We start from the raw sequence: 72,089 nt of genomic DNA on the forward strand, positions 1-72,089 counted from the left end.
TGGAATAAAGCCAGAATTCTTGAGTTTTTCAGAGTTCCCAGAAGAATGATCATACAGAAAACAGAGCCCCAAAGGCTGCTTTCCAAAAGCATCGCAGACCCATAGAAGCCTCCAAGACCTTTTCCAGAGGTCCATGAGGAAAAACCCATTTTCATAATAATAGTAAAACATGATCTGCCCTTTTCACTGTCTTGGCATTTGCACTCATAGAAGCAAAGGCTACGGTTCATGAAACTGCCTGAGCCTCAGCGTGAATCCAGGCAGAGGCATCTAATTGCTCTAGCAGGCACTGTTTGATTCACTTCACACACATTCCACTTCTTAAATGGAGCTGTTTCTTTCAGTAGTGCCGTTGATGAAATAGTAGCAATTTAATTTTGTTAAATCTCAGACCTTGCATAAAATCCTGTTATTCCCTTCTGTTGTATAAGAAAATCGGGCAGTGAGTGCTTTCAATGAAAAGGACTGCGCTTGAATTGGGAGCTGAAATTAGTTTTTTTCTTTTCCCCCAAGACACATCACTTTTTCTTGAAAGAAAGACTGACAGAGTATATTTATACAGACTTGAGTATTTGACAGAATTTCCTCTCTCTTTCTTAATGAATCCATTAAACCTGTCACTTCAAGGAAAACAACTGACTGTATTTGTTGCCAGTGGGAAGATTTGAACTTTCAAGTGAAAATTAGCATTTTGACAAAAAAACCTACCACTGTGAGTTTAACAGGTTCCCCATACTGACTTCTGATATTAACAAGGTTGATTTAAAAAAATGTTGATCAAAAAAAAGGGAATATATGGAAAATTCCTGAAGATAGTGGAGTCTATATATAGCAAACTTACAGCCAACATCATACTCAATGGTGAAAAACTGGAAGCATTTCCACTCAGATCAGGTACTAGACAGGGCTGCCCACTATCACCATTACTATTCAACATAGTGTTGGAAGTTCTTGCCATAGCAATCAGGCAGGAGCAAGGAATTAAAGGGATACAGATTGGAAGAGAAGAAATCAAACTCTCCTTATTTGCAGATGACATGATAATATACATGGAAAAACCTAAGGAATCCAGCAAGAAGCTTTTGGAAATCATCAGGCAATACAGTAAGGTGTCAGGCTATAAAATTAACATTCAAAAGTCAGTGGCATTCCTTTACGCAAACACTAACAGAAGAAATTGAAATCCAGAAATCAATTCCTTTTACTATAGCAACAAAAACAATAAAATATCTAGGAGCAAACTTGACCAAAGAAGTGAAAGACTTGTATACTGAAAATTATGAGTCACTACTCAAGGAAATTGAAAAAGACACAAAGAAGTGGAAAGATATTCCATGTTCATGGGTTGGAAGAATTAACATCATCAAAATGAATATATTACCCAAAGCCATCTACAAATTTAATGCTATCCCCATCAAGATACCAAGCACATTTTTTAGGAGAATAGAAAAAATGCTACAAATATTTATCTGGAACCAGAAAGGACCTAGAATTGCCAAAACAATCTTGAGAAAAAAGAACAGAACTGGAGGTATCACACTGCCAGATCTCAAACTGTATTATAGGGCCATTGTCATCAAAACTGCTTGGTACTGGAACATGAATAGAAACACTGACCAGTGGAATAGAATTGAGAGCCCAGAAATGAGGCCCCACACCTATGGACATCTAATCTTTGACAAAGGGACCCATACTATTACATGGGGAAAGCAGAGTCTCTTCAACAAATGGTGTTGGAAACAATGGGTTGAAACATGCAGAAGAATGAAACTGAATCACTGTATTTCACCAAATACAAAAGTAAATTCCAAGTGGATCAAGGACTTGGATGTTAGACCACAAACTATCAAATACTTAGAGGAAAATATTGGCAGAACTCTTCTGCATAAATTTTAAAGACATTTTCAATGAAATGAATCCAATTACAAAGAAGACTAAGGCAAGTATAAACCTATGGGACTACATCAAATTAAAAAGCTCCTTCACAGCAAAATAAACCAATACGTAAACCAAGAGACCCCTCACAGAATGGGAGAAGATCTTTACATGCCATACATCAGATAAGAGTTTAATAACCAACATATATAAAGAGCTTGCCAGACTCAACAACAAGACAACAAATAACCCCATCCAAAAATGGGGGGAGGACTTGGACAGACTATTCACCACAGAAGAGATCCAAAAGGCTGAGAAACACATGAAAAAATGCTCCAAGTCTCTGATTGTCAGAGAAATGTAAATAAAGACAACGAGATATCACTTCACTCCTGTGAGAATGTCATACATCAGAAAAGGTAACAGCAGCAAATGCTGGAGAGGGTGTGGGGTCAAAGGAACCCTCCTGCACTGCTGGTGGGAATGTAAATTGGTCCAACCTCTGTGGAGAACAGTCTGGAGAACTCTCAGAAGGCTAGAAATGGACCTAACCTATGACCCTTCAATTCTTCTCCTGGGATATATCCTAATGAAGCCAACACAGCCATCGAAAAAGATCTGTGTACACATATGTTCTTGGCAGCACAATTTGTAATAGCCAAAACCTGGAAGCAACCCAGGTGTCCAACAACAGATGAGTGGCTGAGCAAGTTGTGGTACATATACACAATGGAATACTACTCAGCTGTAAAAAATGATGACTTCACTGTTTTCAGCCGATTTTGGATGGACTTTGAAAAAATCATGTTGAGTGAAATAAGTCAAAAACAGAAGGATGAATATGGGATGATATCACTCTTAGGCAGAAGTTGAAAAACAAGATCAGAAAAGAAAACACAAGTAGAACCTGAAATGGAATTGGCATATTGCACCAAAGTAAAAGACTCTCGGGTGGGTAGGTGGGGAGAATACAGGTCCATGAAGGATGATAAATGACATAGTGGGGGTTGTATTTTTAAATGGGAATCTGGGGAATGTTATGCATGTACAAACTATTGTATTTACTGTTGAATGTAAAACATTAATTCCCCAATAAAGAAATAAATTTAAAAAAGAAAATTAAAAAAAAAATTTACTGTTATCTCTGATATTTATCTTAAGAAATTATCTCAAGTGAACCTTAGTAAACTGAATAATTGCTTTGACTAAAACTTAGCATAAAAATTTTATTATTTTTAGGTGCACCTGGTTGAGAGCATATGTTACAATGCACAAGGACCCAGGTTCAAGCCCCCAGACCCACCTGCAGGGGGAAAGCTTTGCAAGTGGTGAAGCAGTGCTGCAGGTATCTCTCTGTCAATCTCCGTATTTTCCCCTCCCCTCTGGATTTCTGGCTGTCTCTATCCAATAAACAAATACATATCAAAATTTATTAGTTTTTATGCTAGTCCAACATAGTTAGTATTCCTGGTGTAATTTTCAGAAATTGAGCTCTATGTGGTAGGTCAAATTCCACACATATATAGTAGGCTAGACATTGTGAGGTGGGTTTATTCAGTTATGCCTTATATAGGGGCTTTCACTGAAATCACTAGCTCTTACAATAGCAAAGTCTGCCTTGTAATTTCCCATTTAAATGTAATTAAAAAATAATGCATTTTGATGAAAATTAAGATAGCACACTTTTGCTGTAAATAGTCTATTTAGCATTCCCAATATTCCTTTGATGTCAATTTGCTCTACTGTACTTGGATGGTGATTTTATAGAAAGCAGAGTGGGAACTAATTAAAACATAAAGTTTTACATGCTCCAAATGTGACTTCAGCTTCTAGGAAATTGCATATTGGCTAATTTCACAGAGAGCCCAACACTTGTCATTGTCATTGTCAACACAATCATTGTCATTCTGAGTCTTGCCCCTCTTCTGCATTATCTTATATTGGTCACCTTCACCTTCTATGATCCAAACAGCTATACTGAGTAGTTCTAGGATCCTATGTATTTTAATGACCTTCCAAAAACTTTAACTTTAGATGAAGTGGGTTTGGTATACTTATGAATCTTTAAGGAGATGCACTTAGTTAGGGTTGGAAAGAGGCAGGTGTGACAGTTTGGTGCAAAGGGGCATTTCTGTAACATACATCATGAGATAATGGAGTTGAATTCCACAGGATAATCTTAAAAAAAAAAAAAGAAAAGAAAACCCTTAAAGAACCCTGAACTCTGAAATGGTCAGCATTATGGTTATAATAAGAAGCGCAAGGACTGGCATAAGGATCTCAGTTTGATCCCCTAACTGCCCACTTGCAGGGGTGTCCTTTCACAAGCAATGAAGATCTGCAGGTTTCTATCTTTCTCTCCCCCTCTCTGTCTTCCCTTCTTCTCTCAATTTATTTCTGTCCAACAACAAAAACAATGGAAAACGATGGCAGCCAAGAACAGTGGATTAGTGGTGGAGGCACTCAGCCCTAACAGTAACACTGGGGGTAAAAAAAAATGAAGAAAAACACCACAAAAAAGAAGGTAGCTCATTCTTTATTGTTCAATTTAAACATCACACTCACCATCATTGCACAGGATACAAAGTAGTGTCCTTATATTCAATGAACTATTTACCATGTATCTAAGATTGAATTTGCTGATTTGATATCCAGATATACCATGATTTTATTTGTAACTATTCATCTCTGTGTAACTTTCCTCTCTAAGAACTCTAGAGACCAGACACCTTAATTTGTTATCTTTCTTTGGTAATGAAGCCTCACTTTATGGATGAAGTGTTATGTATTTGTGTTAATTATGCCAATTTTTCACACTATACCAAGAGAAGAAATTTAAACTTGAAATTGAAACCATGAAGATATGAAATACATTGAAATTCTTACTCAAAATGAATGGTAAAGACTCCCTGCTTCCTTTCTGGTCACATCTGCTATTCTTTTTTTTTTTTAATATTTATTTGTTTTATTATTGGATAGAGAGAAATTGAGAATGTAAGAAGAGGTAGAGAGGGAGAGAGACAGACACCTGCAGCCCTGCTTTACCACTTGTGAAGCTTTCCCCTTAAAGGTGGGGACCAGGGGCTTGAACCTGGGACCTTGTGCGCCACCACCTGGCCCCTACACATCTGCTATTCGTTGGCAGTGACTTTTCATAAGAAATTCCTAAACATTGACATTGATGAAGAGGATTTGGGTGAACTGTCAATCTAGGGAGCATTCAACCAACATTTTGGGGACTCCTTAAATTTGCATATTAATTTAGAGTATTTATAATCAGAATGTTAACACAGATGATTGATACATCAGACATTTTACAAATACTTTAGGTTGACCTGAAGTTTTAGAGGGTTTCACATTTAGAGTTTTGTTTTTTTTTTTGTATTCTTCCTACATGCAGAGTGAGAGGGAAGTATGATAATGGAAGGACCAGAATAGGCTGGTTATCCTCAATTTCTTTGGACAATTTGGGGCAGTTTACATTTATTTTCTGTGTCAGCAGTAGTTATCATTGCTCTTACATATCGCTGAACTTGAAACACCATGATTTTCTGGAAAGACTGAGCATAACCAGTTGTAACAAAGTAATTTATGCATCGGTAGAGGGCATTTCCAGTAGATAATCATGTTGAGTCTAAATAATGCTCTTCTATGCATCTAGTAATAACTGATCTCATTTTCTCTGATTATTTTTCTTTTGCTTCTTTTTCAAATTAAAACAAGCACAGGAAATTGCCAAATATATATATTTAAAATACTGGCTTTCAGATGCATTAGTATTCTGGATAGTCTGTGACATTCCGTTGAGAAAATTGAGGAAAAAGCCGAGGAACGAAAGGGTATTTTAGCTTAATACCACAGTGACAGTTCTCCTGGTGTTCTGGCCTTTTGGTGTCATTTCTCTTATGATCTTACTCAGCAGCATGAAAATTAAATGACATTCAGGAGTAAATCCCTGGGTGGAGAGTGGATGAAAAGATTTGTTGGTATTCTTAGGTCTTACTTTATTTATTTCTCTTTTTACTTCACTTATTATATCTACTTTGAATGTTAAAGCTCTGTTTTAAAATAGTCTTTCTACACAGTAAGATAAAACTCCTTATAGAAGCTGCAAAAACAAGATCAGAAGAGAAAACACAAGTTGAACCTGAACTGGAGTTGGCGTATTGCACCAAAGTAAAAGACTCTGGGGTGGGTGAGGGAGGAGAATACAGGTCTTTTAGAGGACCTAGTGGGGGTTGTATTGTTATATGGAAAACTGAAACTGAGAAATGTTATGCATGTACAAACTATTGTATTTACTGTTGAATGTAAAACATTAATTCCCCAATAAAGAAATTTAAAAAAAACTCCTGATAGAGGATATATTATACCAGAAGTAGAAAGAGCTTGTGTTGTTTTTTATTTGAGTAAGACATTGCAACAAACAATATTGCCTCCAATTCTACAAAATAATCTAGTGCTAGGGAGATAGCTTAGTGGTTGAGCACTAAACAAACATACTTGCAAACTTGAGATCCCAGTTTTGATCCCTAGTGGTGCCCTATGTCAGAGTTGAGAAGTGCTTTGGTCTCTTTCATAAAAATAAATAAATACATTTTTTAAAATGGAGAATATAATTCATGATGGTATTTGGAAACAACGTTTGTGTTATGAACATTTTCAACAAGAAAGGAGGATAGTGAACCACCCGGATAACTCACCTGCTAGGGCCCCTGCTCTGACATATGCATGACCCAGATGGGAGCCTAGCCCCACCTATACTGGCATAAGCTTCAGTTCTGAGGTCTTCCCTCTCCATTCCATCTCCATTTCTCTCTCTCTCTTTGAAATTTTTGACCAGGAGTAGTAAAGTCTTAGAGATGACAAAAACAAACAAAAAAACAGAAGAGGGTAGAGTACGAATGCCCATGTACATATGCCCCAGGTTAAATCTTTATAGTTTTAGTCCACCTTACTCCTTCATTTCTATTTTTTCCTTTATTGGGGCAAGTAATGCTGTATAGTCAATAATAAAATACAGTAGTTTGTACATGTGTAACATTTCTCAGTTTTCCACATTTTCATTCAACTCCATGTAGGTCCTCTGCCATCATGTCCCAGGACCTGAACCTTCCCCCCACCCAGAGTCTTCTACTTTGGTCCAATAAACCAAACCCAATCCAAGTTAAGCTTTGTGTTTTCTTATTTTCCAACTTATTATTATTAGTGATTTTTTTCCCAGTTTCCAAAGGCTTTACTGATAAACAAAGGAAGATCAATCCCACTGCTTCCACCTCAACAGCGGTGTCCATAAATCATCAAGTGGTGTCAAAGTGGACTTTGTCCACCTCTTATTCATAAATCCAATCAAAAGCACAGGACTTGTAGTTAACCAATTCTTCAGGCTTAAACCATAGGCTGATTTCTTTCTCAGCACTTTTTACTGAATCACTGCCATGAATGATGTTCCTGCCAACCTGAATGCAGAAGTCCCCTCGAATGGTGCCTGGCTTAGAATCGGCTGGATTGGTTTCCCCAAGCATCACTCTCCCTGTCTTCACTACATTCAGCCCCTCCCAGACCATAGCCACCACTGGCCCAGAGTTCATGTACTTAACAAGCCCAGGGAAGAATGGACGGTCTTTCAGGTCAATGTAATGTTGTTTCAGGAGTTCCTCAGAGGCCTGAAGGAACTTCATGGCCACGAGGCAGAAGCCCTTCTGCTCGAAGCGCTTGATGATCTCGCCCACCATGCCGCGCTGCACGCCGTCCGGCTTGATGGCGATGAAGGTGCGCTCCGTGTTGGCCATGGTCCTAGGAGCTGGCGGAGCTGGCTGAGTGGGGCTGCGGCTCTAATTATTAGTGATTTAATAATGATCGACAAAAGTGTGAGATAAGTGAGGTACAATTTCACACAATTCCCACCACCAGTATGCCATGTCCCATCCCCTCCATTAGAAGGGTCCCTGTTCTTTATCCCTCTGGGAGTATGACCAAAGGACTCTATGGGGTGCAGAAGGTCTGTAATTGATTCTTCACTAGACATGGACGCTCACAGGCTGATCATTTGATGCTCTTACTTGAAACATTGTCCTCTTCCTTTTGAATATTGGTAGCTTTGAAATGATTTTTGCAATCCAGTTTTCTCTTTTAACTTAGGAAAAGAATTTCAGCTTAGTATAGCGTATTCAACAAACTGTTTTCATACTCCACCTTTTGTAAAATTTTCATTTAGTACTTCTATTTTTTACTATGACCTTGACAACAAGCCCATTTCCTTAAGTAAAATGTGAAAAAATTATCAAGGTCCATCATTTAAATTGGTTTTTCACAGGAAGAACCACTTTGTTCATCTCCAGGCAGTGGTGCACTTGGTTGAGCTCACACCTTACAACGCACAAGGACACAGGTTCAAGCCTTCAGTCCCAATCTGAAGTGGGGGGAGCTTCACTGGCAGTAAAGCAGTGCTTTGGAAAACTCTCTTTCTTCTCTTCCATTCTCACTTTTTTGGTCCTATTAAATACAGAAATAGATAAATAAATAAGATTTTAAAAGAGGATCAAACTCATAATTATTATAAGTAAAAATAATTGGACTCTGAGTAATACATTTCTTTATTAATCTCTTCCCAGTGTATTTGCTCTACGGCTTCTTTGCAGTTGGTTTAAGATTTTGTTTCAGATTTTTAGGATGTCATTAAGACTTAAATTTATCCATACTGCAGTGTTCAATAGAAACTTTAATATCATAACTATTTCAATTCACTTATCTGGATGTACTGTCTGTCTGAAATCTAATATTTAACTGATGTATATAACTAGTTAAGATTATAGCAAATGCCTGTGAAAGAGCTCCATTTTACTTTTGGAAGATGTATATTCTATCTATATATCATGTAGGCTGAGCCACATGATGTGCTAACTTTCTTTTTTTCTTTTTTTACTTATTTATTTATTTATTTAAAAAAACAGACATTAACAAAATCATAGGATAGGAGGGGTACAACTCCACACAGTTCCCATCACCAGATCTCTATATCCCATCCCCTCCCCTGATATCTTTCCCATTCTCTATCCCTCTGGGAGTATGGACCCAAGGTCATTATGGGATGCAGAAGGTAGAAGGTCTGGCTTCTGTAATTGCTTCCCCGCTGAACATGGGTGTTGACTGGTCGACCCATACTTCCAGTCTGCCTCTCTCTTTCCCTAGTTAGTAGGGTGGGTCTCTGGGGAAGTGGAGCTCCAGGACACATTGGTGGGGTCCTCAGTCAAGGGAAGTCTGGTTGGCATCCTGTTGACATCTGGAACCTGGTGGCTGAAAAGAGATTTAACATACAAAGCCAAACAAATTGTTGAACAATTATGGACCTAAAGTCTGGAATAGTGCAGATCAAGTGTTGGCGGGTACTCACTGCAGACTATTGTGTACTTGTGTACTTTTGCTTTCAGGTGTATATTTTGCCCTAGTTTATGGATATGTGTGAACGTACGCTCTATCTTAGGGGACCTGGTCTATATCTAGGTTTTGGGACTTTGTTATGAAGTGAACCACCTGGAATGGAATTAGAGAATACTATGAAAGGAAAGGTCTCACCCGAGTAATGAAACTGAAGGGTTGTCATTCCACACCTGAAGTCTCTGGACACAGGCTGAAGTGAAGCATGCTGAGGAGGCACTCGTTGCATTGATTAGGTTGCAATCACCAGATGTAATATTATTTGATATAAATTGAGAGAAGCATGCAGGAAAGTGCACCCCACCCCACCTAAGGACTGGGGGAAATATAGGCTCTGTAGTGAAAATGTGAGATTCCTGCTGTCTTTGGGTTCAAGAAGAGAATGGATAGTTACTGTTATCATCACATTCTTTGGTAATTGGGTTAACTTTGAAAAGTCCCTTTGTTAGGGTTTGCTGTATAATAGCCAGCATCTTGTATATAGCTGTGCCACCGTTTGCTTCTGTTTTCCCTGGTCTAGGCTTTTGAGAGAGTCAATATATCAAAGACTCAGCCTATGTAATAAAAAGACTCAGTCTGTGCTTTAAAAAGTTTGAGACATACAATAAATTTTTCCCCTCTCATATTAATTAAATAATGATTTATATGACTTCAAATTAATAGGAGTGTACATAAACATCATTCCCGCCACGAAAAGACTATGTCCCATCCCACCCACACAGCCTGTCCCCCCCTGCCGCCCCAGGAAGTCGAATGTACACCCTCCCCCTCACAACACGGTTTTTACTTTTGTGCCCTACTCTAGGTTTAGTCAAATCCTGCTTTGATTTCCCTTTCTGTTCTTCTTTCTCACCTTCTGTTGATGAGTGGGATCATCCCATACTCATCTTTATCTCTCTGACTTAGCTCACTTAACATAATTCCTTCTAGCTCTGTCCAAGATGGGTCAGAGAAGGTGGGTTCATTGTTCTTAATAGCTGTGTAGTATTCCATTGTATATATATACCACAACTTTCTCAGCCACTCATCTGTTGTTGGGCACCTGGGTTGCTTCCTGGTTTTAGCTATTATGAATTGTGCTGCTATGAACATAGGTGTACACATATCTTTTTGGTTGGGCATTATGAATTCCTTGGGGTATATCCCCAGGAGAGGAATTACTTGGTCATATGGAAGGTCCATGTCTAGCCTTATGAGAGTTCTCCTGACTGCTCTCCAGAGAGGCTGGACCAGTTTACATTCCCACCAGCAGTGCAGAAGGGTTCCTCTGTCCCACAGCCTCTCCGGCATTTGTTGCTGCTGTCCTTTTTGATGTATGTCATTCCCACATGGTGAGGTGGTATCTCAGTGTTGTCTTTATTTGCATTTTTCTGACAATCATCAGCCTGGAGCCATTTTTCATATGTTTGTTAGCCTTTTGGATCTCCTCTGAAGTGAATGTTCTGTTCATATCCTCTGCCCATTTTTGGATGGGGTCATTTGCTTTTTTGGTGCTAAGTTTGCTGAGCTTTTTGTATATTTTGGTGATTAATCTCTTGTCTGATGTATGGCATGTGAAGATCTTCTCCCATTCTGTGAGGGGTCTCTTTGTTTGTGTGATATTTTCTTTGGCTGTGCAGAAGCTTTTCAATTTGTTCTAGTCCCATTGATTTGTTTCTGCTTTAGTCTTCCTTGTAATTGGTTTGTGTCATCAAGAATGTCCTTGAGGTTTAGGTGTGAAAGTATTCCACGAATGTTTTCCTCTAAGTATTTGATAGTTTCTGGTCTAACATCCAGGTCCTTGATCCATATGGAGTTGATTTTTGTTTTTGGTGAGTTAAGGTGGTTCAGTTTCATTCTTTTGCATGTTTTAACCCAGTTTTTCCCAACACCATATATTGAAGAGAGCCTCCTTCCTCCATTTAATGTTTTGGGCCCCCTTATCAAGATTAGATATCCATATTTGTGGTGTTTTAGTTCTTGGCTTTCAATTCTGTTCCACTGGTCTGTGTGCCTATTTTTGTTCCAGTACCAAACTGTTTTGAAGATGATGGCTTTATAATATAGCTTGAGATCTGGGAGTATGATGCCTCCATTTCTCTTTCTTTTCTTCAAGATGGTTTTGGCAATTCTAGGTGTTTTCTGGTTCCAGATAAATGATTGTAGTTTTTGTTCTATTCTCTTAAAGAAGCTTGTTAGAACTCTGATGGGTATTGCATTAAATTTGTATATGGCTCTGGGGAGAATATTCATTTTGATGATATTTATTCTTCCAATCCATGAGTATGGGATGTCTTTCCATTTCTTGATATTAGTTTCTATTTCCTTGCATAGTGACTGATACGTTTTCAGTATCCAAGTCTTTCACTTCTTTGGTCAGCTTTATTCCTATGTATCTTATTGATTTTGCTGCAATAGTGAATGGGAGTGATTATCTCAACAGATGCAGAGAAAGCCTTTGACAAAATCCAACAACCATTTATGCTCAAAAGTCTACAAAAATGGGAATAGATGGGAAATTCCTCAAGATAGTGGAGTCTATATATAGCAAACCTACAGCCAACATCATACTCAATGGACAGAAGCTGAAAGCATTCCCCCACAGATCGGGGACTAGACAGGGCTGTCCACTGTCACCATTACTCTTCAATATAGTATTGGAATTTCTTGCCATAGCAATCAGGCAAGAGAAAGAAATAAAAGGAATACAGATTGGAAAGGAAGAAGTCAAGCTCTCACTATTTGCAGATGATATGATAGTATACATAGAAAAACCTAAATAATTCAGCAGAAAACTATTGGAAGTTATTAGGCAGTATAGCAAGGTATCAGGCTACAAAATCAATGTACAAAAATCAGTGGCATTTTTTTATGCAAACACTAAATCTGAAGAAGAAGACATCCAGAAATCACTCCCATTTACTGTTTCAGCAAAATCAATCAAATACCTAGGAATAAAGTTGACCAAAGAAGTGAAATACTTGTATGTTGGCTTTGCTTTTATTGATGTGGTGAATGACATTGATTGACTTACATATGTTGAACCAGCCTTGCACTCCTGGGATAAATCCCACTTGGTCATGGTGAACAATCTTTTTGATATACTACTGTATCTGGTTGCCCAGGATCTAGTTTAATATTTTGGCATCTGTGTTCATCAGAGATATTGGCCTCTAGTTTTTCTTTTTCATTGTGTCTTTATCTGATTTTGGTATCAGGGTGATGTTGGATTCATAGAAGATGGAAGGGAATGTTTCTGTTTCTTCGATCTTGAGGAAAACCTTTACAAGTATGGGTATTCATTGTTTCCTGAAAGTTTTGTAGAATTCTTTTGTGAAATCATCTGGTCCAGGACTTTTGTTGTTGGGGAGATTCTTAATAACAGTTTCAATTTCTTTGTCTGTGATTGGTGCTTTTAGATTTTGTAGTTCTTCTTGGTTCAGTTTTGCAAGGACATATGTTTCTAGGAATTATTCCATTTTTCTACCTTGGTGCCATATAGTTCTTCATAAAAGTTTCCCATGATTTTCTGGATATCTGTGGTGTCAGTTGTGATATCTCCTATATCATTCATGATTCTATTAATTTGAGGTTTTTTTTTTTTTTTTTTTTTTTAGTGAATCTAGCTAAGGATTTGTCAATCTTGTTTAATTTTTCAAAGAACCAACAATTGGCTTCATTGTTCTTTTGTATGGTTCTCTTATTTTCAGTGTTGCTTATTCTGCTCTAATTTTAGTGATTTCTGTTCTGGTTGCTTTAGAGCTTCCTTGTTCCTCTTTCTCTAAGTTTTTAAGGTGTGCAGTAAGGTTGTTTATTTGACCTTTTTTTTGTTCTTTAATATGTGATTTTATGGCTATGAGTTTCCCCCTCAATACTGATTTAACTGTGTCCCATATATTTTGATAGGTTGTGTCTTCATTTTAATTTATTCCCAGGAACATTTGAATCTTGCTTGAGTGTCTCTCTGACCTAGTAGTTCTTAAGTAGTTTGTTGTTAGTTTCCAAATTCTGTGTCTTTTAGTAATTTTTTGTTTGTTGTTAAATGTTAGTTTTACTCCACTGTGCTCTGAGAAGATACTTCGGATGATTTCAGTGCTCTTGAATTTGTTGATGCTGTCTTTGTGCCCTAAAATATGGTCTATCCTTGAGGATGTGTTGTGTGGATTTGAAAAGAAGGTGTATTCCAGCTTTTTGGGGTGAAGAACTCTGAAAATGTCCAGGAGGCCTCGTCTGTCCATCTCTTCATTTAATTCTCTTGTTTCTTTGTTGATTCTCTGCTTTGTTGATCTACATGTGAGAGTGGGGTGTTAACGTCTCCCACTACTATAGTATTACTATTGATGTATTTTTGAAGTTCTTTCACTAGGTGCTTGATGTATTTAGATGGTCCCTCATTGGGTGCATAGATGTTAATAATTGTTAAGTCTTCTTGGCTGATTGGTCCTCTAATCATTATGTAATGGCCTTCCTTATCTTTCATCAGTTTATTTAATTTCAAATCTATTGTGTCAGAGATGAAAATGATTGTTCCTGCCCTTTTTTGGTGGTTCATTAGCCTGTCAGATATTTTTCCATCCTTTCACTTTAAGTCTGTGTTTATCTTATTGGGTCAGATGAGATTCTTGCAAGCAGCATATGATTGGGTTATTTTCTGTCTAAGAACATTTTGATCCCTCCATCTAGTTTGAATGAAAGTCTAGCAGAATATATTATCCTTGTTTGAAGCCCTTTTTCATTCAGGGTTCTATAGATACCTTGCCATTCTCTTCTGGCTTTTAGAGTTTGAGTGGCGAAGTCTGCTGATATTTTATGGATTTTCTTCTATATGAAACTTTTTGTTTTTCTTTTGCAGCCTGTAGGATCCTTTCTTTACCCATTCTTCTTTTCATTGTAACTATGATGTGTATTGGTGTCTTCAGGTCTGGGTTGATTCTGTTTGGGACTCTCTGGGCCTCTTGACTCTTAATGTCCTTTCTGTTGTTCAGGTCTGTGAAATTTTCTCCTATAATTTTCTCTAGAATGTTTACTTCCCCTTCCTCTCTCTCTTCCTCTGACAGGCCAATTATATGATTGTTACTCCTTTTGAGATCATCCCTTATGTCTCTGTTGTTTTCAGTGTCTCTCAATCTCTTTTTGAGCTCTTTTACATCTTTCTTAGTTTTCTCTAGCTCATCCTATTTTCTGACTAATTCCGTTTTCTGCTTTTGTTAGTCTGCTTTTCCTTCCCTCAGCTTCTTTCTTCAGTTCAGCTATTTTAGCTTTTAGTTCTCTAATTACCTTGATGTACATAGCTAGTATTTTCCTTGAGGGCATCATCTGTTGTTTCCCTAATTCTGCTAGCCCTTTCCTCTATAGTTGTCTTCATTTCTGTGATTATTAAGTTTACTATTGCTTGCATACTTTTCTTATCTATGGTTACTTCTGACTGATTTATAGTTTCTTCTAGGCTCCTGTCTTCATTCATTTCAGTATCAGTTTTATTTGCTCTTGGTTAAACCATTTTTTAATTGATTGCTTTTTATTTTTATTTTCTGTTGTCCTTCAGTTATTGTGTTTTGAGTACAAGCCACACTATACTAAATACCTTTATGACAAATTCAGTCACCAACCTTGGAAATTACAATAGTAACTGAAGCAAGGATTGAAGCAGTTTAACCAATACCAGTTAGCCAAATAATGCCTCCAGTCCAAGAAAAAATAGCAGCCAAATCCAAATGCAAAAGAAAGAGACGGGAAAAAAGGGATAGAAAGAATAGACAATTATGCAAATATACTGTCCACTGTAAATTCTGGGGGTAGCAAGAGGAGAAAGGGAATTAGAGAAGAGACACACACAAGAGAGTCCACTCTGAGTCAGATTTCCTCCCCAAAATAATTCACAAATTGAGTATCAATGAATTCAGAAAGCAGTAGAAGGAGGAAGGAAGAAAATAAGACAAGAATGAGAAAAGAAAACAAAACAAATAGCAGTGAAAGGATTTTTTTTTTTTTTTAATTAGCTAGGAGAGAGAAAGGGGAGAGTGGATTGAGGAAGTATGTAAAGTGAAACAAGTTCCTCTCCCAATGGATAGGACACCCAGTCACCTAGCAATGGAAAATACACTAAAAGTTAATTTTGGTCAACCTGAAGGAGGGGGGAAGGGGACACGTGTATATATAATAGTAATAATAAAACAGGACATAATAAACAACCCTAATACTCTGTAGCTTGGACAGCTCCAGATTGGCTCAGGCAGCCTGAGTAAAGACAGACAATTATTAAAAATACAAAAAAAACACACCCTTGGTGAGCCAGGAATCTTGGTAAAGAAAAAAGCTCAGCAGGGAGCCTGCTAGTAGCAGCTCTCCAGCCACTGGGATCTGGTTATAGGCTGGGGGAGAGGGGTATGCTTCAGAAATAATAAAAAAAAATCCTTTCTTTTTTCTGTTTTCTACCCCACATTGAGCTATAGTCACTTCCTTGGTGTCACACTTAGGACTCCTTACTCACTGTCCTGCTGACGGCCAGGTATCCTACCCTTTCCAATAGTTGTTGTAGGAGCTTATGCCAGTAGCTGCCTCTAAGGCTCCATCTTGGCTCCGCCTTGATGTGCTAACTTTCTAATTACTCTGAATAATTCCTTTTTTTTTCCTGTTGGATCATATTCATCCTAGAACCATACAATATAGTACTAACTATTATATTTTCCTATATGGAGTGGAGTCATGCTGAAATAATACAGTTACCTTGGGAGAGAAAACATACATCAACAGAGAACAAATTGACTAAGCCATTACATTGCTAATTGCAAAGATCCTACATCGCTCCTTATGTTTTATCAGAAATTATCAATGGGAAACATAAAATTTTTTTTGTTTTTTTAAATCACCAGAATAATTCTCAGCTCTGACTTTGATAGCACTGGGATTGAATCTGGGACTTCATTAAGGTGTAACTATAACACTAAATATTCAGAGAAGAATTTGAGTTGGTTGCTGTTGATAAATGAAACTGAGTGAGTCTATCATATCATGAAGAATGGTACTTGTAACTAATGATGCTATAGAACTATTTTGAAGAAAACAAATAAAAAACCTCAACCTTCTAGAATCACTGTCAGTGGTTTAGAAGGAGACAAGTTAAGTGACTCGAGTAAATTCTTAAAGGTGCATGTTATTTTAGCATCTTTCTTCAAGTAGTGGTGACAGTTGTCTCCCTTGTCTAATTGAAGAAAATCTCAGTGAATATAAATGACATTGACTGGCTTATCTCTAGATATTTTAGATCATTATAGATGACAACACTAAATCCCCAAGTTATTAGAGTTATGCTCTGAGGTACATATAGATAAAAAGCAATTGTCATAGAATTTCATAATGCTTCATGATATTTGTAAATACTAAAATGGACAAAAACGTATACTTCACAAAAGAAAACTAATAATTATCTGGATTTAAACACTAAAATATTAAATACTTAGAAATTATGGTGCTCAATGTAGATTCCTATTTAATATTTGCTCATGGATGCCTATCTAGTTGCAGCCAACTATTAGGAAAAATTATCTTTCCATCAGTAATCTAAAGATCTTCAACTAATAGTGGGAATTGTGGGGATAATGGGTCATGAACTAAATTTGAGTTTAGTCTGCAACACATGCCTTGGCTTAGAAATTTAGAACGTGCAGGTGTTCCAGTATCAGAGTAGACAGTGAAATGTGGTAATTGATCAATCTTGTAGTGTTGAGTTGCTTCTAGAAGCCAAACTATTATAGAATAGGAAGTCAGGTGTCAGTTTCATCATGTGCTTATTAATTTTTTTCACTTAAGCTTATTTAGGATTTTATGTTCTTTGTCCAGAATTTCTTTTACTGAGGAGTTCCTCTTGTTTTACCCATAAGGCCCTGTGCCATTATTACTGTATTTTCCATGAAGTTAATGCCTTGTTTGACTTTCTTTTTTGAAACATAGGTGTTTTGAACTATTATTATGGTATTTTTGACAAGTTATTCACAATTTCTCACTTATTATTTTTATTATAATGGTCTTTATTCTAAAATTTCGGGCATTATTTTTTCATTTTGGAAGATAATATGCAGTTTTTGAGAAGCAAGTGTCTAAGGAGCACTACTATAAAATACTGTTTTAAAAAATAAACTCATGTTCTTACACAGTTTGACTTTATACTTGATTGAGATGGTGCAACAAACATTTTATTAAATGATGATATAAAATAGTCACTTTTAACTATAGTCATCATTACATTTTATGTAACTAATATAAGTATTTCATTAAGTGCAAGAACTCAATTATTTAACCAGTCTAAAAGGGAAACAATGGAAAGAATACCTCAGTATATGTTTTATGTCTATTGCTATATTTTTTAAAGGATTTAAAAAAATTATTTACTTATTATTGGATAGAGTAAAAGGAAAATTGAGATGGTTTGGGAGATAGAGAGGGAGAAAAACACCTGCAACCCTTCACTTTGAAGCTTCCCTCCGGCAGGTGGGGACCAGGGACTTGAACCTGGATCCTTGTGCACTGTAGTGTGTGCACTTAACCAGATGCATCACCACCTGGCCCCCTGGTTTATTGCTTTCTTTAATGGTGTCATTGATAATATCCTATTCTAATGATATCATTTTTTTTAATTGGAGGGGAGGTAGCGCTCTGAGAATGTACACTTTACCAGCTGTAAGTACGTGGGTTCAAGAGTCTACTGCCCCCCCCCCCCCCTTAGGAGCACCATACACAGAAGAAGCTTTACCAACAGTGAAGAACTTCTGTGGTATCTCTTCCTCTTTCCTTCTTTATTTCTACCTGTGATTGAAAGAAAAATGAAAACATAAGAGTCTGTAGGTACTAGTGGAATCTTGCAAATTGGAAGACCTCTGAAGTCTTGTGACTTCCCAGAAAGCAGGGGGTGGTATTCATTCTCTTTTGCTATTCGTTTCATTCCCCATATTTAAAAATATATCCTGGCACTGATACTATATGTGTAGTATATGGGAACTTAATAATTTTAGTATCTCAATAGCCTTTGGCCTCTATGAGGGAAGTTTTACCTAAAGAACTAAAATTAATTAAAAATATATATATTTACATTTTGGGTGGGTGGGGATAAAAAGCAATGGGCTTCAGAGAGTAGCACAGAGGTTACCCCCTCATAGACACTCACAAATATGCACATGATATCGACATCAAAGTAGGACACAGGGAAGAACAGACTGGCTTTGTATGGAAGAGTACTGGGATGCATTGGATCGACCTTCCCGTGGTGTATCCCGTGAGTACCCATTCATTGGGGAAACTGACAATCCTTCCTAGCCAATTGAATCCACATGGATCCCAGTCACTTTCAAAGCCATTAACTGGCTACGGAAGAAGGGCAAACGCTAGAAGAAGAAGAAGAAGAAGGAGAAGGAGAAGGAGAAGGAGAAGGAGAAGGAGAAGGAGAAGGAGAAGGAGAAGGAGAAGGAGAGTACTGAATCAAAAGGCAGCAGAGTTGAATGTCATGGAAATCTCCAGAAAAAGCTTCAGACATAAGCTCATAGATTAACCAACATTTTAATTTGAAATGTAATTAAATAAGCTGAAATGGTAAATAACTTGCTGTTTTCCCTCTCAGATAATTGATAAGGCTAATAAAAGTCCATGTCTTGGCTGCCAGCTCATGTCAGTAGGCCTTTTGAGGTGGGTAGGTTTTTTTTCTTAGGTAAATTCAGTGGATGACTGTAGACTTGAAAAGATTACTAAACAGCTCTAGAGGAAGAAAAGGATGTAGAAAACAGAAGACAATGAGACAGTAGAAGTTTATAGTAAAAAATAGTATGCTGCTGGTAAAAGCTTAGAATTCACTGCCATGTGTTATGAGCTAATCTCTCTCTCCTCCAGATCCTTATATTTAAGTCTTATCTATCCAGTATAACTGTGTTTGGAATTAAGCCCTATAGAAAGGTAATTAAAGTTATATTAGGACATGAAAGTAGGTCCCTGATTCTGTTGGATTAGTTAGTATCCTTATAAAGAAAAGGCATCAAAAAACTAGTGTTTTCTTTCCCCCATCTGACTAGCCCTTCTGTGCTCCATCTAGAGAGGGTACAAAGCTGACTGTATGCCAGAAATATAACTCTCCCCAGAAATCAAACTGGCTAGTGAATTGACTTTGAAATGAGAAATTTTTTTTTATTTGAATTATCCAGACTGTGGTATTTTGTTATAATAGCTCAGTAGACCAAAGCACAAGGTAGACATGGGGAAGAAAGACATGATTAGAGAGTGGAGATAGATAGTTGAAGAGTTTGTGAATTATGCATAAGTGTTTGGATTAGCTTTCTCTAAGTATAAAAACCATAAGTGATTTTTAAATGAGTGAAAAAAATAGGGAAGGAGATGAATATGTTTAGTAACAGTGAAAATCAGCAAAAATGAATAAGTAGTATACCGTTTTATTTTTCATTTAAGGGTCATTTTATTCTTCATTAGGGCTTGAACTAGGCCTGAGGCAGTAGGGATGGGAAATTTGTGTATGCAGATTTAATTGGAGCTATCCTTAAATTTTATCTCTTTTGAGAATTATAATACAATGGAGAACAGTATTAAAAACATTTAACAGTATAGTGATATCAACCATCCAGAGAAAACAGTGATTAACTGGCCTTGTTTATCTTTGCATTTTACTAATTAAAGCCATTGAAATAAATAAAAAACATTTAAAAATCAATAAATTTAAATATTGTTTTGGAAAAACTTTGTTAAAATCTGTGTGGAAGAAAAATGCTCTAAAATAAACAGCATAATTATGTAGGAGAACTTTATAAACATTATGGCATTGAAATTACTGTTTAAAATAATGAAATAAAGCCTGAATGTACATAATAGTATTGTTAAAATGAAAAATAGTGAAAATAAGCATAAATAATAAAGGAACAGGGAAAATAAGAAAGGTAGTATTTATTGGCATATCATAGACAATGGTGAGAGTACACACTATACATACTTGATTTGGAATTTTTCATCAGAATATGTAAGAAGTCCAAAATTGGCATGTAGTTCTCTAGGGAATGTGGAAAATGTAGGTGGAGGAAAGAGGTCACTACTTTCCCACCCAAATAACACACATACATTCTTCTTCTGTTTTTTTTTAATGTTTTTTTTAATAAAATGGAAATATTGACAAGACCATAGGATAAGAGGGATATAATTCCACATGATGCCCACCACAAGAACTCCAAATCCAGTCCCCTCCTTTGAAAGCTTTCATATTTATCTCTCTGGGAGTATGGACCCAAGGTCATTGTGGGATGCAGAAGGTGGAAGGTCTGGCTTCTGTAATTGCTTCCCCACTGAACATGGGCATTGTCAGGTCAATCTATACTCCCAGACTGTCTCTCTCTTTCCCTAGTGGGGCAGGGCTCTGGGGAAGCAGGGCTCCAGGACACATTGGTGGGGTTGTCTGCCCAATGAAGTACAGTTGGCATCATGGTAGCATCTGGAACCTGTTGGCTGAAAAAGATTTAACATATAAAGCAGAACAAGTTATTGACTAATCATGAATCTAAAGGCAAGAGTATTGCGGATGATGATTTGGGCGTCTCCATTTTGGGAAAAGCTACTAGGTCTATTTTGGGTATATTCCAAGGGGCCCATGACTTTACTAGTTTTTGCCTGAGTCTAATAGCCAAAATGAAGGTGAACCCAAGATATTGTCCAGGGAGATGGTGTCATAGTTGGAAAAAGGACTAGAAAACTGGTTCAAGAAAGAGAGTAGCTCCCAAATATGGGAAAAGCATATAGATATTGTTAACTACAACCCCCATCAATTTGATCTGGAGCCCATATTCAGCACAAGAGCCTGTGTAACTTCTAAATCGCTGTAGATCTGAGCTCACGTTCTGTGGTCACTGCTAGGAATATTCCAGGTTGCACTAATTTCAGGACCCATCTTCCTCAGGTGGTATAGTATGTTGCCCACCCTCTCTTTGAAGAATGGAACAGTACCTATCATTGTTGATCCACATGGAAGGCAAGGTCCTGTAAGGGCCCACAAATGGGCCCATTCTGTTGTTCCTAATAGAGATGACCAGTGGCAGTGGAGAGTGGGGTCTGTTTGAAGTGTAGGCCCATCATGTCTGTGTGTGAATCCCAGAACTCCCTGACTAGGTCCCCAGATGATGACACATATACATTCTAAATATGGTATTAGCCTAGGTGACATCTGAGATCCATCTTAAATCTAGAAATTATCTGACGGCACTGAAATTTTACTACAGGTGTTCAGCACAATTAAAACTAGCAGTGATCTTTGATTAAAAATAAAGTGTTTGGAGATCAGAGTTAAATATTAATAGAAATGATTATGAAGTTAACTATGCTGTTTTGCGGAGCCCTACACATGAAAGCTTATAAGCGTTAATGGGAGAGTATAAATATTCTTGTTCAGATGACACAAAAATGGATCATTACATGTGCTTGCTAGAAATGTTTGTCCAAGTGAAGACTAGAAGCATTTTATCCCTATTTTTCACAAAATTTTTTATAATTCAGATGGTACATTTTGACCTGTGATTCATTTAGAGTTCCATTTTGCGTATGATATGAAGTAATGGTTGTGGTTCATTACTGGGGGCAGCGGTATTTACATATGCATGTCCAGTTGTTCCACTTGCTGAAAAAACTACTCTTTCTTCATTAAATTATCCTGCAATCTATATGCTTGAAGTTTGATCCATTTAACTAGACCTTTGATGAATAAGATAAAAGGCAGTTGATTGGATTCTATTAAACTGTAATTTAATGTAAATAAGGTCCCGTGTTTATATTCAGAACCAACAATTCATACAACTATAGCAGTTTTTTTTAAAACTTTATTTTTCCCCTTTTGTTGCCCTTGTTTATCATCATTGTTGTAGTTATTATTAGTGTCTGCCTTTGCTGTTGGATAGGACAGAGATAAATGGAGATAGGAGAGGAAGACAGAGAGGGGGAGAGAAAGATAGACACCTGCAGACCTGCTTCACCACTTGTGAAGCAACTTCCCTGCAGGTGGGGAGCCGGGGGCTCGGACCGGGATCCTGATGCCAGTCCATGTGCTTTCCGCCATGTGCACTTAACCCGCTGCGCCACCGCCCAGCTCCCACAACTGTAGCAGTTTTTAACTAAAATTAAGATATCATGAACTTTTGTGTTGTTAGGCCAGTGAGATAATTCACTGGGGAAAGCCCCTGGTTTTCCATGCACGCAACCCATGCTCAGGCCCTGATCCCCCACAGATCTGGGAAAAGCTGTGGTTGTATGGTGCCTCTCTCTCTTCCCCGTCTGTCTTGGTCTCTCCCTTTCTATCTGAAATAAAACTCCAAGTAGTGAAACTATGGTGAGTAAAAAATAAAATTTACTTTAGAAATAGTTACACTCATAAGTTCTGTTTTGACATACTAAAACTTCTGAAAAGTTTAATGTCTCCATAGATCTATCTTATTCAGATCAATTTGGTCTGACATATATTGTTTATTTTTAGTTATGGACAGAATTGACTATGCCTGTGATACCAAGTGCTTCACACCCAACTTCACTGCAATTGGTAAATCCAGCTATAAGTTCGATTGAGAAAGAACTTTCTTTTCACTCACAGTAATGAACAGATATATGTGTTTATACTCACATAGAATGTAGTCTACAAATAATGACTTTCATTTTGATTTTTGGCTTCCTTAAAAAATTAAATTAGTCATTAAGTGAAAGTAGACCTAGGGGAAATTAGAAAATGTCTTTGTTTACAATCTGAGGGATTGTAATTTTTTTTTTTTTGCTTTAAAAAGTCCCATGTTTTCTACTTTTCTTAATAAGCTGTCTGTGTTTATAATTTACTTCTTACTGTTAGCAAATAAACTTTTAGAAGGTTGGCTGGAGACAAAAAGTGCAAACCAATAAGAATAATAAATATTCTACCCAGCGGAGCTAATGTGAAGTCCACAATTACTGGAAGCTAGAGTTCTAAATTCACATTTCTTCTTGACCTTTAGTTTATTCAGATTTCTTAGCAATTAGATATGTGTCCATCTCCCTAAACTTTCTAAATAAGAATGAATTAAAGGTGGGGGAGATAGCATAATGGTTATGTGAACAAATTTCCATATCTGAAGCTCTGAAATCCCAGGTTCAATCCACCACACTACCATAAACTACATTAAGTAGTGCTCCAGTAAATAAAAGAAAGAAATAAAGAAAAAAAAAGTAAAATGAAAAAAAAAAAGCCAAACATACAGTGAAATTTTTTTAGGTAACCATTATTCTTTATACAAGGTGTTAATTATAGTTGGAAATAAGCAGAAATTTACTTCTAGTTCCAAGGTCAATCTGCTGTCTCAAGAGAAGATACAATACCATCTTCTGTCCCCTAATTTCCTTTTTTATGTATTTGTAATTAATAGTAGGCTATAAGACTGTAAGATTACAGGGTGTAGTTCTACATTATACCCACCACCAAAGCTCTGTGTCCCCACCCTCCCACCTCCCAAATATAACCACCATAGTTATCACAGAGCCTTAGAAACGGTTTCTGATTTTCTTTTTGCAAATTCATGTTTATTAGTTCTCCAAATTCCACATTTGAGTGACATCATCCAGTAGTCGTCTTTCATCTCATTACTTATTTCGCTAAGCATAGTCCCCTCCAATATCCTTCTGTTCTGTAGAATGCGCCTTTGACGACATATTCAGGCACCCATTCAGGTTGCACTGTCCTCACTTTCCACTGCCAACAGCTCCCTTATACCAGAATATCATAATTCTGGGGCTTCCTCTTGGTCTGAAGGATAAATCACTTATCTTATTAGGAGAAATGACCAAGAGCTATAACTTTACCCCCACCTCCTATGATCTATGTTGCTATTTGGGAAATAAAATGTATGCTGTTTAAGGTGGCTAGATGGGCCAGGGAAACAGCTTATTTTCATGGAGCACCAACTTGTATGCCTGAGGCACCTGAAGTCCCGGGTTCAATCCCTGGCATCACCTTAAGCCAGAACTGAGCAGTGCTCTGGTCCTCCCTTTCTCACTCGGTTCCTTTCATTCTGTTTTTTTTTTAATTTTTTATATTAAATACATAAATATAAAAAATAATAAAGAAAGAAAAGGTGGCTAGGTATTCTGAAGACCTAGGCCTGCCTTTGCTAAGATATGTTTTAAATCCAACAATAATCCTAGCATCAGACTAAATAAAATTCAGAAAATGGGTTGCACAGTAGCACAGTGGGTTAAGCCCACATGGCATGAGGCACAAGGACTGGCACAATGATCCCAGTTCAAGCCCCCGACTCCCCACCTGCAGGGGGTTGCTTCACAAACTGTGAAGCAGGTCTGCAGATGTCTGTCTTTCTCTCCTCCTGTCTACCCCATCTATCTCCATTTCTCTTTGTCCTATCCAACCATAATGCCATCAGTAACAACAACAATAACAACCACAACAATGATAAAAACAACAAGGGCAACAAAAGGGAAAAAAATAGCCTCCAGGAGCAGTGGACTCATGGTGCAGGCACTGAGCCCCAGCAATAACCCTGGAGGCCAATAAACAAAAAGCACCTGCACAATCTAAACTAAGGCTCAAATACTAACATCAGTCACCATCATTCACCAGTTGTTTTTGAGCTCATCTGTTGTGGAGATGACTGGACTGAAGTTCTCACTTTGATGTGTAGTTCACTTTTGAGCTTGGCTCCCCTGTAACAACAATTTGATAGACCCTAAGCAGATACAGTCTATTCTTTTAGAGACATGATCAAATTATTGACATTAGTACTTTTCTTCTACAGTGGCTTGATGGATTACCGATAGCATGAAGTTTATCTAACAGTAATTGTAAGTTATTTGTTGCCTAAGTTGCAAAATGAATGAGAAATTGTCCTCAGAAGAGAAAATATATTTCATTTCCTACAGAAGAAATGCATTTATTTCCTATTCATTAGCTTTAAATAGTTAAATTAATTTGAAAAAATGAGCTTTGAAATGATAATTGTGAACATTTAAAAGAATTTGACATCCACTAGCTTCTAAAACTGTATCTCTTATGTTTCCACTCATGGACCAGCAAATACCCAAAGGGAAAGATAGAGTTACACGTTATCTCTTAAAGGATGCATCCAGCATGAAATGTAATAGACAATTTCTTTTAACTACTATTGTTGAGAGAAAATTGATCAGTGGCTTGAAAAGTATTTCTTTTATTATTATTATTATTTTAATTTAAGAAAGGAGACATTAACAAAACCATAGAATAAGAGGGGTACAGTTCCACACAATTCCCATAATCTGATCTCCATATACCATCCCCTCCCCTGATAACCTTCCCATTCTCTATCTCTCTGGGAGTATGGATCCAGGGTCTTTGTGGGTTACAGATGGTGGAAGGTCTGGCTTCTGTAATTGCTTCCCCATTGAATATGGGTGTTGACTGGTTGATTCATACTCCCAGTCTGCCTTTCTCTTTCCCTAGTCGGGTGGGCTCTGGGGAAGTGGAGCTCCAGCACACTGATGGGGTCGTCTGTACAGGGAAGTCTGGTCAGCATCATGCTGGCATCCAGAATCTGGTGGCTGAAAAGAGAGTTAACATACAAAGCCAAACAAACTGTTGAACAACCATGGACCTAAAGACTGGAATAGTGCAGATGAGGTATTGGGGGGTATTCCCTGCATGTTTTTGTGTACTTTTGCTTTCAGGTATACATTTTTCCCCTAGTTTATGGGCACATGTGAACCTATGCTCTATCTCAGGGGACCTGGACTATATCTAGGTTTGGGGACTTTATTTGGGAGTGGACTACCTGGAATGGAATTAGAGAATACTATGAAAGGAAAGGTCTCACCCGAGTGATGAAGCTGAAGGGTTGTCATTCCACACCTGAAGTCTCTGGTCACAGTCTGAAGTGAAGCATGTTGTAGTGGCACTCATTGTGTTGATTAGGTTGCGATCTGCGGATGCAATCTTATTTGATTTGAATTGAGAGCAGCGTGCAGGAAAGTGTGCCCCACCCTAAGGTTCCAGGACTGGGGGAAATATAGGCTCTATAGTGGAAATGTGAGGTTCCTGTTGTCTTGGGGTTCAAGAATTTTAGTCTTCTCACTTTTTTGTTTAGTGAGTCTGGCTAGGGGTTTAATTTTTCAAAGAACCAACATTTGGCTTCATTGATCTTTTGTATGGTTCTCTTATTTTCGATGTTGTTTATTTCTGCTCTATTTTAGTGATTTCTGTCCTTCTGGTTGCTTTAGGGTTCCTTTGTCCCTCTTCCTCTAAGTCCTTAAGGTGTGCAGTAAGGTTGTTTTTTTGGGGAAAAGGATTTCAAATAGTTTAGCTTGTTCCATCCATGACATCCATATGGAAAGGCATTCAGACAGTTATGAGATTTAACTTTAGCTATACATTTTTAATAGATAAATTAAAGTCATGCTTGAGTGGTCATTTTTTATAAATGGAAAGCATCTCTTGATATTAAATAATAATCAAATATTTGATGCTGTGTTGAAATTTTATTTCAAGGTAAATTTAATTGTATTTTGGGTGAGGTGACAAAGTTTCAGAAGTCCATATGATTTGTTTACATGATTACAAATATTTTTGAAGATAATTTTCATTTTGAATAAACTCTAAGGGATTCTCTTAGTGTGGTTGTATTCTGCTGTGGTTATTTCTTCAAACTTTCCAGCTGCAGAAGTTGTCAGTGTGTTTGTAAAAAATCCATCTTCTACTAAACACTAATCTTAGCTCTCTGTTTCCTATAACAGGAGGGTGAGCTAGATTAGATTTAGTTAAACTCTAGAGATTTGCACTGAGTTATTAATCCTTGTTTTTGTCTTTTGACATGAATGTGCTACACTTGAGGGAATCAGAAGTTCATTTTATAAAACCTCTTGACTTACCCTTACCTCTATCACAGATGTCTGTCTTTAAGTTTTCTTGTCTGTTGGAGTTTTAAGCATTACATGATGTTACAGACATGTTAACCACACTCCCAGACTTCTCTCATCATTTTTGGGGACTTTAAGGGCTTTTTCTTATCTTTTGCTTACACTATAGTAGTGTGTAGACTAAGAGTGGCTAAATGAAGATTTTGGAGTGAGATTGGCTGATTTAGTTCAGATTTTTTCTCTGCTATTTTGTTATGTAATTTATATCAGTTATTATAAGATTACCGGAAAGGTATTCTTATGTGTATATAAATGTTTATATGTATATTTATGTGTATATATATATATTAAAATGTAGTGTATGGAACATAAGAACTCTAAATATCAACTATTATTATTTTATTTCTTTTTAATTTTTTATTGGTTATTTAATATTGATTTATAAAATTTCATTGGAAACTGTATTAGTTCTCCCAAGATCACAGATAATGGATTGACTTCTTTAACTATTTGTTTATATTTATATATTTTTCTCATTTTATTCCTCTGGTCCTGTCTTCTCTTTCTTTCTAGCTCCACCTGCACTTATTACTACATCTGAATGTCTTTCTTTTTTTCCTCTTTTCACCCTGGGTCCTGATGTACTTGGAGTTTAGAGCACTTTGGACAACTTACCTTCTTATTTCTTCCCCTCTGGGAGTATGAACCAATAAACTTTTTAGGGTGCAGAAAGTGGGAGTTCTGGATTCTGTAACTGCTTCTTCATTGGTCATGAGTGTTAGCAGATAGCTCCATGCCCCCAGCCTATTTCTATATTTCCATAGTGAGGTAGGGCTTTGGAGAGGTGAGATTCTGGTGAACATTGGTGAGGTCATCTGCCCTGGGGAGTCAGGATAGAATCATGATAGCACTTGCAACTTTGTGGGTAAAAGACGGTAAAAAAAGTATAAAGCAGGACAAAATGATTAGTGAACAGGAATTAAGATATATGATAATAGGAGAGTTGGGTGGTAGCACAGTGGGTTAAGTGCATGGTGGTGCAAAGCACAAAGACTGGTGTAAGGATCCTGGTTCGAGCCCCTGGCTGGCTCCCCACCTGCAGGGGAGTCGATTCACAGGTGAAGCAGGTCTGCAGGTGTCTGTATTTCTCTCGCCCCTCTGTCTTCCCCTCCTCTCTCCATTTCTCTTTGTCCTATCCAACAATGATGACATCAATAACAACAACAACTACAACAACAATGGAAAACAACAAGGGCAACAAAAGGGAAAAATAAATAAATATAAAAATAAACATATGAGGTCACTTTCAGAGGTGGAGCTTCGAGCAGCAGCAGATCTCTTTCTCTCCTCTCTTCTCCCAGATCAACTAGGAATACCAAAGGAGACCACCCGGGACCAAAACAAGTCATGACTAGAATGACCACAGGAACCCACTAAATCACCAGTGAGTACAAACACATGTGGCTGGTGACAGAGAGGAGCGTAGGGAGAGATTAAGTGACTGCTAACAGTCCAGCACTTTATAGTTGAGACACCACCTCCAGTCTGCTCCACCATCAAGGGGACAGCTGAAGGGAGGAGAGGACTCCACAGAGACTCACCAAGTGCAACTCTGAGTTTCCATTGCTACTGCCCTCAGAATCTGGAGCAGCGACAGGGAGGGACACCAGGAGACAGAGATCTAACCAGGAAAATCAGGAGAAGACCTATACCTTGGTGGCATGGCTGTGGGGCTGTGAAAGTCTCTTTGCATAACCACTGGATTATCTCTGCCACACCCTGCTTTATCTCTTGGTCAGAAGACAGTGATTAAGCTAAGAAACCTATTGATAATTTAAAAGCCCTCAGGCTCCCATAGCCTACAGGGAAGAAAAAAAAAAAGAGAGAGAGAAGCTTTTAAACCACTGAGCCCCAACTCAGGGATTAAAATACTAGTGAAACAACTATTAAGTTCCAGCATTGTGAACCCTTTAATTAACTGACTTAGACACATGTCAATCCAGGCAATAGTGATCAGTAATTTGAAAAGTACTGATAAAGGGAACTCATAACATAATATATAAAATGGTTAAAACAACAAGAAGAAATATTGGAGAAACAAACCAGGACAAGAGTCCAGCTAAAAGTTCCCCAGAGGGTGAAGCACAGAATAATGAGTTCAGCATCCAAACACTAGCTAAGTAAATAATCACAGGAGTGAGTAAAGAATTTGAAAAAATTGTAATCAGAAATATAGGAACAACAAATGAGACTATGGTAGAAAATACTAATTATCTCATGGTTATTAGAGAGCTGAATGCTGAAATCGCTGAGCTAAGAACACAACTAGTTGAACAAGCTAAAACAGTATCAGAACAGGGCAACAAAATAGTTGAAATCCAGAAAAAAGTAGAGGGCAGAGAGAATAGAATCAATGAGGCTGAAGACAGAATTAGCAAGATCTAGGACAAATTAGAGGCAACTAAAAAAGAAGTAAGAGATCTCAAAAAGAGATTAAGAGATGCTGAAAACAACATCAGAGTCCTATGGGGTGACTTCAAAAGAAACAATATACGCATTACTGCCATACCAGAGGAAGAAAGAGAAGGAGAGGGAGAAAGCATTCTCCAGGCCATAATAGCTGAAAACTTCTCTAGTCTAGACAACATCAAAGACATAAAGATTCAAGAAGCCAAGAGGGTCCCAAACAGAATTAACCCAGACCTAAAGACACCAAGACATATCATACTTAGAATGGAAAGGAATAAGGATAAAGAAAGGATCCTGAAGGCTGCAAGAGAAAAACAAAGAGTCACCTACAAAGGAAAACCCATAAGATTAGCAGCAGACTTCTCCATACAAACACTACAGGCCAGAAGAGAATGGCAAGATATCTATCGAGTGCTCAATGAGAAAGGCTTTCAGCCAAGAATACTATATCCTGCTAGACTGTCATTCAGACTAGATGGAGGCATCAAAACCTTCTCAGACAAGCAACAGTTGAAGGAATCAACCATCACCAAGCCTGCCCTGAAAGAAGTTCTGAAATGTCTCCTATAAGCAATCAGACCACCATAAATAGGACATATATCAGAACACTCTAAAACTCTACAAGAATGGCGTAAAATATCTTTAATCTTTGATATCAATAAATGTCAATGTCCTGAATTCACCTATAAAAAGACACAGAGTAGGAAGATGGATCAGAAAACACAACCCAACAATATGCTGTCTACAGGAAACCCACCTAACTCAACAAGACAAACACAGACTTAAAGTGAAAGGATGGAAATTTATCATACAAGCCAATGGCCCACAAAAAAGGGCAGGAACAGATATTCTCATATCTGACACGATAGACTTTAAAATAGATAAGACTAAAAAAAGATAGGAATGGACACTACTTAATGCTCAGAGGATCAGTCAATCAAGAGGACTTAGTTATTAACATCTATGCACCCAATGAGAATCCATCTAAATACATCAAACGTCTACTGAAAGAGCTACAGCAATATACTAACAGCAACACAGTCATAGTAGGGGACTTCAACACCCCACTCTCTCAATTTGACAGATCATCCAGGCAGAAAATCAATTAAGACATAAGGGAGGTAAATGAAGAGATAGATAAACTAGAACTATTGGACATTTTCAGAGTCATTCATCCTCCAAAACTGGAATACACATTTTACTCAAAGACACATGGGTCACTCTGAAGGACAGACCATATGTTAGGCCACAAAGTCAGCATCAGAAAATTCAAGAGGATTGAAATCATCCCAAGCATCTTCTCAGACCACAGTGGAATTAAACTAACACTTAACAATCAACAAAAGATTAGTAACAGTCCCAAAATGTGGAAGCTCAACAGTACACTTCTTAACAACTTCTGGGTCAAAGAGGAAATCAAGGAAGAAATCAAAATCTTTCGAGAATTCAATGAAAATGAAGACACAAGCTATCAAAATATTTGAGACACAGCTAAGGCAGTACTAAGAGGGAAGTTCATAGCGATACAAGCACACATTAGGAAACAAGAAAAAGCACAAATAAACAGCCTGATTGCACATCTTAAAGACCTAGTAGAAGAACAAAGGAACCCTAAAGCAACCAGAAGGACAGAAATCACTAAAGTTAGGGAGGAAATAAATAACATTGAGAATAAGAAAACCATACAAAAGATCAACAGAAGTAAATGTTGGTTCTTCAAAAGAGTGAACAAAATCGACTAACCTTTAGCCAGACTCACAAAACAAAAAAAGAGAGAAGACCCAAATAAATCGGATACTAAATGAAAAAGGAGTTATCACAACAGACACTGCAGAAATTCAACATATCATGCGGGGCTTCTATGAACAACTATATGCCACCAAGCTAAAGAACCTGGGCTATTGCTAGTTCCCGTGAGAGTTGGGACAATCTCGGAGCGACTGTTCCCTCAGGGCATTGTCTATTCCCTGCAATGGTTGTGGTGCTCTGGTTGTTCCTCCCCCTTCCCATTGTCAGGAGAGTTGTTATCCTACCCTGGAGTGCTGTGGTGACTCCTCCCCCTTCCCATTCTTGTGAGAGCTACTCCCATAAAAACCCTTCTTCCGCACCTCTCTCTCTTGCAGGCTTCTTCACTTCGGTGTTTAGATGCAGGAAAGGTCACTGCGTGAGGCGGCCATTTTTTCTACCTCCACATGGCCCAACCTGTTTCTCTCTCACCCAACTCTGAGGTGCCAGTGCAAATAAAGATTTGTGTTCTCTCTTCTCTCCGGATCTCCTCTCTCTCTTCTCTGAGGCGCAGCCCGACAGTGTATTTTGTTGTACCACAATTAAGAAAAGTTTATTGAAATTCTACTCAGTGCTATATCTGGTGATGGGGAGGGACTTTATCCTTTTTTCAATTATTGAGTGTTTTTCTTTTTTAATTAATTTATTCATCTATTACATAGAGGCAGGGAAATTAGGAGTGAAAGGGGCATAGAGATGCGGAGAGAGAGACACCTGCAGTACTCCTTCACTACTCAGGAAGTTTTCCCCCTGCAGGTGGGTTCTTGAACACTGTAACGTGTGCTCAACCAATTGGGCCACCACCACTGGGCCATTAATTAATTATTAATGACCATTAATTATTATTACTATTATTATTATCACTATTTCCCAGAATACTGCTCACCTCTGGCTTGTGGTGGTGCAGGGCATCGAACCTGGAATTTTGGAGCCTCAGGCATGAGAGTCTCTTTATCTAACCATTATGCTGTCTATCTTTGCCCTTCTTTCTCCACCTTTCTCTCTCATTCCTTCCTTCCTCCATTCATTCATTCATTCATTCATTACAAAATGGTTTCAAAGATATTGGCTAAAATTCTGCTTTACAGGGGCTAGGTGGTGGTTCACCTGGATGAGCACACATGTTACAATGCACAAGAACCCAAGTTCAAGCCCCTCTTCCCTGCCTACAAGGACAAAACTTTGTGGGTGGTGAAGTAGTGCTTCAGGTGTCACTATGTCTCTCTCCTTACCTAGCTCTCCCTTCCCTCTCAATTTCTGGCTGTCTCTAGCCAGTAAATAAATAAAAATAATTAAAAAAATGTAAAATATGTTCACTTTAAAAAGTGCTATTATTTTGTTTTCTTATTTATCACAATATATCATTTACATATAAAAGTTGGGGATTTTAAAAATAATTCACTTAAATTAATGCTTTAATTTTTAGGCATAAAACTTTGTATTTAATAGTTTTGATAATATTTTATGTTAATATGACTTAAACAATTTTGGTTTTTGAGTGTTAAAATAGCGTGCACTTAATTCTTCTTCTAGCGTTTGCCCTTCTTCCGTAGCCAGTCAACAGCGTCAGGTTGAGCCTGATGTAAAGTTTCGAGACCTCCTTTGAATCTGGAGAGGTGGCAGTCGTTGACTATGTGGGTCATAGTCTGTCTGGAGCCGCAGGGGCAGTTCGGGTTGTCTCTGGCTCCCCAGCGATGGAACATAGCGGCGCACTGGCCATGGCCTGTTCGATAGCGATTGAGGAGGACCCAATCATAACGTGCTAGGTCAAAGCCAGGTTGACACTTGCAGGGGTCTGTGATGAGGTGTTTGTTCTTTACCTCAGCTGGCTGCCAGCTCTGTTTCCAAGAGTCTGGAACAGAGAAGTTCAGTGTAGGCACAGGGGACCAGATTGGGTGATGAGACGTCAAGCGTTGGACAGGGTGGACGAAGATATCCATGTATATTGGCAGGTCCAGTCGAGCGTAGACGTGGGAAATGAACTTAGATGATGCCGCATCCCAACGAATATCTGGCGGGGCGATGTTGCTAAGAACTGGCAGCCATGGAACCGGGTGGAACGAATGGTTCCAGAAATTATCCTCATGGAGGAGTATAATTTGGAATCGACCAAGTGGACATGGGGACTACGGAAGCATACTGGGGCACAGTATTCTGCAGTGGAATAGCATAATGCCAGAGATGATGATCGTAGTGTGGAAACGCTCATGCCCCATGAGGAGCTGGCCAGTCTTGCAATGATGTTATTCCTCGTGCCCACCTTTGCTGCAGTTTTTATGAGATGTTTGTGAAATGACAGAGTGCGATCGAGAGTAACGCCAAGATAGACTGGCTGGGCTTCATGCCGGATTCTCGTATCGCCAAGCTGCACATTAAGCTTACGTGAGGCCGAGGCATGGTGTAGATGGAAAACAGATGATACCGTTTTTGCAGTGCTAGGGATTAGTCACTATTTTTTACAGTAATCAGATATCAGAGACATGTCTTTCATGAGTGTTTCCTCGAGGATGTCGAACTTTGATGCCTGAGTTGCACAGCAGATGTCAATCTGAGTCTATGCCCAAAGTTTGGCGTCGTGCGAAGATAATAGCGGTTTTGAAACCAAAGAAAGACCCAACACTGGCTGCCAGCTATAGACCAATTTCTCTCCTTTCCATGTGTTACAAACTCCTTGAGAGGCTGCTTCTGTCACGTATTTCTCATCTTACAGAGAAATTCCTATCACCCGCCCAAGCTGGTTTCCGCCCAAGAAGATCTACCTGCGAACAAGCCCTGGCCCTCTCAACTTACATTGAAAATGGATTCCAGCAGAATTGAAAGACGGGTGCTGTCTTTGTTGATCTCACAGCAGCCTATGACATGGTCTGGCACCGTGGTCTCCTAGTCAAGATCTCAAGATGCCTGCCTCCTTGGGTGGCCAAGACTATATCGTTTCTTCTCCAAAACAGAATATTCCGGGTGCATCTGGGTGACAAGTCTAGCAGATGGAGACTTGTCTCAAGTGGCCTCCCCCAGGGCTCTGTTCTGGCTCCTACGCTATTTAATATTTACATCAATGACCTCCCAGAAACATCTTCAAGGAAGTTCATCTATGCCGATGACATCTGCTGTGCAACTCAGGCATCCAAGTTCGACATCCTCGAGGAAACACTCACGAAAGACATGTCTCTGATATCTGATTACTGTGCACTTAATAATAGAAAATATTAAATGCAAAGACTAAAGAATATTGGAATAGTTAAAATCTAATTTAGCTACATATATGATATTATGCAACTATTAAAGTTATATTTTATAAATAGTAAATCAGTGAAGGATGTAAAATTGTATATAGAACATGACTTGTTCTACTCTCATGTATTTATTTAACTATATAGATACTCCTGCATATGTGTGTATAAGAGAAAAACATTATTAAGGACGCATGGATGTTAACCTTCAGCCTCAGTATTCAGTAATATTCTGCTGTCAGTTTTTGTCTTTGTGTTTCAAAAGGTTAAAGGTCCACTAGACTGTCTCTTATGAAATCTGTGAACTTTGTGCAGTTAGTATAAGACTCATTGTATTGGTGATCATCGTATGTGAGCTTCCTGACAGTGTCAGCAAAAGACACAGACCATGTCATTTGACTTACAGCTAATATCTGATTTTCTGAATACCCTGTTTGAAATAAAAGTCATCATCCTGTTTGAAACTTATAGTAAAACTCAATGTTCTTTACAGAATGCTATTTTTAATAATTCAAAGGAAATATTTAACAGGAACTATGAAATTTTATTGCTTTCATCATTTTTCTTGGGCAGCATATATGCTAAAATTAGAGCAGTAAACAGAGATTAACATGGCCCCTGTGCAAAGATGACATATAAATTTGTCATGTGTTCCATATTATAAAAAAGCAAGACAAACAAAAACTAATGAAGCACTAATAATACTGAAAAATGTGTTTCCATGCTATCAATTAAGAAACTGATAGTAGGAATGTTAAAAGAGAAGGCATCAAAATTCTTGGAAGAATGTATTGTTATTTAACCAATTTATGATTTAAAAATCTGAGTAATATCATTCAGGAAAATATTAAACTATTATTATTAAGTTGTAATTTTAATGTAAGTCTTTATAAAATTTTTAGTCATATTATGAAACAAAACATGAGCATACATGGTTCATAGATATCATTTATCTCAGGTTTTTTTTATTTTTAAATTTCTTTACTGGGGTATTAGTGGTTTACAGTAGACAGTAAAATGCAGTGGTTTGTACATGCATAACATTTCCCAGTTTTCCACATAACAATTCAACCCCCACTAGGTCCTCCTCTGCTATCATGCTCCAGGTCCTGAACCTGCCCCCACCCCAGAGTCTTTTACCAGTTGTGCAGTACACCAACTCCAGTCCAAGTTCTGCTTAGTGATTTCCTTACTGATCTTGCTTTTCAACATCTGCCTATGAGTGAGAACATCCCATATTCATCCTTTTGTTTCTGACTTATGTCACTTGACATGATTTCTTTTTTTTTATTTATAAAAAGGAAACTGACAAAACCATAGGATAAGAGGGGTACATCTTTGCACAGTTCCCACCACCAGAACTCCATATCCCATCCCCTCCCCTGACAGATTTCCTATTCTTTAACCCTCTGGGAGTATGGACCCAAGATCATTGTGGGATGCAGAAGGTGGAAGGTCTGGCTTCTGTAATTGCTTCCTCGCTGAACATGGGCATTGACAGGTCGATCCATACTCCTAGCCTGTCTCTCTCTTCCCCTATTGGGGAAGGGCTCTAGGGAAACAGAGCTCTAAGGCACATTGGTGGGGTTGTCTGTCCAGGGATGTCTGGTCACATCCTGCTTGCATCTGGATCCTGGTAGCTGAAAAGAGAGTTAACATATAAAGCCAAACAGATTGTTGAACAGTCATGGACCTAAAGGCTGGAATAGTGCAGCTTAAGTGTTTTGGGGTCCTCCATTTTGTAGATAGCTAGTAGGCATATTTTAGTTATATTTCAAAGGGTCTGTAGCTATCCTAGTGGTTTTTTTTTTGTTTGTTTGTTTTTGTTTTTTTGACTGAGCCTGAAATCTGATATGCAGGTGGATCCTGATTATTGTTTGGGGAGATGATGTCATGGCTGGAAAAAAGACCAGAAATCTGGGTCAGGGAAGAGAGTAGACTTGACATGATTTCTTCAGGCTTCACCCAAGACTTATCTCAAGTCTTTTAGCAAAAATAAATAAATAAATAAATAAATAAATTACTTTCTTGCTGGCCGTGTTCAGTGGGGAAGCAATTACAGAAGCCAGACCTTCTACCATCGGCACCCCATAATGATACTGAATCCATACTCCCAGAGGTATAAAGAATAGGAAACCTATCAGGGAGGGGAGGGGATACAGAGTTCTCGTCGTGGAAATTGTGTCAATTTGTTCCCCTCTTGTCCTATTGTTTTTGTCAGTGTTTCCTTTTCATAAATAAAAATTTTAAAAAAACGATGAAATAATAGTAGCATGTCAACTCTGCCAATTGAAAATTTTATAGAAGTGAAAACATGTAAGTCATATTAATGACAAATCATTTTGATACAGATTTTTGAAAAGGAATATACAGAGAACAATATATATTTTATTTAATAGGACTTAGAGAAATTGAGAGGTGTGAGAGATACAGTGGGAGAGAGACAGATAAAAACCTGCCCACCCGCTTCACTGCTTGTGAAGTATGCTCCTTGCAGGTAGGGAGTGGGGGTATTGAACCTGGGTCCTATTAAAAAAAAAAATATATATATATATATATATATATATATATATATATATATATATATATATATATGTTTCCACAGCAAGCAGTGGATTCATAGTACCACAATGGAGCCCCAGCAACAACTATGTTGGAAAAAAAAAAGTAAAAGAAAAGAAAAGAAAACAAGAAAGAAAGAAAAAGAAAAGGAAAATCAAGAAAATCAAGAATCACAATATTTTTTTTAGGAAACTGATTTATTCTTTCTCATTCCAGTTAGCTTCTGTGTTCTATGCATATGATTTTATGGAAGAATGGAATAAATATGTCATAGGAAGTATGGAGTGATTGCTCTCATCAAATGCAGTACTAGTGCTCGCTTAGGCAGTGTATGTGCTAACATTAGAGCAGTAAACAGAAGATTAAAATGCCCCCTGTGGGGGTCGGGCGGTGGCGCAATGCAAAGCGCAGGGACGGGCGGATCCCGGTTCGAGCCCCCGGCTCCCCACCTGCAGGGGAGTCACTTCACAGGCGGTGAAGCGGGTCTGCAGGTGTCTATCTTTCTCTCCCCCTCTCTCTCTGTCTTCCCCTCCTCTCTCCATTTCTCTCTGTCCTATCCAACAACAAAGCAACGTCAACAATGGCAATAATAACCGCAACGAGGCTGCAACAACTAGGGCAACAAAAAAAGGGGAAAATGACCTCCAGGAGCGGTGGATTCATGGTGCAGGCACGGAGCCCAGCAATAACCCTGGAGGAAAAAAAAATAAAATAAAATGCCCCCTGTGCAAGGATGACACACAGATTCATCATATGTTTCATATTATAAAAAGGCAAAATGAAAAACAAAACAAATGCATCACTAATAATTCTGAAATCTTATTTCTGTTTTGTCAATTATTAACATTTAAATATTTAAATTTTTAATAAAACTAATTTCACACCTGAGGTTCTGAGGTCCTAGGTTTAATCTGCAACACTATCATAACCCAGAGCTGAGTAGTGCTCTGGTCTTCCTTTAAAAAAAAATATCTTTATTTACTGGATAGAGACAGCCAGGAATCAAGAAGTTAGTAAGAGATAGAGAGAGAGAGAGACAGAGATACACCTGCAGCCCTGCTTTACCACTTGTGAAATTTCCGCCCTACAGGTGGTGATTGTGGGCTTGAACCCTTATCAGGTACACCACCACCCAGCCTCCCTCTGGTCTTTATGTCTCTGTATCTTTCTCTCTTTATCTTGCTCATTAAAAGAAAAATAGAACTATTTTTAAATGACAATAAATAAAACTAAATTGATAGCTTGCATGTATAAGAAACAATTCTGACTCATGTTTACATAACTCCAACACCCGTATATACACTAATGTGCATATGAGCTTCACAGATCTGGCTTATGATGGTGCAAGGGATTGAACCAGAAATCTCAAAGTTTCAGGCATGGGAATCTTGTTGCATAACAATTGTGCTATCTCTCCTGGTTGTTACTGAGAGGCAATCCAAGATATAATTTGTGAACAAGAAGAGAAGTTTCTAGCATATTATAAAATCAGCATATTAGAATTGAAAAAGAGAAACCGAGAAATGTTATGCATGTACAAACTATTGTATTTACTGTTGAATGTAAAACATTAATTCCCCAATAAAGAAATTTTAAAAAATTGAAAAAGAGAAAGATAACAAATGATTGAATGTTAAGCACAAGCAGGGCTTTTTTGAGGAAGAAAGAGGAAAATAAATGAGATGATATAATATAAACAGATATATAAAACACTGATTTCTGGAGGCTGGGCAGTGGCACACAGGGTTAAGTACATATGATGAGAAGTGCAAGGACCAGCATCAGGATCCTGGTTTGAGTCCCTGGCTCCCGACCCGCAGAGCGGTGTCTTCACAAGCAGTGAAGCAGGTCTGCAGGTGTCTATCTTTCCCTCTCCCTTTCTGTCTTCCCCTCCTCTCTCGATTTCTCTCTGTCTTATCCAACAGCTGCAATAACAGCAACAAAAACAGTAACAACAAATATAATAATAGCAACAAAATGGAAAAAATGTCTGCCAGGAGCAGTGCATTCATAGTGCAGGCACCAAGCTCCAGTGATGAACCTGGAGGCAAAAAATAAATGAACAAACAAAACACTTGATATCTCTGGAGTGGTAGGGAAATATTTTGGATAGTTTTCTTCTATAGAAAGGAAAGTACATTTTCAAATTTTACATGTTTGTTACATAGGTATCCTGATATTTAATGATTTTTCAAAAGGTGTAGGTCCCAATATAAGTTTTTATTTTTTTGATTTTTACTATTTTATTAGGTAGTTAAATTGTAAAAAAAAAAAATTATTATCTTTTTTAATTTGTTGTATAGAGACAGCCAGAAATCGAGAGGGAAGAGGTGATAGAGAGGGAAAGAGACAGAGAGACACCTGCAACATTGCTTTACCACTTGCAAAGCTTTCTCTCTGCAGTGGGGACTGGGGGCTCAAACTTGGGTCCTCATGCATTGTAACTTGCACTTAACCACGTGTTTATTATTTTATTTTTAATTTTTTAAAAATATTTATTTCATTTTTGTTGCCCCTTTTTATTATTGTGATTATTTTTGTTGTTGTTATTGATGTCGTCGTTGTTGAATAGGACAGAGAGAAATGGAGAGTGGAGGGGAAGACAGAGGGGGGAAGAGAAAGACACCTACAGACCTGATTCACTGCCTGTGAAGCGACTCCCCTGCAGGTGGGGAGTCGGAGGCTCGAACTGAGATCCTTACTCCGGTCGTTTTGCTTTGAGCCACCTGTGCTTAACCCACTGCGTTATCACCCAACTCCCCTAGGTATTTATTTTTAGAGGTGTTTAGTAATAAATGGAAAACTATGTTGAAACCTATCATTAAGGGGGGTCTGGCGGTAGCGCAGCGGGTTAAGCACGCATGGCGCAAAGCGCAAGGACCTGAGTAAGGATACCGGTTTGAGCCCCTTGCTCCCCATCTGCAGGAGGGTTGCTTCATAAGTTGTGAAGCAGGTCTGCAGGTGTCTTCCTCTCCCCTTACTGTCTTCCCCTCCTCTCTTGATTTCTGTCTGTCCTATTCAACAACGATGACAACAGCAACAATAACAATGATAAACAACAAGGGCAACAAAAGGGAAAAAATATCCTCCAGGAAAAGTGGATTCTTAGTGCAGGCACGGAGCCCCAACACCAACCCTGGAGGCAATAAATAAATAAATAAATAAATAACCTATTATTAAAAAGATACATTTCAAGTTAGTAAAATACAAATATACTATCCATATATTCTGACAGATATGTCCTTTTTACTTTCTACCACAACAATGAGATAAATCTTTGAGGGGTTATTTCTCATTTATAAAAATGTTGTAAGGGGGCTGGGCAGCAGTGTACCCAGTTGAGTGCACATGTTATCATGTACTAGGACTGAGGTTAAAGCTCCATGGAGCTTCTATCCATCCTATCAAAATAAACTAGAAATAAAGGGGGGAAATGGCCACCAGGAGCAGTGGATTCGTTGTGCTGGTAATCAAAGCCCCAATAATATTCCTGGTGGCAATTAAAAAAAAAGATACTGTAACAGAGAGAAAGTAGTTTGCCTACTCCCACACAGCTTTAATCAGGAGAGGGAATTGTAAACCTGTGATTTTGGAATCTGGCAGAAAGGCAAACTTTTGTAAAGATTTATTGCTATTTCTCACTTATTTTTCAGCTTTTAGACAGTCCTACCTTCTGTAGGAAAACTTACTAAATTTAAATTGCTTCAGTCTTTTCACTTAAAAAATTGCCTATTCCTCTGGCATCATCTCAGAGTTTGATTTCTGAGACTAAAATAATCAAAAACTGTATGTAAGTATATAGCTTGAGATTGAGTCTGTTATCACATGAGGAATAGTTATTATATGTCTAGCATCAAAATCTATTTATTGATTGCTAGACTGAAAATATCTCAGAGAAAGTCACTGATGTACTATGTCACTATATCACTGTATGCTCTATTTTTTTAATCCCTTAGTTTCTTTTAATAAAAAAAATGTGCACGATTTCTTACAGTGAAGCAGCTCAATGTAGGATTTGGATCACTCATCTGATGGGATTCGATTGCACAACTTCTTTCCCAGAAAACTTGGGGTATTTTATATATTGTGTTTCTGAAATTTACTTTTAAATGTTAGTTTCTAAGGCCAAAAATTGTACAGAGGCAGATTTAAAGGTTGAATCTCAGAGACACTGGGATTCTCTTGCCAAGGTAGATATTAGAGATTGAAACAAATGTGCAGTGAGCTTAAATACACATGAAAGCTGTGTGTGTGTGTGTGTGTGTGTGTGTGTGTGTGTTTTGGAGGGGTGACAGATAAAGGAAGAAGGAACAGAAAGATAAATTATTTAATACTAAGTCCTTACTCTGTCATCATAGACTAGATGGACATCATCATAGGCTAGATGGACAGGAAGGAGTATTGATAGTCTATAGTACAGACTTCTGAGACACCAAAGGCATTGTGGGGAAAAATAGTAAGAAGCCACCAGCAACTGGGTGCTCCTAATTCCCAACTCTTGCTACTAGCTAGGTAAATAATTTAAAAATAGGATATTTGGACTCCCACCTGCAAGATCAGTTGCAGTTGGTATATTTCTAAAGTTCATATTTGCCAAATGCAAATATCTCTACAGGAAGATTTCATAAAGTCCTCAAGAACTGCATAATTGCTTTATGTTTATCATTAGACCTAAAACTCACAGCTCATGGAATTCACCACCATAGGAATTTTGAGAGCTTTTCCTATAAGGGTTTTCTTCATGTATTAAATTTCCACAATATCAGAGAATCTTTTTCATGTCCAGGATGGCTCTGAAACACCACAGTAATTATTTTTCAGACTCTCTTTTAGCTTGAGGTTCCCTACCAAGAGACTGAATGTATTATGACATTGAAATTCTCTCAGAATCACACAGAAACAGAAATATGCAAATGTGAGAAATACCTGAGTAGAGAATACACTAGTATGAATACTGATTCTATTTAGGTGATGAATATTCATTATTTTTACATGAATATAACTTGTCTAACAAAATTTCCAGAAGAGTAACAATTAGATGAATCAAGTGAGGACAAATACTTGTATCTTTAAAGAGCATGAATGTTGGGTATTGGGGGACTTCCAGAACCATGGCTATGGAGTAGGAACCATTTCAGATCACATTTCTAATCAACTGGGAAAAAATAAGGAAAAATCACCTGAAAACTCAACAGAATCCAACCAAGATTTCTTCAGAGACCCATTAAGCCACAGCCACCAAGTTGCAGATGCTACTATGATTCCCTCCTGATTTCTCTGGGTAGACAACCCTATTAATATGTTCCAAAGTCTCACCTCTCCGGAGCCCTACCCCACTAGGGAAACACAGAAGCAGACTGGGGGAATGGATCGACCTGCCAATGCTCATGATCATTGGAGAAGCAATTGTAGAGGCCAGAATTCCTGCCTTTTGTACTCCATAAAGAAGTTTGGTCTATACTCCCAGAGGGCTCTGAACCCTAGTTCCATCAGGACCCAGAGAGAGAAGGGGAAAAGAGAGAAGAGAGGAGAAGAAGAGAAGAGAAGAGAAGAGAAGAGAAGAGAAGAGAAGAGAAGAGAAGAGAAGAGAAGAGGAGAGGAGAAGAGGAGAAGAGGACACTTGAAAGTAATAGGTGTGAATTAGAAAGGAAGAGAAGGCAGGACCATAGATAAAATGGGCATATATAGAGAGAGAGAGACAGGTAGTTCTAGAAGTAATAGTCAACCCATATCTGTGATCTTGGGAGAATTACTGAAGTTTCTAATAGTGGAAATAGGGACACAGAACTCTAGTGATGGGAAAGATGTGAAATTATACCCCTGTTATCTCATAACTTTCTTTTTTAAAAATAATTTAAAAATTTTATTATCTTTATTTATTGGATAGAGACAGTCATAAATTGAGAGGGAAAGGGGTGATAGAGAGGGAGAGAGACAGAGAGACACCTGCGGCACTGCTTCACCACTCACAAAGCTTTCCCCCTGCAGGTGGGGACCAGGGGCTTGAAACTGGGTCCTTGCACATTTTATCATGTGCGCTCAACCAGGTGCGCAACCTGCTGGCCCCTATCTCATAACTTTCTAAGTAACTAATAAATCACTAAAAAATACGAGTGTTTCTTTATGACAGTGTTTGAGTAGAAACTATCCTAAATAAAAACTTACAGTAATTACATGCTTTTATGTCTTTTATACTTTGAAGCTACAACAGTTTTGCAACATTTGGGTTAGTACATAAGCCTGACTGACTTTAGAGGAAGGTTTGTGTCAATAAATGGTTTCATTAGCATTCTCTCGGCTACAGTTTAGTGCATTGCAGTAGAAAATAATATTGCTGCAAATTAGGTACTATAATTAGGCTTTTCCCTCACCTTTAATTTTCATTATGAAATTACAGCTACCTCCACATTGAAATTTGCATTTATTTCCCTGATTTAAGAGCAGGCTGTAAGACAGGTCAGCTGTAGTCATCGAAAATGCCATGACTTCCTGAAGGAATGGGCCATATTTACAGTCTACAAAACAACTGAACTAGAAAATCGAATGTTATGTTACTGCTGACTTACTGTCACTTTAATGCTATGTTATCACAATTCTCTTAAATTTTTATAGTCTAGGATGGTTTTAGGTTAATGCACATTTAATCAACAGTGAAAAGGATGGTATGGGCACATACAAATATAACTGTGATCACCTGGGTGAGTTGTCTTTTAATATTACATAGAGAGGTCGCTGAAGCACAGCCCGGTGAATGTCTAATTGAGAAAGCCATATTTTAAATTCATGAGAAGCTTGAGATGATCTAGAAGACGGGTTTGTTGGATTTCCAGAACCTTGTTTAAAGATGCCTTTGTTCTTGGTGTTATAGTCAAGCAGACTTGAAAATGAGGGTTGGATAGATTTTTCTCTCCTCTTTGGGATCAAAAAGTATTTTCTACTTTTTTTGTTGTGGAGGAGAAGAGAAAACATGGAGAGATTGATGAGCTTCACAATGTTGTGTGCTAATTTTCATTTATACAAAGAAAAGTGAGGGCCGGTCCTTCCTCTTTCCCTCCCTCCTTTCGTTCCTTCCTTATTTCGCCCTCCCTCCTTCCCCACTTTTCCCTCCTCCCTCCCTCCCTCCCTCCCTCCCTCCCTTCCTTCCTTCCTTCCTTCCTTCCTTCCTTCCTTCCTTCCTTCCTTCCTTCCTTCTTTTGCCTATCATGGCCTGTGAAGTTGTGATTTCACTGCTCCTGGGTCTTGTTTTCATCAGATAGACATAGAGAGAGGTAGAGACACCACAGCAACAGAGCTTCCCCCAGTTCTTGGGTTCTCCCATGTGGCACCTGAGTTTAGACTTGAATTTATAAAGTGTAATCTATAAAAAGTCAAACACAGTAAGTGAATAACGGTAACTGCTGTGATAGACAGGTAATGGTAGGAAGACCACACATCTGTGGTGATGCAGAATGAAGATCTAGGTTCGAAACTGACTTTATCTACAAATTCCTACCTCTGCCAGACTGATGGTATTTTGCTTAATGGTCTTCATCCCCTTAGATGAGGTGAAGATTAGTATTTTTAAAATTTTTAAATATTCTAGTATCCTTTGATGCTTAAAAAAAGCAGATGTGGGAAGAGACGAGATTGGTCTCTTTATTTATAAAAACAAGTCATTTTAGTTCATAGATTATGTCAAATAAGCAGACAGATCAAAGTGAATAAATAAAACTGATAGGCATCAGAATTAATACCTTTCCTCACAAGTAAAGAATCAGATTAGCACAGAAATACTTATGGATCATACACAAATCATATTTTTAAGGAAAAAAACTGACTTACACATTGTACTCTTGCTTACTTTATAAAGTTTTGCTGAAAATCTGTTGATATTTGTGATAAGCTGGAACATAGGATTTGGACCTGCAAAAGTTACTTTCTGCTGCCTCTGACTATGTTTCTACGTCCAGACTAACCTATATCCAATAAGGAGAAAAGCTTTTGACTTCCAGGAACTTGGAGGTCAAGATCAGATTTGGTGTAAGCCCTGTCTGGCTAATGGACTGGTGATTTACACAAATGAAACCCTATTTATTCCAGAAACACAAAGCTTGTGGTAGCCAATAGTTAGCTGTCCTGCAAAGAATTGGTAAATGATTATATTCTTTGAATAAATAAATTACTATAATATGAACTTACTATTTACTTCTGTTGAGGTCAGAGTATAATTTGAAGTTTATCATTTGAGAGTCAAAGGGCTTCTGATAGGGATGAACAGAGGATTATCTACAACACAACATGACACAAGGTGAGAGAAGCTAGTCATCTGACCAAGGAGGAAATACTAGTTGTAGTGTTTGTCTGAATGCAGTTGTAATAATATCTTGAAGATATGCAAAGGTTTCAGATTTCTTCCCTGTACTGCAATTGCATTGTGCTGTCATATTAAAGCATCTGCTGAACACATGCCTTGTGCTAGTCATGTGTTGAGGAATATAAGGAAAAGGCATAATTTAGTATTCTGTAGCAGTAATTGAGTAAGTGAAGCAGATGAAGTTCTGTGTGAAGGGCAGAAATGATAAACAGAGAGGAGAATGAGGGAATGAGAGGGAGTGTAATTATTGTGTCATAAAATTTGTCAAGCACTTAGCATGTGCCTGGAATTGTCCTGAGTTCCAGTAGACAATAGGACTCTTGAGAATCTTCTCCTGAGAGACTCCTGAGAGATCTTCCACTATTTGGGGAGTTCTTATACTCTTCTGTATATAGAAACACTGTGAGGATTGGAGAATTACTAGTGGCATATTAGTGTCCAAAAGGAAGCTAGGTAAAATCATGGAAATTAGAACGGAGTCAATCATTTACATCAGGGCAGAACACTTCCAGTCTTCTCTACTTTTTACAGAGTAGGAATTCAGTTGGGACTGGTAGTCAGTGAGGTAAGAGAAAATCCTACTACCTATTCTAAGAGCTCATTCAGTCCTTGTTACAAAAATGTGGGGTCTAGGAGCTGAGTGGTGGAGCACCTGGCTGAGCACAAGTTACCAAGCTCAAGGGCTCGGCTTCAAGCCCCCTGCTCCCCACCTGCGGGGTATGGGGGGCACTTCACATGCAGTAAAGCAGTCCTGGAGGGGTATTTCTTTCTCTTTCTCCATCCTCTCTCAATTTCTCTCTGTCCTGTCAAATAAAATAGAAAGAAAAAAAAAACGCCACCAGTATTGGTGGATATATAGTGCTCGCAGCAGTAACCCTGGTGGCAATAAAAACATGTGGATTCTAAATAACAGAATGTAGTTCCAACATCCTAGTATATTATCCATGATATTCTGGGGGAGGAGGGTGAGCCTCATTATTTTATTGTGTTCCATTTATCTGTCTACTCCTACATTTGCTAAGATAAAACTATATGTGGAGTTGATATGTGTGAATTATAAAATGTAAGCTACTTCTCTTGGTCTCCTTTTATAGTTATAAAATATTGGTCTTACAAGAATTTTGGTAAATGACAATGGTCCAGGAATAGAATCTATGAAAGTGCTAAATTAAGAGCATTTTCTGAGGTCTCTTTCTTTTTTTTTAATATTTTATTTATAAAAAAGGAAACATTGACTAAACCATAGGATAAGAGGGGTACAACTCCACACAATACTCACTATCAGAACTCTGTATCCCTTCCCCTCCCCTACTGCTTTCCTATTCTTTAACCCTCTGGGAGTATGGACCCAAGGTCATTGTGGGATGCAGAAGGTGGAAGGTCTGGCTTCTGTAATTGCTTCCCCACTGAACATGGATGCTGACAGGTCGATCCACACTCTCAGCCTCTTTCTTCCCCTAGTGGGGAAGGGTTCTGGGGAAGCAAAGCTCTAGGACACATTGGTGGGGTTGTCTGTCCAGGGAAGACAGGTCAGCATCATGCTAGCTCCTGGAACCTCGTGCTTGACAAGAGAGATAACATACAAGAGAGTTAACATATAAAGCTAAACAAATTGTTGACCAATCATGGACCTAAGGGCTGGAATAGTGCAGATGAAGAGTTTGGGGGGTGTCCTCCATTTTGTAGATAGCTAGTAGGCATATTTTAGTTAAATTCCAAAGTGCCTGTGGCTATACTAGTTTTTTTTTTTTTCTTTTTCATTTTGCCCCTGAGCCTGAAATCTGATATGCAGGTGGATCCAATTTATTGTCTGTCATGGCTGGATGAAGGACCAGAAAGCTGGATCAGGGACGAGAATAGCTCCCTAATATGGGAAAGGGATATAAATATTGTTGACTGTAAACCCCATTGATTTGATGTGATCTGGAGCCCATAATTAGATTAGGAGCCTATGTGACCTCTGCATCCCTCTAGATCTGAGCTCACATTCTTTGGTCATGAGCAAGAACATTCCAGGCTGCACCACTATTGACCCATCTTCCTCAGGTGTAGCATAGAGTATGTTGCCCATCCTCCCTTTGGAGGATGGAACATTCTCTACCATTGTTGATCCAAGTTGAGGGCAACTGTGGGGGCCTACAAAAGGGTCTGTTGTGTTGTTTCTGATAGAAATTACCAGTAACAATGGAGAGAGGGATTTATTCGAGGTCTAGGCCCATCATGTCTGTTTGGGAATCTCAGGACTCCCTGATTAGGGTCCCAGCTGATGGGGTGGCCCCATAGTGACTAAAGAGTCATCGTTAAAGTGTGCCAGTCTCTTGCTCTTATTCAGTTTCTGCAGTCCTTGCTTTGATAAGGTTAGCTTTGGAGTAGTGAGGGAAGTGTAATAGGAAGTAGGTAAGAAGGGTATCTAAGTCTAAGTAGACACTATTTCATTATGAACTTTATACTGACTCACTACAGGCTATTGTGTATTTTTGCTTTCAGGTATATATTTTGCCCTAATTTATGGATACATGTGAACATGCGCTCTATCTTACGGGACCTGGCCTATATCTAGGTTTTGGGACTTTGTTAGGAAATGAACCTTCTGGAATGGAATTAGAGAATACTATGAAAGGAAAGGTCTCACTCAAGTAATGAGGGTGAAGGGTTGTCATTCCACGCCTGAAGTCTCTGGACACAGTCTGAAGTGAAGCATGCTGACGTGGTACTCATTATTTTGATTAGGTTGTATCAGTGGATATAATGGGATGCATTGGATCGACCTTCTCGTGGTACATCCCGTGAGTACCCATTCATTGGGAAAACTGACGATCCTTCCTAGCCGACTGAATCCACATGGATCCCAGTCACTTTCAAAGCCAGCAACAAGCATCTCCTGACAGCTTTCAACCTGACACTGTTGACTGGCTACGGAAGAAGGGCAAACGCTAGAAGAAGAAGTGGATATAATATTGTTTGGTATGAATTGAGAGAAGCATACAGCAAAGTGAGCCCCACCCTAGAGTTTCCAGGATTGGGGAAAATATAGGCTCTATAGTGGAAATGTGAGGTTCGTGCTGTCTTAGGGTTCAAGAAGACAATAGATAGTGATTGATATAATTATATTGTTTGGTAATTGAGTTAACTCTGAAAAATCACTTTGTTAGGATTTGCTGTATAATACACAGCATCACCATAACTTATGTCCTTTGACATTACTTGTATATAGCTGTGCCATCGATTGCTTCTGTTCTCCCTGGTCTAGGCTTTTGAGAGAGTCAGCATATCAAAGACTCAGCCTGTGTATTAAAAAGACTCAGTCTGTGCTTTAAAATGTTCAAGACATACAGTCAGTTTTTCCTCTCTCATATTAATTAGTGATTTCTATGGCTACAAATTAATAGGATTGTACATAAACACTATTCCTACCACCAAAAGACTGTGTCCAATCCCCCCAGGCCCCCCCAACCGCTCAGGAAAGCCGGATATCCACCCTCAATCTCACCCCAGGGCCCTACTCCAGATTTAGTCAAATCCTGCTTTTAGTTTCCCTTTCTGTTCTTCTTTCTCAACTTCTGCTGATGAGTGGGATCATCCTATACTCATCTTTATCTTTCTGACTTAGATCACTTAACATAATTCCTTCTAGCTCTGTCCAAGATGAGTCAGAGAAGGTGGGTTCATTGTTCTTAGTAGCTGCATAGTATTCCATTGTGTATATATACCACAGCTTTCTCAGCCACTCATCGCTTGTTGGGTACCTGGGTGCTTCCAGGTTTTAGCTTTTATGAATTGTGCGGCAATGAACATAGGCGTACACACCTCTTTTTGGTTGGGTGTTATGGAGTCCTTGGGGTATAATCCCAGGAGAGGAATTACTGGATCATATGGAAGGTCCATGTCTAGCCTTGTGAAAGTTTTCTCAATGTTGTCTTTATTTGCATTTCTCTGACAATCAGCGACCTGGAGCAATTTTTCATGTGTTTCCTAGCCATTTAGATCTCTTCTGTAGTGAATGTTCTGTTCATATTCTCTGCCCATGTTTGGATGGGGTCATCTACTTTTTTGTTGCTAAGTTTGCTGAGATCTTTATATATTGTGGTCTGATGTATGGCATGTGAAGACCTTCTCCCATTCTGAGAGGTGGCTCCTTGTTTGTGTGATAGTTTCTTTGGCTGTGCAGAAGCTTTTCAATTTGATGTAGTCCCATTGGTTTTTTTCTGCTTTAGTCTTCCTTGCAATTGGGTTTGTATCATCAAAGATGTCCTTGAGGTTTATTTGTGTGGGAAAGTGTTCTACCAATGTTTTCCTCTAAGTATTTGATAGTTTTTGGTCTAACATCTATGTCTTGATCCATTTTGAGTTTATTTTTGTTTATGGTGAGATAAGGTAGTTCAGTTTTATTCTTCTCATGTTTCAACCCAGTTTCCCCAGCACCTTTTATTGAAGAGAACCTCCTTCCTCCATTTAATACTTTGGGCATCCTTATCAAAGATTAGATGCCCATAGGTGATGAAGATCTCTTTCTTAATCCTTAAAACATGGGGAAAAGATATTTTGAGAATATTTAAAGACATATACAGAGTACTTTCCTTAACATGTGTTCATTGTAGGTCCCCCCCCCAGTTTTTTCATATTACAAATGTATAAAATGTCAGATAAAATAACTTTTTTCTTTTCAAAGTTTACTATGTTTTTTTATTGATGTGACAGTGACTTATAAGATTATAAGGCAATGGAGGTATAATTCTACACCATTCCCACTGCCAAAGTTCTACGCCATCATACTTCTTCAAGGCTAACCACCAGTCTCCTGAGATTGTAGATATGGATTAGACTGACTGTCTATCTTTCTTTCTGTCTATCATCTATCTATCTATCTATCTATCTATCTGTGTATCTATTTCAAGTTCATGTATTTTAATTCTTTTGTTTTGGTTTGGTTTCAATAGAGGGAGGTTGAGAATTTGAGAGAGGATACATAGATATACAGAGAAATCTGCAGCATTGCTTAGCCACTGCGCCACCTCCTGGACCAGTGCAGCATTGCTTTACTGCTTATGAACCCCTGCAGATGGGGACTGGGAGCTTGAACCCGGATCCTTGATCATGGTAACATGTGCACCCAACCAGTCTCCCTTCAGAGAGTGGGGCAGTTTCTACCATTGTTTTTTTTTACATAGAGGGCATGATCCTGTAGAGGCCCACAAGAGGGTTTATGATGTTGTCCTTGATGGAGATGAGTATTTTCAGCCTGTAGGAGACAATGTTGCTGTTTGCCAGAATGTCCAGTCTGTACTTGAGCCAACAATTGTTGACTGCTAGGGAGTACAGACTTCATGAGAGCCAAGAAGGCTCTTATATGGATGTTTTTCCTAGGAAAGAAGAGTGTTAGAGGCATGATTGGGATAAGGTAGGAAATGATCCTTAAGGGAAACATTCTGTTAAGCTTAACAGAATTTCTATGGTTCTACCATTTGAAACAACAGAACTGTTATATGTTATTACTAGAAAAAAAAAGTGGTAGTCAGGCGGTAGTGCAGCGGGTTAAGCGCACGTGGCACAAAGCGCAAGGACAGGCAGAAGGATCCCTGTTTGAGCCCCCCAGCTCCCCACCTGCAGGGGAATCACTTCACAGGCGGTGAAGCAGGTCTGCAGGTGTCTCTCTTTCTCTCTCTCTCTCTCTCCATTTCTCTCTGTCCTATATAACAACGACATCATCAATAACAATAACTATAACAACAATAAAAGAACAACAAGGGCAACAAAAGGGAAAATAAATAATAAATTAAAAAAGCTTGTAATATATCTCTTAAAATTTAAGAAACAAATATTCTAAAAGGAAGAAATAATTTACCATAAAATGCTATGCTAGAAATTCCTGAGCTGTTTATTCATCTTATCAGCTCTATAAAAGTTGTCTATTTATTTATTTATTTATTTATTTATCTATTCCCTTTTGTTGCCCTTGTTGTTTTATTGATGTTGCTGTTATTGAATAGGACAGAGAGAAATGGAGAGAGGTGGGGAAGACAGAGAAGGGGAGAGAAAGACACCTGCAGACCTGCTTCACTGTCTGTGAAGTGACTTCCCTGCAGGTGGGGAGCAGGGGGCTAAAACTGGGATCCTTAAATCGGTCGTTGCGCTTTGCGCCATGTCCGCTTAACCCGCTGTGCTACTGACTGACTTCCCTGAAAAGTTAAGTCTTTAGGGAGCATGCTGATGTTGAAAGAAGTTATTACAGTCCACATGCTTCTCTGATTTTCTGTAAAGATGAAAGATGAAGTTTTTTTTCTCTTATTTATAAAAAGCAACATAATAAATCCTTTTAATTATTTTTCAGTGTAAATTGAGAGGCTCTGCAGTTTTTCTGCATAGAGGCAGCATGAGATATTAAAAGCAAAGACCATGGCCAGACACAGTTTAGTAGAGGTAGGGGTGTGTGTGTGTGTGTGTGTGTGTGTGTGTGTGTGTGTGTGTGTGTGTAAATGTCCTAGCTGTAAAACAGTGAGTGTGCTTGTACATTCTTATTGTGAAGATTAAATAACTTACATGTGTAAATGTTCAGCAAAGTCCCTAGCACATAAAGTCTCTTCTTAAGCATTGGTTTCTGTTTTTGATATAAGAGGTTTTGATCTCTCTAGAAAAAGCAACTGATCTCTTTTGATAAAAATTTCTTTACAAAAATAACAGAAATTATTTTGAGAAAGTCTTGTAGCCTGTATAACAGCTTCCCTCAAGAGCTGGACTTGTGTTTTTAGAGTTCCACATGACATCCACCCAGTCTTCCCTTGAACAAATTTATTGTTGGCATGCATATGTCCTTAGAAAGGTTATAAGCTCCCTGATATAAAATTTCAGTTATTAAAATGTTCTAATCTAGAATTGCTCCTTCTGTAAATTACACATATTATTATTTATTTTACCTGCACAACTATAATAAGAACATTTCTTCTTCTTAGAAGTCTTTGAAATACTGAAATATTTAGAGTATTTCTCTTCATTTAGTTCTTAGGGGAAAACATTCTCTCTATATATGTAACCATGTAAAGTATCATTCAGCAAATATTCATTCTGAGAGTTCTATACAATTTAAAAACACATGTTTAAAAGGGGGTAGTTATGTGCCTTTTCCTTTCTGAAGTAGTATCTATGAGCCAATTTTAATAATGAAATTGAAATGCCTAATGCTTAAAGGTTAAGCCAAATAATTTTTAAATTGGGAAAGATTAGATATGATACATTTTCTGAAGGGTCAATTAAGATGAAAACAAAATATCCCCTCTTTGAAAACAAACAACAAAACCTTCCTCACAGTGTTTGCAGAGGAAGGACACATTTTTATATCATAGTATTAATCCAGAATGCAAATAAATCACAATGTCCTAAAAGTTTATGCAGGGAGAAATTTCTCACTTTTCTTCAGCCAACCAGATAGACATTGCATACATATTTTAAGGATAACTATTAAGTCTCAAGTAAGATACTTAATAGCATCATGCATTAAATGTAATTTATCCCAAAGTTATCTTTGGCCATCTGTGTTAATTGACTTTGTACAAATGGAAAATAATCTTCTCAGATCTTTATGAGAGAAGGTAACCTTGTAACAGGGCTCTGTAGAAGCAGCAAGGTCAGGCTACTACTCTTCCCCCAAAGTTGGGAAACAGAGGTGTTCTCTCCCTGATGTCTACATTTTCAAAAGATGGAATTCTGTCCACTTGAGAAGGGTATTGCTGGATAATAAAGCTGACAAGAAGCTCATTTAACATCTGAAATTATCTATATACATTTCCAGCAAGCAGAAAAGGAACATAGACATACAAATTTTAAAGTTGATTCATTAAAAATTGAGAGTGAGGAGCAATTTCTTGTATTGCTTTCAGTTAAGAGAACTGTCTCTTTTCTAATTTGTATTTGTACTTACACCCTTTAATCTACCCTGCTATCAGATTTTTGATTGCATGATTATCATGAACTACTATTAACTGGGATGTTCTTCCCTGGATATTGGTGAACCCAGTTACTGGTGTGCGGCACAAAAGGATATTTAAATAGGAAATTAGGAGAGACAAATGAGAGGAATTTGGGAATATTGCAAAGAAATTTTGATACCATTTTGTCAAATAACCATGATAAGAGATAATGACAAGATCTTTGTTGAAAACTCTACGAGAGAGTTTGACAAAGCATTTATCATGGACCAAGATGAGATGGAGAAATAGAATCCCTCCTTGATTGCACAGAAGAGCTCTTCTACACCTGGTATTTATAAACATGTGCCCATAGTTCACACCAGGAGACCTTAAAGGTCCATTAGCCATTCAGACTCCCTAGACACTAGAGAGGAATGATAGCTCCCAGCAGGGCAGAATTGGGCATTTTGTGTTCCTCTCAGCAGTAGTCTCTGCATTTGCAGTCTCTGAAACAGCTCATACACCTTTAATAAGCTATTGTTACAAGGGGCCCATGAATATACCCTAAAATGGACTTCCTGGGAGTCAGGCAGTAGTGCAGCGGGTTAAGCGCATGTGGTGTCAAGCACAAGGACCAGAGTAAGGATCCCGGTTCGAGCCCCTAGCTCCCCACCTGCAGGGGGTCACTTCACAGGCAGTGAAGCAGGTCTGCAGGTGTCTATCTTTCTCTCCCCCTTTCTGTCTTCCCCTGCTCTCTCAATTTCTTTCTGTCCTATGTAACAACAGTGATATCAATAACAACAATAATAATAACTACAACAATAAAACAACAAGGGTAACAAAAGGGAAAATAAATAAATATTTTTAAAAATTGACTTCCCAGCTCCTTCCCACATCAAGGCCTTTAGTGACATCTGCTCTGTTCTTACCATTAGGTTTATGATTATTAAACAGTTTATCCTGCTTTATATCTTACTGCTTTTCAGCCACCAAGGTGCAGATGCTACCATTGAAGCCAACCTGAATTCCCTGGGTAGATGACCTTACCAGTGTGTCCTGGAACCTCACTTCCCTAGAGCCCTGCCCCACTAGGGAATGATAGAGACAGACTGAGGGGTATGGATTGACCTATATCCATGTTCAGCAGAGAAGCAATTACAGAAGCCAGACTTTCCACCTTCAGCACCCCATAATGATCCTGGGTCCATAATCCCAGAGGGATAAAGAATGGACAGCTGGGAGTTGCTCACAGCGGGTTAAGTGCCGGTGGTGCCAAGTGCTAGGACCAGTGTAAGGATCCCAGTTCCAGGTTCTAGCCCCTGGCTCCCCACCTGCAGGGAGTCGCTTCGTAAGTGGTGAAGCAGGACTGAAGGTGTCTTTCTCTCCCCTTCTCTGTCTTCCCCTCCTCTCTCCATTTGTCTCTGTCCTATCCAACAACAACGACATCAATAACAACAACAATAAAACAAGGGCAACAAAAGGGAATACATAAATAAGTAATTTTTTTTTAATTTAAAGAATAAGAGAGCTTTCAGTTGAGGGATAGGATATGGAACTCCAGTGGTGGATATTGTACCCCTCTTATCATGGGTCTTGTCAATCATTATTAAATCAATAATAATAAAAAGAACAATACCCTGTAATACTAAAATATTATAACCCACTAAAATCACAAATAAAATGAAAAATATAAAAAATAAATAAAAAGTGCAACCTACATGAAGCAAAATAAAGTAGTATGTTTTAGTATCCATAGTTACATAGATTGTTAGATTGTATGTATATATGTGCATTAATAAGTGAACTTTTTATTTTTGCTTTACTCTTATTGGATCTGTCCATGCTTTAAAATGATAGTATGCTTTTTCTTTATCACTTACAATCAACTTCCTCCTTCCTCCCAACCTTTAATCTTTATTGTATATCTCAACCTCTAAGGAAACCCTTGTCTAGGAATCTTAGCCAGTATCAGTCAGTCTCTTGCCTCTCATCTTAATATTGATTATATTCAACCTTTTTGATCTCTGACATATGCCAAACAGATTTATATTTCTTCCAGCACAGGAATGTGTAATAATGTAAATGTTCTTCTGTTTGAAATGTGCTATTATCCATAATGTTTGAAGTGTGATGATTGGTGGACAAAAGGTGGCTAAAAGATAGATGGAGGAGGAGAATCTACAAAGCATTCTTCGTGAATAATCTCCTCCTCATTTCAAGTGAATAGCAGTCTGACTGAGTTGGCTCTTTCTCGATGTGGGAATCGCCTCAGTTCCCTGAACTGTCCCCACATCCTACTCACTCAGTTGTATTGAATCATCTGTTTTAATGTGTAAGTTTTGATTTATTAGTTTGTTCTCATCTTTTCCACTTCTCCTATCAGTAACTGTTATTAATTACCACATGCAAATTCAGCCTGAAATTTTCTGGGGTCAGAGCAGGAGGGGTGTCAGAAACCTGAACTTCCTTGGCTGGAACATCTTGGGGGTTCTCCTGCATTTGTAGACACCATGATTCATGTACCAGTTCTGGACCTTGGCACTGTGTTAGCCTTCACTGCCAGGAGTTTCTCAGTTCTTGTGTCATCCTTTCCTGAACTGTATGGTCTTTCCTGAGTCAGGTGCTTCTACCAAGATCCTATCTTCACCTCTCTATTTTACCTATTTGTTCTAGATCACTTTTCGTCTTTTCACTGAGCTGACTTTATATATCTCAATTTGGTGCCTAGTTGCAATACTGTCATATAAATTCATACTGCCATATGAATCAAACCGTAGTAGGTTTAATTATTCAATTTTTTTTAAAAAGGTCTTATACATTCTCTTGCTTCCAGCTTCCCATATATGCACTTCCTCCGTCTGCACTATTAGCAGATCATCTCTCCTTGTCTTTCAAATGAAAAGAGAGTTTGTCTCATTTCCTAAGTTAAGTTCTACAAAAGTGTAGTTACATCTATGCATCTTCTTCTCATTTATAGTGTTTAAGGGTTTGTTGTGGTAACTACCCTCTGCTAATCCATGGCTGCCAATCATTTCCTCTTATTCTCAAGTGCACTACATTCTCCAGCATATATGTCTCTCTCTGTGTGTGTGTGTGTGTTGTTGTTGTTGTTGTTTCTTCCAGTTGTCTTTGTATAATTACCTTTTCCTCTTTCACAGAGACCCGTTTTTTTTTTAATTATTTACTTTCCCTTATCTTGCCCTTGTTTTTATTGTTGTAGGTATTATTGTTGTCGTTGTTAGATAGGACAGAGAGAAATGGAGAGAGGAGGGGAAGACAGAGAGAGGGAGAGAAAGACAGATACCTGCAGACTTGCTTCACAGCCTTTGAAGGGACTCCCCTGCAGGTGGGGATCTGGGGGCTGGGACTGGGATCCTTACACCGGGTTCTTACACTGGTCCCTGCACTTTGTGTCATGTGCACTTAACCTGCTGCGCTACCGCCCAACTCCCAACAGAGATCCACTTTATCTATTACTACCTCAGATATGCCCTTTCTGACCATTCACCTGATATACCCGCACTGCTCTCCCTATATCAGCTCATTAGGTAGTCTCATGACAAAGACCTTTATTTGTCATCTGCCTCCTCTATATTATAATGTTAAAGGCAGTGAATGTGTCTCTCACCTAGGTCTAGCAGCTTCTGTTCTGGTACATGTGTCCCTATTTGATTGAGGGATACATGCTGTCTTACAGATGCTAAATAAAAGGTTTTAAACTTCCCTTTTGATTGAGTAAAGTTAGTAGCTGTAACTCCTTACATCACAAACTGAAATCATTACCCTTTGTGATTTAAATTCTCTTTGATGCTCTTTGGGGAAATACTGATTCTAGTGGACTGTTCATGTCATTTGTTAGCCCAGTAGCTATGGAGTCATGTTTCAGTATACTGGATGATGTACAAAATTTTGAAATCTGATTCAAGGACTCAATTTATCCATATACACAACATAACATTTTTTTTGCCATTTGACTTATTTTTTATTTCATTTTGACTATTTTTCTTTTTATTACTGATTTAATATTGATTTACAAAATTATGAGATAACAGGGATTTAATTCTATACCATTCCCACCACCAGAGTACCAGAGTTCTGTGTCCCTATTCCCTCAACTGGAAACTGCAGTAGTTCTCTCAAGGTCTCAGATACAGGTTGACTGTTATTTCTGTGTATATATATATATATATATATATATATATATATATATATATATATACCCATTTTTGTATGGTCCTGTTTTGTTTTACCTCCAGTGTTATTGCTGGAGCTTAATATCTGCACTATGAATTCCATTTTTTATTGGATAGGACAGAGATAAATTGAGAGGGGTAGGGGAGGTAGAGAGGGAGAGAGAACGATAGATACCTGCAGACCTGCTTCACCACTCATGAAGCTTCCTCCTGTAGGTGGGGAGCAGGGACTCGAATCCAGATCTTTGCACAGGTCCTTGTGCTTCAAACTATGTGTGCTTAACCGGGTGCCCACCACCTGGCCCTTTTGCCCTTTTTTTTTTGGTATGGTCCTGTCTTCTCTTCCTTTCTAAGTTACACCAAAACCTATTGCTACTTCTGACTGTCCTTTCTTCTTTTTTCTTTCTCTCTAAGCTGTAAAAGGGCAAGAGACTGACGTAATGGTGGCCTTTTTTAGTAAATACCAAGTCAACTTATCAACTGGGCCCCAATTAGGGTATTCTTGGATTCCCACATAGATTTGATGGGCTTAGTCCTCTTATAAATCCCTCTCTCCATTATCACTGGTCACTGCCATCAGGAGCATCAATATAAGCCCTCTTGTGGTCCTCTCGAGGACCTTGTCCTCACTGTAGAGCCATTGTGGTAGGGACTCTAAAGGGAGGCTGGGTCATCTCCTACTCTGCCACTCGAAGAAGACTGGTCCTAAAAGTAGTGTGGCCTAGAATGTTTACAGCTGTGGCCATTGGCTCAGACTGACAGCAACTCAGAGGTTGCACAGGCTCCTGTGCTAAATGAATATATATGGGACCTAGGTTAGATCAATGGCATAAACAGTTAATTGTATTTATATACTTTCTTCAAGACTGGGAGTTACTCTCTGCCCTAATCCAGCTTTCTAGCCCTATTCTCTATGCTGACCTTTACACAGACAATATTTTTATCTCATGCTCAAACAAAAATTATTAAGGTCATGAACCTTTAGAAACATTCCTAAAATAGACTTCCTAGCATCTCTCCACCCGAAGACCTCTATTCTCATCTGTTCTATTCCTATTTTTGGTTCCTGTTTATTGTTTAATTTTATTATTTTTCTTGCTTTATATCTTATTACCTTTAAGTCTACAACTTGAAGATGCTACTATGATTCCATCCTGACTTCTCTGAGCAAACAACCTCACCAATATGTCCTGAAGTCTCACCTCCCTGAGCCCTACCCCACAAAGGAAAGATAGAAGCAGCCCTGGGGTATGGATCGACCTGCCAATGCTCATGTCAAGTGGAGAATCAATTACAGAATCCAGACCTCCCACCTTTTCACCCTATAAAGAATTCTGGTCTATTCCCAGAGAGGCAGGGAGAAATGTTAGGGTAAGATGACTAGAAGGCCCTGAACTCCCAAGTCCAACAACATAATATTTCATGCATTTGAGTGTCTTAATATATCTAAGGGAAAATAACTCTTCCCCTATATTCATAGCAAGTACTAACAGATGTAAGTGCCTGTCAGCCATTTGTCTATGTAATTAAGAGAATTATTTTACAAATAGAGAATCAAGGACAGAGTGTAAAGATTTTATCCGTCTTTAGAGGGGAGACTGCTTTTAAGCAAATACTTACTGTCTGGCATACCCATGACATTGATTTTTGAGAACAGAAGTGACTCTATTGCAAGGTGGTGGGAGGCAAAACTCATGTCTGTCTCTATGATCTTGGATTTGCATGGGAATTAAGTGGTGGTAGTGGCTGGATTATGTGGCCAGAGGATTAACTGTAACATGGGAAAAAGTTAGTCTGGATAATGTTGATGGGTGGGGTTGATTAAATTCATATATAGTGAACTTGAGGAATCTTCCTTGTTATCAGACCTCTTTCCTAAGAGTAAACAAACCCTGAAGTTTAAATTTCTCATCTTTTGGATCTGCAGATGGATTTTTTTTTATATTTCTCTCATGTCTGAGCTCAACTGAAGACCAGTCTTTGACCTCTCATGTATGTCTAACTACAAATTCCGTAAAATGACTTATTCTTTTGTTGGTGTTGGTGTTAACAGCCATAAAGGGGAAATGAAAGAAAAGGCTGGCAAAAAAGTATAGATCTTGTTTTACTCTGCTTTCACACCTTTATTGGCAGTTGTATCTAAAACTAATAAACAGAAAGATCTTCATCCTTTTCTTTCTGACAGATGAGAAATTGTATCCATGTACCAAAAACTGTATTGTAAACCATTTATCTCCCAATAAAAAAGGATTAAAGAAAGCAAAAGAAAACAAAGACTTTTTAAAAAGGAAGATCTTATCCAAACAACAGCAGTCACAGTCACACAATTTTATAGGAGTCCCACCACTAATCAGGAATGTTGATGGTCAGTCAGTTAAGGCACAGGGCAAATAACCTTGACATCTGTTTTAAAGTTGCCATTTTTATTTGATAGGTGTGATATATCCTGTGAGGAAAGCTGTAAAAATGTATAGGAGGAACTGCTAATCACAAAAATATGCTTTAGAAATTTCCAGGCAGTGTTTAGGGAAAAAAAAATAACTGATGATTTGACTTGACATAATTTTCTATAAATATAGTGCCAACCCAATAAATTCAGAAATGTGAAACTAAGTAAGTCGCAGCATTTCATATCAGAGAATTTTGTGACACATTCACTTTGAATTATGTACTGTACAGAGGTGACTAATTCATTGGAATTAAACTCTTTTTTTTTTTAAATTTTTTATTTAAGAAAGGATTAGTGAACAAAAGCATAAGGTAGGAGGGGTACAACTCCACACAATTCCCAACACCCAATCCCCATAACCCACCCCCTCCCATGGTACCTTTCCCATTCTCTATCCCTCTGGGAGCATGGAACCAGGGTCGTTGAGGGTTGCAGAAGGTAGAAGGTCTGGCTTCTGTAATTGCTTCCCCGCTGAACATGGGCGTTGACTGGTCGGTCCATACCCCCAGTCTGCCTCTCTCTTTCCCTAGTAGGGTGTGACTCTGGGGAAGCTGAGCTCCAGGACACATTGGTGGGGTCTTCAATCCAGGGAAGCCTAGCCAGCATCCTGGTGGCATCTGGAACCTGGTGATTGAAAAGAGAGTTAACATATGAAGCCAAACAATTTGTTGAGCAATCATGGATCCCAAGCTTGGAATAGTGGAGAGGAAGTGTTAGGGAGGTACTCACTGCAAACTCCAGTGTAGTCCTGCTTTCAGGTATATATTTTGCAGTAGTTTATGGATACGTGTGCACATAAGCTCTCTCTCATAGAAACTGGTGTATATCTAGGTTATGGGACTTTGTTAGAAAGTGAACTACCTGAGATGAAATTAGAGTGTACTATTAAAGGAAAGGTCTCACCCGAGTAATGAAGCTGAAGGGTTGTCATTCCACACGTGAAGTCTCTGGATACATTCTGAGGTGAATAGGAAAACAAAGAACATGAAATAATAGCTCCAGTGAGTCTACTCCAAATAGTTACATAAACAAAACACAAAGAAACAAAGATTATATGCCACAAAAACTGAGAATGCATTCCAAAATGAAAATTATAATTGAAACAAATTTGCAGTTACTTTGGGAATACATGTTTGTAAGACATATATAGTATTCATTACTAACCTGGTATGAATTATTAACCTGAGACATTAATGTTTTGTTTTGATTTGGAAATATTATGGGGCTCTAGCTTTGTAGTAAATCCTTGACATATTCTAGTTCCATGATTATTTTAGTTTTATTCTACTTTCCTCTCATCTCCAAATAATATTCCCCTAAGAAATGTTTAAACTATGGCAGGAAATATTTAAAGATGAATAATTCACTTCTCTTTTCTTTTTTTTATTTATTTATTTTTTGTTTATTTTTTCCTCCAAGAGGATTTTATTTTTTTTTTTCCTCCACGGTTATTGCTGGGCTTGGTGCCTGCACCATGAATCCACGCTCCTGGAGGCCATTTTTCCACCTTTTTGTTGCCGTCTCATTGTGGTTATTATTGCCATTGTTGAGTTGCTTTGTTGTTGGATAGGACAGAAAGAAATGGAGAGAGGAGGGGAAGACAGAGAGAGGGGGGGGGAGAGAAAGATAGACACCTGCAGACCTGCTTCACGACTTGTGAAGCGACTCCCCTGCAGGTGGGGAGCCGGGGGCTTGAACTGAGATCCTTAACGCCGGTCCCTGCGCTTTGCGCCACGTGCGCTTAACCCACTGCGCCACCGCCCAACCCCCTCACTTCTCTTTTCTGTAACCTTATCAAGAGCTTATTCTATAATCTTATCAAGGTCAAGACTCAAAGCTATCAGAAAGGATCACTTATATCAATGAAATTTCCTTCTGACTTTTTGAAAAGTTGACACCTGTGAAGACGTTTATAAATGGAACCTAGGAGTTTTTCAGAGAAATTATGTTGCTTATCTCCCTTGAATTGGTCCAAAAAATTAGATTGGGCCAAAAATAATAGTTTTAGGTAACAATAAAGAGGGGCCAAGTGATAGCTCACCTGGTAGATTGAACACCTTACTATACATGAAGACAGGGCTTGAGCTCCTGGCCACTATAGGGGAAATTTCTTATCAGTAGAGAAGTGCCGTGATCTCTCTTTCCCATTTTCTCTCTCTTTGTCTTTCTCTGTATCTCAGTCTTTAAATGTAAACAAATAAAACCAAAATAAAGGGGGGAAAAGTCCTCTGCTGGGAATAAGGGAATCATGCATAGAGAAAGTTCTACAGAGAAAAATCCTGAGAGGGAGGAAGAGAGGAAGGGAGAGGGAGAAATAGAGAGAGATAGAGTAAGAGATAGAGGGAGGGGGGAGAGAGAGGGGGAGAGAGAGAGAGAGACAATATGAACACAGACCACTAATTGGTGGCTTTTAGATTTGCCAAGGCCCAAAATTGGCATGAAAGGGCAAATTACATGAAATTTTCTCTTAGATCTGAAATAGCTGTCATTTGACTGCATCAGTTTTTGACAAAGTCATGACACATTTTTGCAAAAAAAAAAAAACCTACAAGCAAAGACTATGTCATTATTTTCTTAATAACCCAGTATCTTATAAAAACCAATTTATGTTCATAAAACAACTAGAGCTAAAACTGATTTTAATATCATCTATATATTTACATTTTGTGCACTATCATCATAACTGTGTGGAAAGTTATTTTGATTGTTAACCATTATCTCTTTAAAGTATCCTCCCAATACATGTGCAGTTATGAGGACTTTATTTTTCTGCTAAGTCTCCTCTGGCACTTCTTTAAAAAAATTTTATTTATAAAAAGGAAACACTAACAAAACCATAGGATAAGAGGGGTACAACTCCACACAATTCCCAGGACCAGAACTCCATATCCCATCCCCTCCTCTGATAGCTTTCCTATTCTTTATCCTTCTGGGAGTATGGACCCAGGGTTATTATGGAGTGCAGAAGGTGGGAGGTCTGGCTTCTGTAATTGCTTTCCTTCTGAACATGGGCGTTGACAGGTGAATCCATACTCCCAGCCTGCCTCTCTCTTTCCCTAGTGGGGTGGAGCTCTGGGGAAGTGGGGCTCCAGGACACATTGGTGGGGTCCTCTGCCCTCCTCTGGTACTTTTCACCTATGTGGTCCCTCTGGCCCCAATGAGTTTTTACTCCCTCTCCCTCTTTCAATCTCAGATAGAAACATAGAGGGAGAGAAGAGAGAGAAAGTGAGGTAAGGACAGACAGCATAGCATCAGTTCTGAAGCTTCCTCTTAGGATTGATGTGGTGTCTTGTCTTGGTCCTCGGTCCTCTCACATGGCAGTGGGAACTCTACTGGGTGAGCTATTTCTCAGTCCTAAAGACTCTGTTAAGACAGCTCCAGGTTTTCTCTTCTTTTAGTCTTCCCATAGCTGGACCTGCGCATGTACAGTTTCACAATTCTGCACTTCTTTTTCTTTCAGACAGAGTTAGGAAGAAGGAAAAGCACCACAGCACTGAGCTTCTGTCAGTGCCATTGCACCTCCCTGTGGTGCTGGGACTCTGTCCTAGACTGCACAGATGGCAAGGCACAAGCCCTGTCTGACAAGTTACTTCTCCAACCCTATCATACAAACAACAACAACAACAAAACAAGCAAACCATTACTAATTCCAACATTATTTCTTGAGAGCTTGTTTGGAGGTTCTAGCAGGGGAGCACAACTACTCATATACCCTCAACCAAAGACTGGTCTGTCTCTATTTAGGGAAGGCCGTCCTCTTCAACTGAGTGGCACAGCTTCCAGAGGGATGCACGTGGAGGCGTGAAGGAGGAAGGGGACAGCCAGATCAGCCCTGGAGATCAATGGGGTGACAGATATCACAGCCAGATCACCCTCATATCCCATCATTTCTTAACTAAAACACAGGTATCCTCATTTTTCCCCCTAATACCTTAATGAATCTCATTGTTTTTTCATTTTTTTTCTTAATTTAACTTTTAGATAGCAGAACTTTACAGAATCTTTTGTCACTTGAGTAGTAAGTGGAAGAGAATCTAGTTATGTTATAAAGGGTAAATTTCAGTCACACCAGCATAGATAGACTTTGCAAAGCAACAATGATGGGAAGAATTTTTACCTCACATCGATTGTTTACAGCCTTAGGCATCAGGTTCAGACAGATTGAATTATGTAACTGTCATGACAGCAGCAGTGCTGTAGCATCTATTTTATGGATGAAGAAATCCAGTTGTTTTGGTGTGTCTAGAGGGTCTTAAGGCATGAAGTAGTAGTCTACTTGAAGTAGTCTAGGCTACTTGAAGTAAAAAAAAAAGTTTCTGCATTGTTTAAATCAAGTTCCCCAGGTGCCTCTGAATGCCACCAAACAACTAGCTTAAAAGTATCTTATCTAAGATAGTAAATGACAGAGCATATATATATATATATATATATATATATATATATATATATATATATCCTGGTTGACAAGATGTCAATGATTTATGCTATTTTCAGATCATGAAGATGTTTACATAATTGTTGAAATTAAAATGCCTTAGTCATTCTCCTTTGAACAAAACTAACCAGAGATCTTTCAGAGGAAATACATTTTAAATAAACTCATATATAAAATCAGTGTTGATGACATTAGGTAAAAATATTTAAAAATACATTTTAGTGAATTGTCAGTGCAAAAATTCTAGCAGAAACAGGATAGAGGCATTTCAGAAATTATTGATATTTTGACAATGTGGTTAAAGTTGATGAATTCCAAGATGCCTGATAACTATTGTGTCAGGTGTACAGTCTTCTGTGACTATCAAGGCATGTCAACAGCTACAGCTCATTCAGAGGAGCTGTGAATAGCATGCTGTCTGTAAGCGCCGGGCATTTAAATAATTTGCACTATTGAGACAATATAGTGAAACTGAAAATTATTAGTTCAATGTAGGAGCCATCTACTTTTGTTTTAACTCTTAAGTCTATTTTTTCAAATAACAACTCTGAATCTCTTATCAGTTACTTTTCCCACTAGACTCAGTACAACTACTACAGATGTCAAACTTCTCTTCTGGGTTTGGAGTAAGAAAAAAGGATGGCTCCCTTTGTGCAGGACTCTGAAAGCTTACCGACATATGGCTATAGCACCCCCTGCTGATAATTGGTGGGATTGAACTTCACATTGTGGTGACCTCAGCCTTCCCAGTCCTTAAATTGTTCCTTCAATGAAGAGACAGAAACTAAACTACCTTAACTTGTGTATCTGAACTTTTAGTCACTGCTAGGTTTACTTTGAAACTCTAAGCATTCTTCTTTCACTGGGTTATTGATAACTGTGACCCATCAGTTATTTATTCATTTATTTTTCAACTAGTAGTAGGTGCCCACTCTGTAACAGGATATTTTAGCTGCCTGTGAGATATTACACACACACACACACACACACACACACACACACACACAAGGAAGTTCCTTCCCTTATGGGCTTGCAAACAGTATGGTTGAAAGTTATTTATTACTCTCTGTATCTATCAATCTATCTTCTAGAGAGAGGAGACAGGTAAATATAAAGTATGCCAGGTAGTGATAAGAATTATAGGGTATAAGACTAATAATAATAAAAAAAACAAGATAAAAGAAAAATCAAATTCAGGTGTGGATTGGAGATACTTAGTGTTTTAGATCCTCCCCCTCCAGGTCTCTCAACCAGAACACTTCTCAGCTCTGGCTTATGGTGGTATAAGAGATTGAACCTGGGACTTTGGAGCCTCAGGCACAACAGTCTCTTTGGATAGCCATTATGCTATCTATCCCCAATGCTTTTTTAAAAAATAGATTGATCTGTTTTATGTTTTAGTCTTCTTACCCTTTGGAAGCATGTGCTAGAACCAAGCTAGAGAAGAATAGCTGCTTTATTATACTGCTGCTTGCTAAGGATCTTGTACAAACTACCTCTTTATAATCTTAGCTGTAGTATGAACAATTCAGAGTTCTCCCTCAGCACTTAGAGTAGTAATATGTGTGAGCAAAAGTCAGAGCACAAATGAGAAGTGATGTTAGATGACCCATGTAGAGGTCAAGGCATCATTAAAGAAAAAATAACCCAAATAAATGCATCAGCCTTTGCTTAGCATTGGAACTATATCAGGAGGAATGTTTGAGACCATGAGCCTTTTATTTCCTTTTTTTACTTTCTTTTTTTAAAATTTTCTTTATTATCTTTATTTATTGTATAGAGAAAGCCAGAAATTGAGAGGAAGGGGGAGATAGAGAGGGATAAAATCAGAGAGACACCTGCAGGACTCCTGAAGAAACTCCTTTCCTCTTGCAGGTAGGGACCAGGGGTTTGAACCGGGAACCTTGCCTGTGCACTCAACCAGATGCACCACCACTGGTCCCTATTTTTTTTTTCTTATTTGTTAGTGTTTTAATATTGATTTGCAAAATTATGAGATAACGGGTATAATTCCCCACTATTCCCACCACCAGAGTTCTGTGTCTCCATTCCATCCACTGGAAAATGCAGTAGTTCTTTCAAGGTCACAGATGTGGGTTGACTATTATTTCTATAGCTATCTGTACATATATATATATATATATATATATATATATATATATATATTCATTATTTCCACAGTCTTGCCTTCCCTTCCTTTCTGCATCACAACTATACTAATACTTCTAAATGTCCTTTTTCTCCCCCCTCTTCTCTCTTCAGGTCCTAATGGAATTGGAATTCAGAGCTCTCTGGTCATCTTCATCTAACATTTCTCCCCTTCTGGAAATATGGGCCAAAATTCATTTTGGGGTGCAGAAGGTGGGAGTTCTAGCTTCTGTAATTACTTTTCCAGTAGACATGGGTGTTGGCAGGCCAATTTATACCCCCAGCCAGTTTCTATCTTTCCCTAGTGGAGTAGGGCTCTGGAGAGATGAGGTTCCACGACACCTTGATGAGGTTGTCAGCCCAGAGAGGCAAGGATGGAATCATAGTAGCATCTGAGACTTTTTGGCCAAAAGGCAGTAAGCTACAAAGGAAGCCAAAGTGTTTAACAAACAGGCACCAAAAAGTACAAATAGAGCAGATGAGATTAGGGTTCTTGGAGTGGAAAGAAGCTAGGAGGTTTTTTTTTTTATTTCCTTTTTAAACATCTGAATTGTTTTTCACAAAACAGTGAAACAGTGATACAGGTCACAGCTATTTACATGTGACATTTTAGAATCTGAGATCCATTATTCCAGTTTTGTTCTTAGCATGGACACAACTGTACAATGAGAAGCAAAGGCTTTGTCCTTGCTTTAGGTAAATGTGCTCAGACCTCCAGGTGGCTGTGGCTTCACTTTGATCATCTCTGCTGTTCACAAGACAGCAAGACCACTTGCCTGGAGCTCATATGAGCCCACTTTTAAAGCAAGTAAATGAATTGTCTCTGTTCCGAGTCATGCTAAGTCAGGAAAGAGAAAACATTAGTTGAATATACCTAGTAGCTTAGGTCAGTAGAAAAATATGGATAAAAGAAAGGATACTCCCTTGTGAGCAAGAAAATTGCAAATACAGGTAGGGTAAAGATTGTTTTCCAGTTCCATGTCTTTTTCCCAATTCTTACCACTCGCAAGGTCAGATCTCATATCTAAATCAGTTAAGACTTCTGCTTTCTCTCCATCTAGAGCACACTTTTGAAGAATCACACACTAATATTGAGTTGGTAATAGGAAAAATTGATGCTCTTCAAATATCATGAGTGTTATCCTCAGTATAGGCAAGGACAATTCTCAGGGTGTTTTGTTTATTTGTTTCTTTTTTTTTTTTTTGCCTCCAGGGTTATTACTGGGTCTTGCCTACACTACAAATCCACTGCTCATGGCGGCCATTTTTTTCCTATTGTTGTTTTCATTGGATAGGACAGAAAGATATTGAGAGAGAGGAAGGGAAGATAGAGAGAGGGAGAGAAAGATAGACACCTGAAAACCTGCTTCACTGCTTATAACAAGACCCCCTGCAGGTGCATGTGGCCTTGTGCTTTGTACTATGCGCACTTAAGCCTGTAAGATACAGCCCCCGCCCAGGGTGTCTTGATTAATCAATGTTTTCCTTTATTTCTAATCTAGACTTCTCTCTCTGTCAACCTCATCATATGTTATCTCAGTCTTCCCTGGAGAAGAATTATGTGTGTGTGTGTGTGTGTGTGTGTGTGTGTGTGTGTGTGTGTGTGTGTGTGTGTGTTTACTATGGCTAAACTTCTATTGGCCAACTTCTTTAGGCAGAAGGACAGTGAGTGATACAGGGAGAAAGGGAGAGCAAGAACCACAATAGCACTGAAGCTTCCTACAATGCAGTGGGACCTGGGCTCAAACTTGGGTCCCGTGTATGACAAAGCAGGTGCACTGTCTAGGAGAGCTATTTTGCCAGTCAAAGAGTTGCCTTTTCATTGCAGACAGTAAGTGAAATCATCCTGATTCTTACCCCCTTGTCTTTACTATAACTCTCTCAGTTAAAATATGCCTCGTCCTCTCTTCTTGGGTGGAAGAAGCCTCGGTCTAGCTATTCTAGGGCATCCTTTTCCCAGTCCACCCATATCCTCAGTGACCTTGCTACATCATTCATCATGCACGCCTCATCTCTTTTGTCTCCTGACTTTATGAGGCTTTAAATACTGAGACAAATCAGTGACTTTCGAATTGTAAGGAAGAGATCCCGGGCAAGTTGTAGTATTTCTCTTAAACAGGAGAAATAGGAGGGTTTCTTTCTTTCTTTCTTTCTTTCTTTCTTTCTTTCTTTCTTTCTTTCTTTCTTTCTTTCTTTTTTGTAGGAATTAAAAGTCATGGCAATTATTTAAGAAAAGTCTGCTGTAAAAAAAAGAAAAGTCTGTTTTATTATTGCTTGTAGTACTCCTACTGTAGCAAGACACCAATTTTTGCTATAGTCCATTTTCTAAGAATGTTCACATGTTATTCCAATTTAATTCTTACAAAAGCCAAGCAGGACAGCTCTGCAAATGGATTCGAAGTAAAAATGTTGCTTTCTCAAGGTCACAGAGAGGAGCCCTGGTAGTGGAACTCAAAATGAAGTTTCCTGACTCCTGCTTCCAAGCTTGTAGGCTTATTGCCTTTTAGTGCCCCATTCCTCATGGAGAACACTGTGCTGTCTCTTTGTTTGGGACTCATTTAAACATAAGAGCTAATGAGCTGCTATTGTTGTAAAATAAAACTTGTGCTAGTGCAGATATAATTTGGATTTTCTTGGTATTGTGAGTTACTTAAAAGTTTGATGTTCTTTATGCATGCAAAGTGAGATAGACATTAATTGCATTACCTGAAGCAAAGACTGCAGCTGTATGTGGTTGGTGAAACTACCATAGATTTTTCAAAATGCTCTGTGAACAGAAAGCAAACACTTAGGACAGAAAACTATGTAACATATGGTTCAGCATCTATTGAAATTTGCAAGAGTAAAACATCAGGGGAAAGAAATACGTTTTTTTCCCTTCTTTTGGTACCTTTTTTTTTATCATATAGGCTTGAAGTTTAGGAAAAACTTTGAGAAGTCAGTTGGATGTTTCAAGAGTATATTTTGTTCACCTGGATTTTAAGATACATCTTACGTAAACAACCTATGGCAGTATAAAAGTACTTTATGGAAATGTTTATTTATTCTCTCTGGGAAAGAAAACAAAAACTTTGTTTTTTAACTACTAGAGTAAAATCTAAGCTAGTGGATGGAGAATCAGAAATACATGAGGAGGCACTGGCCTAAATTGAGAGATAGTGGAATTCCCATTGGAAGTGTCACATGAAGAGCAGTTATTCCCTTTCTCGTGGCAATATTGACATTCAGTGGTCAAAGAAAACTGTCTCATTTGGGGCCCACATAGTGACACACCTGGTAGAGTACACATGTCAAAACGCACAAGACCTGGGTTCAAGCTTCTGGTCCCCACCTAACAAGGAGGAAGCTTCACAAGTGGTAAAGCAGTGCTTCAGTGTTTATGCAAAGAGATTCCCCACTCCTCAAGGATCCAAAGCTCCAGGTTCAATTCAGCTTCTCTGCCAAGCCAGGCAGCACTGCTGGGCCCTGTGAATTTCTAAACAAGTCCAGTTTATAGTCTGTGGGTTCTGAGGCAATTATTCACCATGTTCTCATCAGGAAACAGTATGGAAAACTTTACAGCCCCACCTCTAGACTACCTAGGTGTAGAGCTTCTCCTGAGTTTCCTGGTTAGTTCTCTGTCCCCCAATGTCAACACAGGACCTCCCCCCCTAATGCTTCAGCCTCTGAGGGCTGTAGCAAATGGAGACTCACAGTTGCATTTGGTGAGTCTTAGAAGGAGTCCTCTCCTCCCTTCAGCAGTCTTTTTGTTAGGAAAACAAACTAGAGGTGGTACTGCAACCCTAAACTACTGGACTGTTACCAGCTGCTCAGGAGTAGAAATGAGCTTTAGCCCCAGGAGTCTCTCTGTTACAGCATTTTTTTTTTAAGGTCTCAGATATGGGTTAACTATTATTTCTACACCTATATGCCTATATTTGTATATAGTCCCCCCCACCTTGTATTTTGTTCCCATCTTCTCTTCCTTTTCAAAATACACATAAGCCTATTACTACATACAAATGTCCCTCCCTTTTTCCTTCTCTCTCTGGGTCCTGATGGAGTTGGAGTTCAGAGCCCTCTAACCATCTTCCCCCTATTACTTCTCCCCAACTGGGAGAATGGATCAAAATTATTTTGGGGATGCAGAAGGTGGGATTTCTGGCTTCTGTAATTGTTTCTCCACTGGAAATGGGCATTGACAGGTTGATCCCTACCCCAAGCCTGTTTCTATCTTTCCCTAGTGGAGCAGAGGTCTGGACAGGTGTGGTTCCAGGACATATTGGTGGGGTCATCTGCCCAGAGAAGTCAGCATGGAATCATGATAGGGCCTGAAACTTGGTGGCTGGAAGGTGGCAAGATATAAAGCAGGACAAAATGGTTAATGAACAGGAATCAAAATGTAGGTAAAGATCAAATGATATTAGGGATCTTAGTGTGGAAGGAAGCTAGGAAGTTCATTTGAGGTATGTTCCTAGGGGCCCACAACTATCAATTTTTTGCTTGAGCTTAATAGCTAACATATGGTTGGATGAAATATTGTCTGAGAAGATGGTGTCAGAGTAGACAAACGGGCTAGAAAGTTGGATTAGGGCAAAGAATAGCTCCTGTTTTTGAAAGACATCTATGAATAAAATTGTTTACCCCCGTTCCACCCAACCAGGTGTGTGTGTGTGTGTGTGTGTGTGTGTGTGTGTGTGTGTGTGTGTAGTACAGGTGTGTGTAGTACAGGAGCCTGTGTAACCTCTGAGTCTCTGTTGGTCTGAGCTTGCAGTTTATGGTTACAACTGGGAACACTCTAGGCTGCCCTCATTTCAGGACCAGTCTTCCTTAAGTGGCGGGGCAGGATACCCCAGCCTCCCTTCAGAGAGTGGGTTAGTCCCTACTATTGCTGCTTTATGGTGAAGGCAAGGTCCTGGGTAGACCTGCAGGAGGGTTTATAATGATGTTCCTGATGGAAGTGACCAGTGATGGTGGAGAAAGGGATCCATTAGAAATCTAGGCCCATCATATTTGTGTGGGAATCCAAGGATTCCCTGACTAGGGCCCCAGATGCTGAGGTTGTGTGATACTGGCCAGTAAGTCATTATTAAGTGAGCCAGTCTCTTCCTCTTATCTAACTTTTTAGTCCACTCTTTATCTGACCAAGTTCTAAGCTTCTCACACCAATTTATAATTGCTTTGCAGGATGTCAGAAACAACATGAGTGATGTTAAAGATGGCAAAACTGATTTTATTCAGACTACTGAACTAAGGAAGAGAGTCCAGAGTAAACTAAGTCTAAGGGGACTGCGTTTAAAAAGAGAAAGCATAGACACAGGGAAAAAAGAGAAAAAACAAAAGCTAAGAACCTACTAGTAATGGAAATTACAGCAGTGGGTGCCTAAGTGGAAAATTACCAAATATGGTTT

General features: G+C 38.5%; 1 protein-coding gene and 1 non-coding gene across 2 annotated transcripts; one reads left to right on the plus strand and one right to left on the minus strand.

Moving 5' to 3' along the window:
• Positions 1–7,087: 7,087 nt before the first annotated feature.
• On the minus strand, positions 7,088–7,703 carry LOC103109067 (nucleoside diphosphate kinase B-like). Its single transcript, XM_007518073.3, has one exon. It carries the CDS (start codon positions 7,665–7,667, stop codon positions 7,209–7,211), a length of 459 nt encoding a protein of 152 aa, XP_007518135.1. The 5' UTR covers positions 7,668–7,703; the 3' UTR covers positions 7,088–7,208.
• Positions 7,704–35,216: 27,513 nt separating this feature from the next.
• LOC132540579 (U6 spliceosomal RNA) lies at positions 35,217–35,321 on the plus strand. The gene has a single exon (XR_009551777.1). It is a non-coding gene; the product is annotated as a U6 spliceosomal RNA (small nuclear RNA).
• The last annotated feature ends 36,768 nt before the right edge of the window (positions 35,322–72,089 follow it).

This window comes from Erinaceus europaeus, chromosome 9, assembly GCF_950295315.1.
Source record: "Erinaceus europaeus chromosome 9, mEriEur2.1, whole genome shotgun sequence".
NCBI lineage: Eukaryota > Metazoa > Chordata > Mammalia > Eulipotyphla > Erinaceidae > Erinaceus > Erinaceus europaeus.

What these genes read in the sequence shown, in the direction of transcription:
- LOC103109067 (XM_007518073.3), bottom strand. Translation starts at nt 7,667, where the DNA reads ATGGCCAACACGGAGCGCACCTTCATCGCCATCAAGCCGGACGGCGTG.